We start from the raw sequence: 72089 nt of genomic DNA, 5'->3' as shown, positions 1-72089 counted from the left end.
GATCACTCCCCAATGTCCTCTTCCTCCTCGTTCACGATCCACCCAGTGGTATACCCCAGAGCTGCGATCGATGAAACAGCGATTAAGACAGCTAGAGAGACAATGGCGACATACTCATGACAAAGCTATGAGAACATCTTATAGGTCATTTATGCGGACCTATGAGATGGCAGTCCGGGCTACAAAGAAGACTTACTTTGCATCCCGGATTGCGTCTGCAACCTCACACCCAGCACAACTATTTAGCATAATTCATTTACTAACAACCTTACCACAAGGTAAGCCAAATGTTAGAGAATTGGAAATTGGTTTTGAGGCTTTTGCGAGTTTTTTCACGGAAAAGGTCTCATCGCTCTGGTGCGACCTTCCCACCACAATTGATACAGTGAAAGAACTCGAGGCACCAAGCATGTCCTCTGGTCCATTTCTAGATTCCTTCACTCCACTCAGCCTGGAGGAGGTCGACAGGATCCTTTTTGCTGTGCGCTATACTACCTGTGGGTTGAACCAGTGCCCGTCCAGCCTTACAAAAGCTAGCCAGGCATTGCTACGTGAGCTACTGCAGGCTATTGTTCACAGATCCCTCTTAGAAGGGATCTTTCCCACACCTCTTAAAGAGGCTGTGGTCCGTCCCCTCTTGAAAAAAACATCTGCAGACCCGGCCATATTGGCAAATTATCGGCTGGTGTCGAACCTTCCCTTTTTGGGTAAGGTTATAGAACGGGTGTTGGCGATTCAGCTACAGGGATTTCTGGATGACACGTCCGCACTGGATCCATTCCAGTCTGTCTTTCGACCAGGTCACGGGATGAAGACGGTTCTGGTTGCCCTCATAGATGACCTCATACGACATCTGGATTGGGGTGGCTCAGCGGTGCTGTTACTATTAGATCTGTCAGCCGCATTCGATATGTGTCTAGCTGCCTCGCCAACGTGGGGATTCAGGGGTCTAGCTTGCAGTGGTTGGCCTCTTTTTTCTAAGGTCGGGGACAAAGGGTGGTGATAGGGGAGGAATCATCCCAAAGGCACCCACTTATATGTGGTGTGCCACAGGGTGAGGTTCTGTCCCCAATGCTATTTAACATCTACATGCGCCCCCTTGCCCAGATTGTCAGAAAGTATGGGCTGAGATGTCACCAATATGCAGACAACACCCAGCTCTATCTATTGATGGGTGGCCAGTTCAAATGTACCTCGGAAAATCTAGACCTGGCTCTTCAAGCCATAGCAACTTGGCTCAGGCTGAGTCGGTTGAAGCTGAATCCGATAAAAACAGAGGCTCTCTATCTGAGTTGGGGTGGTCCAGGAAAGGAGATCCCTTTACTGGCTCTTGACGGGGTGTCATTAATACCAGCCCCTAAGGTCAAGAGCTTGGGAGTATTCCTGGAGTCCTCTCTCACAATGGAAACCCAGGTAGCAGCCACTACCAGATCTGCCTTTTTCCATCTTTGGTGGGTACAGCAGTTGGCCAACTTCCTGGAGAATGCTGACTTAGCAATGGTGATCCATGCCACAGTCACCTCAAGAATAGATCACTGCAATGCTCTCTACATGGGGCTACCCTTGACTCTGACTTGGAAACTACAGCTAGCGCAGAACACTGAGGCATGGCTGTTAATGGGACTCCCTCATTGGGAGCACATTCAGCCAGTGCTGGAAGAGCTGCACTGGCTACCTATTGTGTTCCGAGTCCATTTCATTGTGTTAGTATTGACCTTTAAAGCCCTTTATGGTCGGAGGCCTGCCTATCTATGGGACCGCCTTTCTCCGCATGTTCCCCAGAGAGCACTGCATTCAGGGACACAAAATCTACTGTCCATCCCTGGACCAAAGGAGGCCAGGTTATGCTCCACAAGGGCTAGGGCCTTTCAGTAGCAGCACCAGGAATGTGGAATGCCCTCCCGGAGGCTATAAGGGCCCTGCGGGATCTTTCTACCTTCCACAGGGCCTGCAAGACAGAACTGTTCTGACTGGTATTTAACATCTGACCCGGGAGGAGACTGCCACCCCTCATCTCTAAAGAGCTATGATTACTATCTGATCACCATCAGGAAAAGAATCCTCCTATATTAAAGACAGCACCACATAATGTTTTCAGAATGTTTTAGTTGTAATTGTATTTTATTGGTTTTTAAATTACAAATGTAAATATTTAAAGTGATTGTTAGCCGCCCTGAGTCCGCTTGCAAAGAGGGCGGGATAGAAATTTAAGGTAAATAAATAAAAGCAACAGCAGCGCTGATCTGCCTTGATCCAGATGTCTTCTGAGGTCATCTGTGAGGACAACCAAGATCGTTTCTGTCCCATGACCAGGGCAGAAGCTGGACTTGAAGGGATCAAGGACTGATGTCTCCTCCAAGAAGGCTTGAAACTGCTCTGCCACTGCTTTCTCAATTACTTTGCCCAGAAACTGAAGGTTCGAGACTGGGCGGTAATTGGCTAGGATCAGTGGATCCAAAGGTGTTTTTTTTTAAAGCAGGCGAACCACTACTTCTTTTAGCTTGGCTGGAAATACCCCTGTAGCCAGGGAGATGTTGACAATATCTACCAAGGGACTCCAAATACCACCCCTGCATGCTTTTACTAGCCAGGATGGAAAGGGTCAAGAGGGCAAGTGGTAGGCTTCACTGCAGCCAAGATCCTGTCAATATCTTCCTGGGAAAGTTGATTGAAGTGGTCCAGAATAGGGCCAGAGGATGAACAACAGGCTTCCAGTTCCTGTACTGTATCAATTGTGGCTGCCCCACAACTGCCCCAACAAGAAGGATTTTATCAAATCAAATAGTTTATTACAGCCCATGACCAGAATAGAATTTTATTTAAAAACAACAACAACAACAACAACAATAATAATAATAGATTTTATTTGTATCCCGCCCTCCCCGCCTAGGCGGCTCAGAGCGGCTGACAACATTCTATACATTTACAATAATGAGTAAAAACTTTAAATTTAACAATAAAAGATTAAACATTATAAAAACCAGTTAGTATATTTAAAATACATAATTTAAGTTAGTTTAAATTAATCTGGCAGCGATAGTGATATTCTGACGCTGGTTCTGCCAGTTTATATAGTTCCATAGTAATGTAGGTCCCTAAAGCAGGACCGTGCTGGCGGATCCTTTATTCACAACAATTCAGCAGTCGATGTCAATGTATGCTCATTTAAAAAGGACGGTCTTGCAGGCCCTGCGGAACTGGTCAAGGTGCCTCCAGAAGCTGATTCCACAGGGCAGGGGCTGCAGCTGAAAAGGCCCGTGCACTGGAGTTCTGGAGCCTGACCTCTCTCGGCCCAGGGATAGTCATGTTATTTTTTCCGACTGACCTCAGTGCCCTCTGGGGTTCATATGGGGAGAGACGGTCCCTCAGGTAGGCCGGTCCTCAGCCATATAAGGCTTTAAAGGTAATGACCAACACTTTGTACTGGACTCGGTATGTAATTGGCAGCCAGTGCAGTCCGCGCAGCCCCAGCCGTATGTGCTCCCATTTCGGGAGCCCCAACAGTAGCCTGGCCGACGTGTTCTGCACCAGCTGCAACTTCCGAGTCCGGCACAAAGGTAGCCCCAAGTAGAGGGCATTACAGTAGTCCAATCTTGAGGTGACCGTTGCATGGATCACTGTTGCAAGGTCGCGACGTTCCAGGAAAGGGGCCAACTGCCTTGCCCACTTCAGGTGAAAGAATGCTGACTTGGCAGTGGCTGCTATCTGGGCCTCCATTGATAATGAAGGCTCCAGTAAAACACCCAAACTCTTTACCTGGCGTGCTGGTTTCAATGGTGCGCTGTCGAAGGTTGGGAGAGCTATTTCCCCTCCTAGCGCGTCGTGACCCACACAAAGGACCTCTGTCTTCGCTGGGTTCAGCTTCAGCCCACTCAATCTGAGCCACGTCGCAACAGCCTGTAAGGCCCGATCCAGATTCCCTGGGGCGGAGCCGGGCTGGCCGTCCATTAGTAGATAGAGCTGGGTGTCATCTGCATATTGATGGCAACCCAGCCCGAACCTCCGAACAATCTGGGCAAGGGGGTGCATATAAATGTTGAACAGCATTGGGGCGAGAACTGCTCCCTGAGGCACACCACAATCTAGTGTGTGTCTCTGGGATTGCTCCCCCCCAATAGCCACCCTTTGTCCCCGACCTGAGAAGAAGGAGGAAAGCCATTGCAAGGCCAACCCCCCAACCCCAATGTTGGCGAGGCGGCGCTTTAGCAACTGATGGTCGACTGTATCAAATGCCGCCGACAGGTCTAATAACATCTAAAAACAACAACAATGCTGAGAACCAGAAGTGATCAACATGTTATTTTGTTGTGGGAAATGCTTTGAGTCTCCTTTTAGAATGGGGAAATTAGAAAATATGGAGACTAGGTAGAGCAAATTAGGAGTGAAAGATCTTTTCTTCAATGATACAGAGGTTGGGTTTCAAGCAAGAATTCTCCAGGCAAATAGATTTTATAAGTTTACTTAAAATATGTAAAAAGAATACATTCACACACAAAAATACACAATACAGGCAATCAAGAAGCTAGGAAGGGTAGATGTTATCGATAGAGAATTTAGGGATCTTGATGAAGGCAATATTTACCTGGTCCAGATGTGCTGACATCCAGTTACAAACTTGAAGATGTAGACATGCACTGCCATGTGCCATGCTTGATACTCCTTACTTAGAGTAGGGAGAGGGGGAACAATCTGGTCACATGTTGCTCAGACAGAGAGAAAGAGTTGAAACCTTCTCTCCTGTTATAAACTTTTGGAAAGGAAGAGGCCCTCCCCCAAAAGGGGCTGACTTGTGATGAGTCTTTTCTGGGTACCTGATTGGGTGCTCACCTCAGGCCAATGAGCAGAACTGACTCTGGTCACCTGGATGGATCTTCAGGTAACAATAGTGGGGCTGGTTTAGTGATATCCGCCCGATAGGTTACAATAGGTCAGGATATGTGTTAATAGCTTGGGTTGTTCAGCAAAGATACCCCTGGGGAGAGGCAAGCATAGAGAACATAGAATTTGTCTAGATAGCATTAGACATAGAGAAGCTGAGTTGCTGCAAAGAGCCAGGGAGGTGGCTGATTAATCAGTAGCTGAAGATTAGGGTGTGAACAATACTTACCAGCAGTCCCCATTGTTATTATGCACTCTGTTTGGGAGGGGCATGTGTGTGCGGGGAGAGGGCCATTTGCGGAGGGAGCCTTTAGGTGGGACTAGAACAAGCTCTCTGCTCTACTTCATTTTGAATGAAGTATTTCTTGGCCTATTTCTGGTCAGACTCCATTTTGTATAGCTTGAGGTCCCCTTAGCTCAAGTGGGGTACCCCTACATGCGGGCAGCTCCTCCAGGCAGCAATTCTTTCCTTATCCACCTTTAGATGTAGTCTGTTGACATTTTGCATGTGATTGTCACAGGGATTTACAACCATACAGCTGAGGCAAATTTCCCATGGCAATTCAAATTAGAAGTGCGTAAGGGATGAATTTGGACTGGGATTATGCCTTCTCCCCGGCACCATTTTCTTGAGTTTTAATAGTCCCAGGAGTATTATTTGCCCCATCATGGGCTGCAAGTTCAATAAATGCCAGAATATGCAGCTTTCTGATGGGGCAAATAATGTCAGTGCAGCTCCTGACTTGAGTTGTCCCAGGTGGTATCCTGCTGCAAGGCTTTGCTGGGTCTACAAGTTAAACACAAGATGTAGTTTGGGCTTAAGTCATTTTTGGCCCTACACTTCCTTCTGAACCTGACTGGTTTACTGGCTTGTCTAGACCTTTTCCATGTGCATTAAAAAAAAAGCTGGAAGAGCACTGCCTGGCTCACTATGCCTGAGACCTATGCAAAATGCTGGACCTTTCAGTTTGAATGAGCTTTAACTTCATTATTGAAGTCTGGAATAATTAGTTGAAAACTGGAATTCAATTTAATCTAAAGGATGGCTATTATAATCCTTTACCTCACCCATAGCTTTCCAAGGCTTTTAGCCTCTTGACAAGCAATCTGTCAAAGGAGCAATGTTGAGTGCATTCATTTTTGACTTCCATTCTTTTCTTACAGCAGCTCAAGTGACTCCAGTCGAACTCTGGCATTTATCACAGACAAAATTAGGTCAGCAGAGAACATAGAGGTACAGAACTGCAAGGGGAATACATTTTATCCTATGAAGGGGAATCGAGAGACCCTCAGTTTTGTTGTTTAGTTCAGCCCGTGCATACAAGGTAAGAGTTTTAATGGGAAAATTTCTAAGTGGGTTTAAAATTTGTGCTCTGTCTGGGAAAAGAATTAAGTATATTTTGTAGCCAGGTTTCTGATCTGGAATGCATAAAATAAAGCCTTTTGTTTCTGAGTGGCATACAAAAGTAATTTTTGAAATTATTTTTATTGTTCAGAAATAGATTGAATTTTCTTAGTAATAAATGAAAATAGGCAACAGGGGGAGCTGCCTGTGCACTAAAATGGAATAACACTGAGGTGTTTTTTTTTGGGGGGGGGGGTTAACCACATGTATGATTATATCTAGTATGTGTCCAGCAATTTAGCTTTAATCTAGTACTTCCTGACTTCTGTTTCTCTATGTGTATGATATTAATGTGGCATGTGTTCTATGGGACATAATTTCCATAACCTTGTAAACTGGAGAGCTAGAAAGATGAAGATAGTTCAGTATATGTTCATAACATGCTAGATTTTATCTGAATTAAATATTTAGAAATTCTTAAGGAGTTTTGAAGTAACATTTCCTGGAGGTATAAATGAGTAATAGTACTGTAATGTATTTGTTTCAACATGAAATTTAGAGAGGTTTAAAAAAAAACTGCTTGGGACAGCAGTTAAATGGATGAACAGTCTACAATTTTAATATACAAACAAATAGCAACAGCTTTTTTCATTACCAGATGAGTAGATTAAGAAGAATGCTTTAAGGAATATACATATACATTAGAGTTCATTATGTTTGTAACTGTCCCTGAGCCCATTCGCAGGAAGGGTGGAATAAAAGTCAAAATAAATAAATTCATTGAGTGATAAACCCAAAGCCACTTTGCATGTTACTTGAAACTGCAGAAAAGGAAGTGGAAATGGCTCATGTGTTGTATCAAAGCATCTGGCTCATGTGTGAAGAGGCCATACAGACATACATCTCCTGCATATTAGCCATAAGGACGTGTAAAGGGTATGTGAATTCCTCACTTGTATATCTTTCATACATATTTAATTCATTTACAGTCAAAGCCACAGTAATTGCACAAAATCTGTACTAGGGTTGCCAGCCTCCAGATGATGGCTGGAGATCTTCTGGGATTACAGCTGATCTCCAGGTGACAGACAAAATACCCTGGAGAAAATGTGCACTTTGGAAGGTAAACTCTATGGCCTCATACCTTATTGAAGTCCCCCCCCCTCCCTAAACCCTGGCCTCCTCAGATCCCATCCTCAAAATCTCCACAAATTTCCCAACCTGGAGCAGGCAACACTAGTACTAAAGAAGTAATGTCTGATATTAAAATTGTTGCTGTTGTCAGCCTGCATGGCTAACAGTGAAATTGCTAGTGAGTGAAATGACAGAAATTGTGTGCTGAGGTAGTATTTAGCATTTTTTGGATCCTGTTGGAGACTGCGTTTGGTGCTTCCTAACTATCATCAAAAGTAGCATTATGAACATGATCTCAAGAATATATGTAAAGAGCATCATGTTCAAGGAGAAGATAGGATGAGAATATCTGCGACAAATAGGCACAACTGTTCAGAGTAGGGATGGGCATGAACCGGGAAAATGGTGGTTCATGTTGGTTCATGGTTCATTTTATTTCCCAAACTGGTGGTTCATAGTTTGTTTGATTCCCCAAATTGGTTTGTGGTTATGTCCAAGTTATAGATCCCCAAAGCAGGTACCCCCAGGAAAGCTCAGTTCTAGCTTCAGTTTCAGTCCCTGAAACCACAGCAAGGAACACCTTCCCATCTGGAAGATGTGTTTAAAAAATTATCCCACTCTGGGGAAAAAAATAGTCCCTCAAAGCCTTCCCTAAATCAGCCATGTGGCAAACTGAACTAACTCTTCTCTCTTTGTGCTGCAAAGTGAAAGCAGCTGAGTCAGGATGTGGTATTATACTGGTATTTAATCTGCCCCCATAGAGCAGAATGGGAGTCCCATGGCTCGCTCCCAGAGCTGCCAGTCAAGCTATGGTCAACTGCTTTGTGTGTGTTTTTAGGGCTTTCCACAAGTCCACCCCCAGCATTGCCTAGGAATTGATTGAATTGGTGCCTGGCTGTCTGGAGAACAAACTGCAAAAATGGACCATATGAGCCACAGTGGAAAACTGTGGTTCTTTTTTTTGGTTGGGAATGTCATGATCAAATGAACCACTAACCAGCTCAGTTCATGCTCAAACCATGGTTTATTTCTTGGTTCATGCTCATTCCTAGTTCAGAGCTATTTTGGATGATATGTAACTGAGTGACCATTGCAAAAACTAATTTTTTTGCACAATAGAATAAGGCAAATGTGCAATATTTATTTTGTTCTACAAGAAAAGTTGCAGTTACAAATGTTTACAATACCTTCATAAGCTATGTGTATATATGTGGGACAAGTGGGGGCCCTTAGCTGAGGTCATGTCTCATGTGCCTATGTGACAGGAAAGCATAGGTACATCTGTGTAGGTGTGGTGTGATCCAAAAAATGGACAACTTAACATATCAAGGCAATAGAAGGCGGGTACTCGAAAAGATTGTGTTGGGAAGCATATTAGTATAAAGAAAAGCAGAAAGGAGAAATCAGAGGATAGTAAGATCATCACCTAGAAACAGGGAAGCCTGCCATGAATCCTAGATTTCTTAAAAAAGCTTGGCCAAAGCCAAAATGTCTCTACAATATTACACAGAAAACTGATATTATAACTCTGAGTATTTAGCATGGTATAAATCTGCTTTCTGTGATGTTGTGTCCTAGGCTCAAATGGGAGAACTGTTACTTTTGGAGGGAACTGTTACTTTTGGAGGGAAGCCGAACAAGCCAGAGCTTGAACTCCACACCAGGGTTCCAGAGAAGGCCTAAGCGTGCCCAATCAGGGGAAGGATTGAAACATAAGTAGCCAATCAACATCCAGGCTCATACTGTACACTGATAGGCCCTTAGGGCCCTGTAAATAGCCAATCCATGTAGATAGTTAAGGACCAATCAGAAGGGGGCAAGAATTGTATAACGGAGCGGGAAGTTTGAACAGAGCTCAGTCTGTGTGTGTGCGTTCCTGAAGTAAAGCTTGCTGAAATCACTCTCCGACTCTGGTCTCTTACTGCACCGACCCCAGTACATTACATGTGAGAACTAGGAATTTTGCAGCATAGAGACTTTTTTTAGCCTATAGTGGATTTTTCTATCCACTCTGTGTACATTCCATGAAATACATAGCATTGGATCCTATCAATTTGTTCTGCTAATGATAATACTTTCCTCTACTGCAAAGTGCCTTCTCTTCTTTGTATCAAAGGAAGGCCCCTTATGCCAAAGGAAGGTGCAGAAGAAATCTATAGGATCCAATCATGCCTAATTGCTGCTTTCTGTAAATATTGCTAGATGGGAGTCTACATGGTCAAATATCAGAATGTGTTTTTAATTAACTGGTCATTCCTTGTATATTTGCAAGGAATGCAAAGAATATATTATTATTCTACAAGTCCTGACAATAGTAAGACTATTAGATAATGCTAGTAGTGATCACCGGGTGTGGTTGAAGATTTTAGAACATTTAATGCCACCTTTCCACCCAATCAGGATCTCCAATACAGTGAACAATCAAAGCCATTAAAGTTTTAAAATGCATATTATAAAGCAATTAAAAAGAACAGTTAAAACACAGAGTCAGTACGGGGAAACCAAATGAAACAGATAAGGCTTCACCCACTGGCAAAAGACAATGAGCAAGGACAAACAAACCTCTCAAGGGGAAAATTCCATAATCTTGGTGCCATGGGTAAGAACATACATTCAGATATATTATAATCAAAACTCAGAGCCAAAATGCTCAGTTCCTTGATATAGTTGTTACACTGGTATCTTGTCACTAAATAGGATATTGAGACATCTTTTCAAAATGTCATTTATCGACATGCTACAACTGGCTGTTGGATTGGGAATGATTTGATTTAATACAAGCTGTGCCTTTTCTTTGTTGGCTATTCTGTTCTCTCTGGTTCTGCACTTGTTGGAGAATGGGTAAACATTTATATGTGCACCTACTAGCATGCAGCCATGTATCTCAGCAGACTGAAGAGATATGACAATTATTACATTTGTTCCTTCAAGTGATAGCCAGGTGAGATTCCCAACAGAGCAAATAGCAGGACTGTTTGAGGTTAGGAAAATAGTATGCATGGGGGAGGCAAAACCACCCCAAACTGGAGCCTTATACATCTAAAAAAGCATGGCACTCCCAATGCACATGTATCCAACATGTTTGTGGCAGCCAGAGGACTTTACATCGATGACTCAGCTAGAAATATCTTCCTGTTGGCTGGAGCAGTTTGACAGCAGAGGCACCTGCCCAGAGTGGGTAGATCAGCTCTATCTCTCTCAGGGCCAAACTAGATGTTATAGTATCCAGAGGTTTGACTTGTGGATGCTGCCACAAATTTAGAGATGAACATAGGGAGTGGGCTGCTTCAGCACTTGAAAAGGCATGGAGGAGTCAAGAGGTCCTGGTCCTGCTGTGCTGTGCTGTGCTGTGGGCCTTCACAGCATTTTTAAATGGTTTGAGGTCTGCTCTAAAATGGTGATGGCATCCAGGGGTCAGACCCATGTATACTGCAACATTTAGTTTGGTCCTCACTGAAGATCTAAAAACAGAAGCTGGACAGGACAGCCATCTGTCAGGGATACTCATGCTTGGATTTCTTGAAATGAGCAGAGGGTTTGACTAGGTGACTTCTAAAGTCCCTTGGAGCTCTTTAGTCTTTAAGCTTTATGAGTGGATTTCTCTCCACTTCAAGAAATGATGCTTCTTATATATTTCTAGTACTTACTTCATAATAAATGTGTTGGAAGCACAAGGGACAAACAGATGTTTGCAAACATAAAGGTACGCTTGTGGGAGAGGCTGGTTTAGCTGCAACTCTGTATTGAGTGCTGATTTGTTTTTTTTGTTTTTTTTAATGATTTATATCCCGCCCTTCCCACCAAGTGGCTCAGGGCGGCTTACAACATAGGATCCCACATAAATAGGGTTTAAGCATTTAAACAATTAAAATAATTTTTTTGCACAATTTTCTGTTTTCAGCTGCTAAGTGATTTTTGTTTTTATGCTTTCATTTGGTTTTTAAAACAGCACTTAATATTGTATGGCATTTTATTATCATTTCTTTTATGCTTTAGTTTGTAAGCTACCTTGGGCTGGTTCCCTGTTTTCTTTCTTCAAAAATAGTAATAAATAGTAGATTTGGCTGCAAATCCAGGAATGTTGCTATGTAATGTACAAACCAGCCCCAATAGATTTCAGTTTTACAAGATGCAGTTCTTGTGGGTTTAATCAAATTTAGTTTTTAAAGGCTGCTTTCAGAAAGACAGTTCACCTACTGAAATTGTATTATTTTCTGTTATTTAGTGAGTTTTTCTACTTATAACTGAAGAGATATGGCAATTATTATGGCAATTATTACACTATTTGTATTTAATATACATTTGGAACTGGGTTGCAAGATAACAATCTATAAAATCAGAAGGACCAAAAGAAAGATATTGGATTACAGACAGTTAGCCTGAGGTGCTGAGAGGAATATTCTGCTATTAGCTTACAAAATACAACACTATGAATAATCTGGTAGGTATGGGACTGAAACACTACTTTCTGACCATTCATGGTAGCAGCAGGGAAAGGGTGTGTGGAAAGCCAATTTATTGTGGTAATTAGAACATGGGAGAAGGATCTTGGAGATCAAGTTCAAACCCCCATTTTCTCACAAAACTCACAAACCATGGACCACTCACTCTTTCATCTTCATCTGTTTCACTGGGTGGTATGGTTGTGATGAAAATTTTTTCAAAGGGGGGACCATATATGCTCCCCTGTGCCCCATGAAGAAAGACAAGCACTAGATGCATGAAGAAGAAGGAGCTTCCTTTTCTAGAAAACTCCCAACAGCACCTTAGCTGTTGATCAGAGAAAATGACACCAGAGTGGAATAATATAGAACAGGACAGAAGATGATTCTGAACTAGGCTGCATCTCAGGATTCTGAACTAGGCTGCATCTCAGAAGATGATTCTGAACTAGGCTGCATCTCAGAAGATGATTCTGAACTAGGCTGCATCTCAGTATGAGAATTAGTAATTCTTACCATATATCTTCACTTAGCTTGAAACCACCGTAGTTTAGCCACAAAACATAGACTAGAAGGAGTTTACATACTTAATTTGTTTTCCACAGAAGAAAAATATCTACATATGCAAAACTAGCATACTAGGGAACATACACAAAAAAGTATCATACATATTAGGTAAAAGTTTGCACTAGAATTTTGTCTGATTTCTAATTGTCTAGATATGTGGAAGGCCTTTTTATAAAGAAGCATTTAAGCATGTACCACACCCCCAGACCTGCAAGCTGAAATATGACTGTCTTGACCACTTTTACTTACCTCATTAGCTAATTATTGGGGTTTGGCCTGTTGAAAATGTTGCTGGAGATCGAAGCTATTCACAGTATACTGTGTTGTCACAGCTGATGATTTTGCATTTTCCATGTTGAATGGCAACTAAGTACACACAGTTTGATTCAGTTCTTGTCACCTATTTTCCCATTGTAGACATTTATATAAAAGCTAAGGTCATGGAATGTCCTCTTCAAAACCTGTACAAGGACTCCTAATGATCTGAGTTACTTACAGCTCTTTAGAATTCCTGTTAAACAAAATGGCAAGTTGCAGCTGGGTCAGAAAGAGAAACCTTACCAAGGTCTGTTATCTGAAATAAATTCTGAGTGTTTTTACAATGAAAACAATGTTCAGAATATTTAGTGTGGGAATCTCAGTCAGTTTGCAGCTTACACTGAAGAGCTAGTAAGACAGAACTGTAATGAGAACTTTGGATATTCCAGGTTAACTGTAGGCAAAGCTACTGACTCCTATAATTCTAATGTATTCTGCACATGCAATTGTAGGGATGTACGATATTTCGTCCTGTACCCTGCTTCCTTTGCTACTATTACTTTTTGCTCAGTAAACATTCTGGGAACCTTTTACAAGAGGAATGGCAGCAGATGAGGAAGGACTAAGCATTCAGCTCCTCCTTCATTTTCTACCCTGCAAATTTACTCCAAATTTCCTTGATTTGGACAAATGATAGCTGGAACTTTTAAATCCATGTTTTATACTGCAAGGGTAAATAAGTTTAAAACCTAGGCTGAGTTCCCAAGAATTGAATTTTTTAAAGTGCTGTGAGGTTTTGTGTCTGTATTTCAAGACATATTTATCAAGCATATTTATAAATATATATTAGTAGTATTAATTTTGATCGGAAGTTTGAATGCTGCTGGAAATTCACTTGTAAATTAAGAACCCAAGCAATTCCTATTCATAACAGTAGTATACACTTGAGAACAGAATGGTTTTTGACATGAGGAGATGGGTGGACACCTCCCACCTGAGTTAATTTAGTGCCTTGAGAACTAACTTCATTGTCTTGAGCAGCGGGGGAGAGAGAAATTCAGCCGCTCTCTCTGAGTGATCAGTTGATCATCTTTCCAAACAGAATCCTATTTCAATGGGAACTTTGTGCAAAATCCACTTTCTTCCAATTATTACACCACCTGACTGCCTTGGGAAAACTTACTGATTCTGTAAAAACATGGGCTCCATTTTTGTGGATTGTTCTGTTCTCTGATGCTCCACCTGTCACCTGCTAGGGAGGAGCAGTGGCTTTGATTGCGCTTGCTGTATGACAAGACAGAGGGATAGAGGTGGAACCTTGACCTCAGGATATATTGCTTATCTCACCTCCCATTCTGAAGATAAGAACGTAAGAAGTTCAGCATCCTGGGTCACAAAATGACCAACCAGTTGACCTGGAGGGACAACAGGGCATAGAGACAACATCTTCCCCTGATGTTACCTTCTAGCACTACTTTCTGATTATTTAAATATTCTATTTAAAGGAAATGTAGGAATGAATGAGTCATTTATAATGACTATACAAAATAAAGTTCAGTTTGGATAGAGATCTTAATTTATTTTGCAGGATATGCAAAACAGAATAGTCCAGCTGACTGGGTTTTTTTGAGTGCCTAGAACTGTAGAATAATGGAATACCTTAAGACAGGCCTTGAAGTCAGCAGGAGCTCACAGGAGCACAGCTCCTGAACCTTTCTGAGAGTTCCCCCCCCTCCTCCTCACCCACCTATATTGTCCATTGAGTAGTAGCATAACAATCCCTGGATGAGCTCCACCACCTATTTTTCTACAAAATGACCCCTGCCTCAAGATAATACTTTTTAAAAGGGAATAGGACTATTTACTCTGTGTATTACATTGATTTTACTCATTGTCTTCTATATTTGTAAACTACTTTCTCTATGTCATTCCTTAGACAGTTTTTTGTTGCATTGCTATTGCATTGTTTATTGGATGTCTTATGCGGACAGAGAAAGGAAAGCTACTTGTTACACTCTTATGTTAGAATTAAAATTGTAGTCATATTAGAATTAAACTTCAGTAAGTCTCCCATTACTGTTGATATTTTAAGATTAAAATAGGTTTTAAATCACAAATGATTAAAACCTTTTAAAAGATTGCTGTACTATAGCTAAATAATTAAATACATATTAATTAAACAAGGAACATATAATATAGAATGGGAAAGAGGGGGAGAATTGTTCGGATTCATAAGAACATAAGAGAAGCCATGTTGGATCAGGCCATTGGCCCATCCAGTCCAACACTCTGAGCGTTTTCGCACTTACCTTAAGCCGGAGTGATGTCCCTCTTCACCGCGCAGCGTCTGCATGGTTTTCGCACTAATTGCTCCGCAGCACCTGGAAGAGCCGCAAAGTCCCGCGGCTTTTGCGTCACAAATGTAAACCGCCAAAAACCAGTTTACATTTGCGACGCAAAAGCCGCGGGACTTTGTGGCTCTTCCAGGTGCTGCGTTGCAATTAGTGTGAAAACCGTGCAGACGCTGCGCGGTGAAGAGGGACGTCGCTCCGGCTTAAGGTAAGTGCGAAAACGCCCTGTGTGTCACACAGTGGCCAAAAAAAAAAATTTTATATATATATATACACACTGTGGCTAATAGCCACTGATGGACCTCTGCTCCATACTTTTATCTAAACCCCTCTTGAAGGTGGCTATGCTTGTGGCCGCCACCACCTCCTGTGGCAGTGAATTCCACATGTTAATCACCCTTTGGGTGAAGAAGTACTTCCTTTTATCCGTTTTAACCTGTCTGCTCAGCAATTTCATCAAATGCCCACGAGTTCTTGTATTGTGAGAAAGGGAGAAAACTACTTCTTTCTCTACTTCCTCCATCCCATGCATTATCTTGTTAACCTCTATCATGTCACCCCGCAGTCGACGTTTCTCCAAGCTAAAGAGTCCCAAGCGTTTCAACCTTTCTTCATAGGGAAAGTGTTCCAGCCCTTTAATCATTCTAGTTGCCCTTTTCTGGACTTTCTCCAATGCTATAATTCACACTCATCTAACTTGTGGCAGTTCAAGTGAAATCTTGTACTTGGCTGTTTGCCACATAATAGCACTAAAACAGACTACTAAAGTCATATGCGGAGGATACTGTATAATCAATGTGTAAATATGATGATCAAGACCAGGCGTGGCCAAACTGCAGCTTGGGAGCCACATGTGACTCTTTCACACATATTGTGTGGCTCTTGAAGCTGCCCTGTTGGCTGACTTGGAAAAGGCATTTTTCTCTTTAAATCACTTCTCTAAGCTAAGCCAGCTGGTGGCTTAGAGAATGCATTTAAAGTTAAAACTGCTTTCTTTCCACCTCTTCTTCCCTCTTTCCTCCCCTCAGCTATCTTCCTTCCTTCCTGTCTTGTAGCTCTTAGCCATCTGATGTTCATGTCTTACAGCTCTCAGACATCTGACTTTTATTCTTTGGCTCTTACGTTAAGCAAGTTGGGCCACCCCTAGAATCATAGAGCTGGAAGGGACCTCCAGTGTCATCTAGTCCAACCCCTGCACAATGCAGGAAATTCACAAACACTTCCCCCTAAATTCACAGGATCTTCATTGCTGTCAGATGGCCATCTAGCCTCTGTTTAAAAACCTCCAAGGAAGGAGAGCCCACCACCTCCCAAGAACCCCTGATCAAGACTCCACTCTGCTCTCACCTCAGTTTCATCCAAACTTCTCTGTACTTTTACTGCACATTCTACAGTTGTTTCCTCTGTGTTATGTATGTCAACTCAAGGAAAGACTTTGAGAATTCCTGCCTGGCTCATTGGAGCCATCTGGACTGAGCTTGGAGACTTGGGAACAATGGGATGCAGGATCCAAATCTTTGCAGCCCTGGACCAATCACAAGCTCCCACCGGTTTGAATGACCCAATAACGTGCTTGCGCGGGAACCCAGAGATGTATATGTTTGGCCCTGTTGGCCCTGCAGTCAGTCTTGTAGTGTAGTCATCTACTATGCTACTCTTAATAAAGAGCTTGTTATTGCTGATCCTGAGACTCATCAATGCATAGAATCCAGTATACAATACTCTGAATGAATTTTACTGCTTGTATATTCTATGCAGATGTTCAGAGCAACACATGGTAGTTGAAGGTAGGAGTTATCCCCTTCCTTCTCCCATCAACATGCTGATTATGCACAGTTCTGCTACATGCACAGGGCTGTTTCCTTGACAGAAGTGTCTGTCTGTTTCCGAAAACATCTTATTGAAAGAGCATGCATATGTTTATGGCACTATGTGAACAAATTGGAAAGCCATAGGGTTGCCAAGTCCAATTCAAGAAATATCTGGGGACTTTGGGGGTGGAGCAGAACTGAACTCCAAAGGGAGTTCTGGCCATCATATTGAAAGGGATTTAAAGGGATCACACACCTTTTAAATGCCTTCCCTCCATTAGAAATAATGAAGGATAGGGGCACCTTCTTTTGAGGCTCATAGAATTGGGCCCTCTGTCCAATCCTTTTGAAACTTGGAGGGTGTTTTGAGGAGAGGCATTGGATGCTATGCTGAAAATTTGGTGCCACTACCTCAAAAAACAACTCCCCCCCAGAACCCCAGATACTCACAAATCAATTCTTCATTATACCCTATGGGAATCAGTCTCCATAGGGAATAATGGAGTGCCCAGCAGACATTTCCCTTCTCCCCCCCCCCCAGCTTTCTGATGACCCTGAACCGGGGGAGGGGCTTCAAACTGGGGGATCCCCTGCCCGCATCTGGGGATTGGCATCCCTAGAAAGCCATGCTCAGTACCAGCTCTTTATGTATGGTGAAACAGACAAATATTTCACATTTGACAGTTACACATGGTAAATGCTTTTTTTACTGCTTATGTTCATGTATGAAGCTGTCTAAACTTACAGTGTGCTTATCAGTGGCATGCCATTGTGGCTTATCAGATTCCCTCTGTTATTTAGTGACTTTATCAGTCAGGATTGAACAACTTCAGTCTGTGGCCTCTTCCTGAACTCTGTAAAATTGTGACTTTTCTTTGAACTCCCTGCTTTCAGTTGCTCTGACCTTGTTGCTCATTTATAACTCACGTTTCATTTATCACTCCCAGACTTACAAATATTGTTGAGGAAAAAGACCTGAGTGCAATCATTCATACTATAACCTCTTTGTATTTGAGCTTCATGGCTTCCATATCATGTAACCGATAGGGAGAGATTAGTTAGAAAGCTGTAATTCTTTTGAGGGATTGTGATGATACCGTACCATAAACTGTGAAATGATGCTCAAGAGGTTTGAGATCATCAAAGCCAAGAGATTATATTACAGCACCTCCAATCTGTCTCTGTCAATATCCATTTTATAATAGTTTTTCTGCAACCTAGGTGTAAAATATTGGTTATTCTATAGGCTATGAAACTCCCAGTTGTATCAAACCTTTCATTGCCATGCTTGTCACCCAGCATATGATGGAAACCAGATGTGACACAAATGGGGATGAATGTGCACTCACTAACTCTATGGAAATCATCAACTCTTATACAGCTTGTGGATGGATACTATTAAAATATATAAGCAAATTAGAAAGCAAGATTTTTTTTGTGTGTGTGGCAATTACATGCTATATTTGTCAGAAGCCAGTTTTTATTTTTATTTTCCTGAATAAAATTTTTCTAAAGGAACTCTTCATTTTTTATGCTCGAAGGAGAAACAGTTTTCCTCTCATTTAAAATATATGTTTGTCTGTCATCTCTCTTTAAACCAGAATTAGATCAGGATTCTAGGTGGTAGGGAGAAAAAATATTTTCTTCTGTGCCATGTTCCTGAAGTAAATTTACATCCGGAGATTGCTATTTTCATTGCTGGCAAAAATTATGGATGCTTATAAGGATTCCCAGCAGGACAAACTGCAGTTTGGTTAAGAAATGATTTATACTGGAAAAATACCATGACATAAGAATTAATTCTGTCCCTCACAACTGGGGTATTGATCCAATTTTCCTAGTCCCCAGAGTGATTGCTTCTAAAAGTTGCAAGATTTAATCAGGGATTTCCAATATGTTCATAATTTGGTTCTCAGTCTGATCCCAGACCAAAGTGCTACAATGATCCTTGCAACTGCAGGATAACATAATTGATGTTGCTCCAGAATTCAGCTTTTCCCTGTCTGTCAGGGATAACACTAGCTTTTTGGTCAACAGGAATGCTTCTAGGCAGGGGTCATTTTGTAGAAAAATAGGGATTATTATGCAGCTGCAATACTATTCAATGGACAAGGAGGTGGAACTCTCAGGTTCAGGAGCTGCACTCCTGTGAGCTCCAACTGAATCTGAGGCCTGCTTCTAGGATTCCTTTGCACTTTTCATGTGCGTTGCAGATTGCAGCAAGATACTTTAACACACCTTTATTTCTTACTTAGGATGATGCCACTAGGATACATAGATGGGAAGGTCCATACTACACAGGCCTTGCCTACTCTGTATGGAAAAGGATGGTGTATTTATTCAGCATGATTGAGGTGGGGGGAGAGAGTCTGAAGACCTTGCATATACATACTACATTGTCATTGATGAATTTGTGCTGGTTGATACTAGGAATAAGGCCTGTTGTGAATGAAAATATAATGGGCTCTAGAAAGAGGATATAGATGAGTGCCACCCAAGCCAAGACATTCACTCCCCCCCCCCACCTTTGATGTCTTCCCACCCTCAATTCCCCACCACCATTCCTCATCCTAATACCACCCCACAACCACATCTTCCTCTCAATTACCCCCACCCATAACATTCAGTCACCTGCAACTTTGCTGTCTTCCTAGGGTTGCCAAGTCCAATTTAAGAAATATCTGGGGACTTTGGGGGTGGAGCCAGGAGACTTTGGGGGTGGAGCCAGGAGACACTGGGGCGGAGCCAAGATCAAGGCTGTGACAAGCATCATGAACTCCAAAGGGAGTTCTGGCCCTCACATTTAAAGGGACCACACACCTTTTCAATGCCTTCCTCCCATAGGAAATAATGAAGGATGGGTCACCTTCTTTTGGGGCTCATAGAATTGGATCCCCTAGTCCAATCTTTTTGAAACTTGGGGGGGGTATTTTGGGGAGAGGCACTAGATGCCATACTGAACATTTGGTGCCTCTACCTCAAAAAACAGCCCCCCCAGAGCCCCAGATACCCGCGGATGAATTCTCCATTATTTCCTATGGGAATACATCTCCATAGGGAATAATAAAGTTCCCAGCAGACATTCCCCTCCCCTCCCCCCCCCCCCGCTTTCTGATGACCCTGAAGTGGGGGGAGGGCCTCCAAACCAAGGGATCCCCTGCCCCCACCTGGGGATTGGCAACCCTACAGTGGGAGGAGGAGGGCCCAGACCCCCCTCGGGCGACCCCTACCCCCCCCCCGGGCAGGGCGAGGAGGGGATACCTTGCTCGCTGGGGATGTCATAGTCTTCCTCCAAGATGAGCTGGTCCCCGATCCAGATGGCGGCGGCGGCAGGACCAGCCATGGCAGCAGCCCGCCCACCAGCGACTCCCCCCTCACCCCAAGTGGACCCAGGGGGCAGGCAAGAAGCCACCCCCACCCACCCTCCCTGGGAGCCGCGCTCCCACCCCCCAGGAGGCCAAGCCAGCAGCTGCCGGGTGGCGGGTGAGCGAGCCTCTGCTTGGCGTTGCCCCGGAGACCGAGCAGGAAGGGGAGGCACTTCCGCGCGCAGCCTGGAGCGGCCCTCTTGCTTTTCCTCCCCCCCCTCCCAGGAGGCCGCACCAGAAGGTGGCGGGCGGGCAGCTAAGGCATCTGACTTGGGTTGCCCAAATAGGAAGAGGAGGAGGCACTTCCCAGCGCAGCCTAGAGAGGCACACTCTCTCTGCCACCCCCCCCGCCACGCTCCTGGCCCGCCCCCCCACTCCACCTCAGAGGCGGAATGGGCGATGCTGCTGCGCCACCGCCCCCTCCCCACCCCATCCCAGAAGCGGAGAAGGGGCAGCTCGCCGCGCTACTTCACGCCGTTTCTTCCCCCGCTTCTGTTTTTGGGGGGAGCGGGGGAAGAGGCTGGAAAACCTGGGGTCCCCCGCTAGACCGGGAGGATTGGGACCCCTATGTCTTTCCATTGCTCCCCACCCATGACATTCATTCACCCCCTCCCTTGCTGTTTTCCCACCCACCCCCCACAGATGAAACAGATGCTGGCTTCCCCACCCCTGTATGTGTTTGTGTGTCCCTGTATCTGTGGTAGCTCAAAGCCCTGAAAGAGGCCCAGAATGGAGATAAGGAAGAATAATTATTGGGGGAGGCGGGGGGGGTGTCATACAGATGGTGAAGCTCAGCATTACTTTTGTTTGCAGTGAATTTTTGCAGCCTTTTCCTGTTATATTCAGCCTTGTGGCATTTAGCATCAGTGTGAGCTTGTGGCATGATCTGGGTTTGTTTTGTTTTCGCATGGCTTGGCTATAAGTTATGCTATACCATACATCAAGGTCGCTGTTTTCTAGGCTTGCCAATCCCCAGGTTCGAGCAGGGGTTCTCCCACTTTGCCAGGTTCCTTCCCACTCCCAGTCAGCTGGCCGGCAGGGGGAAGTTCCATTCCCACAGCCACCGTATGCCTTTCCATCTCTGGAGGCTTCAGACTCCACTTGGAAAGGCTTCCTTTTGGGATGGTGTGTCTGTGTCTTTAAGGCTGAATGGGGGCAGGGGAGCAGGCAGAACAACATGGCTGCTCCCAGTGGCTGTGAAAGCAGCCCAGACCTTCCGTTGGTTGAACAATCTTTTCAGAGGTTGTTTGCATAGGAAAGGTAAACTTGAACTTTTGGTTGTTCTGTGTTACTTTGAAGAAGTTGAAAGTTCAGCAACTTGTGAGTTGCGGTGCCAATCCCCAGGTAGGAACATGCCCTCCCCCACTTCAGAATGATCAGAAACGGGGGGGATGTCTGCTGGGCACTTCATTATTCCCAATGGAGATTGATTCCCATAGGGTATAATAGAGAATTGTTCTGGGGTATCTGGGGCTCTTGAGGGGCTGTTTTTTTTAGGTAGAGGCACCAAATATTCAGCATAGCATCTGATGACTCTCTTCAAATTGGTCTCCAGGTTTCAAAAACATTGGACCAGGGGGTCCAATTCTGTGAGCCTCAAAAGAAGGTGCCCCTATCCTTCATTATTTCTAATATAGGGAAGGCATTTAAAAGGTGTGCGGCTCCTTTAAATGTGATGGCCAGAACTCCCTTTGGAGTTCATTATTGCTTGTCACAACTTTGCTTATGGCTCCACCCCAATGTCTCCTGGCTCCACCCCCAAAGTCCCCAGATATTTCTTGAATTGGACTTGGCAACCCTACTGTTTTCTGTAGAGGGACTTCAGCTTTCCATCTCCTCCCTGCAGCTTCTACATAGGAAAGGACAGTTGTTATCCACAGTGAAAACCAAAGCAGGAGGGAAGCAGCCTCAGCAGGTTATAATTACACAGAGACTACCCTGCAAAGCAGCCATTTTCTCCAAGGGAACTGATCTCTGTCAACAGGGAGAGCAGTTGTAATTCTGTGTGATCTCCAGCCCCCACCTGGAGATTGAAACTGGAGGAAACACTGCATACACTAACACATTTAAACAATAACCATCTTATCCATAATTATTATCCACAGTGATTCTTGAATCATATATTAGAGGCATATATCTCACACAGGAGTGGAATTTTAGCAGGAGCTCCTTTGCATATTAGGCCACACACCCCTGATGTAGCCAATCCTCCAAGAGCTTACAAAAAAAGTTCTTGGGGGATTGGCTACATCAGGGGTGTGTGGCCGAATATACAAAGGAGCTTCTGCTAGAATTCCACCCCTAATTTCACATATCAATTTCATACAATAATATCATTCATACACTCTTTTCCATACAAGGATTTCATTCATACAATTTTACACCTGACAAAAGTCCAAGTGTCCTCTTAAAGGAGCAGTCCATATAATTATTGAAGCTTGCAAAAAGCCTCTCTGACATCAACCTATCACTTGAAGCCGTCAATACCGAAGTGCTGTCTTCTTCTGGTGAATAGGACATTTGATGAAGTCAGAGAAGACTGTAATGTTTTCACAGAGATACCTAACTATGATGCTGGCATTCCCATGCTGGGAATTATTAGGAAGCGAATTGAAAACAAATCAGCCAGTATCATAATGCCCCTGTATAAATCGATGGTGCGGTCTCATTTGGAGTACTGTGTGCAGTTCTGGTCGCCGCACCTCAAAAAGGATATTATAGCATTGGAGAAAGTCCAGAGAAGGGCAACTAGAATGATTAAAGGGCTGGAGCACTTTCCCTATGAAGAAAGGTTGAAATGCTTGGGACTCTTTAGCTTGGAGAAACGTCGACTGCGGGGTGACATGATAGAGGTTTACAAGATAATGCATGGGATGGAGAAAGTAGAGAAAGAAGTACTTTTCTCCCTTTCTCACAATACAAGAACTCATGGGCATTCGATGAAATTGCTGAGCAGACAGGTTAAAACGGATAAAAGAAAGTACTTCTTCACCCAAAGGGTGATTAACGTGGAATTCACTGCCACAGGAGGTGGTGGCAGCCACAAGTATAGCCACCTTCAAGAAGGGTTTAGATAAAAATATGGAGCACAGGTCCATCAGTGGCTATTAGCCACAGTGTATGTGTGTATATAAAATTTTTTGCCACTGTGTGACACAGGGTGTTGGGCTTGATGGGCCGTTGGCCTGATCCAACATGGCTTCTCTTATGTTCTTATGTTCTAAAGGCAGCAACATGCTCCCTAGGTAGGGTTGCCAAGTCCAATTCAAGAAATATCTGGGGACTTTGGGGGTGGAGCCAGGAGACATCGGGGCAGAGCCAGGAACAAGGGTGTGACAAGCATAATTGAACTCCAAGGGAGTTCTGGCCATCACATTTAAAGAGACCGCACACCTTTTTAAATGTCTTCCTTCCATAGGAAATAATGAAGGATAGGGGCACCTTCTTTTGGGGCTCATAGAATTGGACCCCGTGGTCCAATCATTTTGAAACTTGGGGGATACTTTGGGGAGAGTCACTAGATACTTTACTGAAAATTTGGCACCTCTACCTAAAAAACCAGTACCCCCAGAGCCCCCGAAACCTCCAGATCAATTCCCCATTATACCCTATGAGAATCGATCTCCACATAGAGAATAATGAAGTACTCAGCAGACTCCCCCCCCCCCCATTTCTGGCAACACTGAAGGAGGATTGGCCTCTCTACTCATGAGTTGCTGCCAGCTTCTTCAAAGTAACACAGACACCCCATCCCAAGAGGAAGCCTTTCAATCAGTGACTGAAGCCTCCAGAGGTAGAAACGCACATGGTCCTCTGGGGGCAGAGCTTCCCCCCCCTCCGCTGGCCAGACTCCCTGAGGAGACACCTGTGGCAGCCGGAGAGGATGCAAGGACTATGAGTCCCAGCATGCACCTTGCGAAGGGAGGCCGGACTGGAGCGAATAGCAGGCCGGCGGTGGGCGGGTCTTTGTGACCCGGAGGAAGGGAGAAGCTTAAAGCCTGCGAGGGAGGGAGGCAGGCAGGGAAAGAGACACCGCGCCATTCCCCCCCCCCCCGCTTCCACATTTTTGGAGAGCGGGGGAGGAGGCTGCTAATTCAGGGATCCCCCGGCAGGGCAGGGGGTTTGGGAAGCCTATCCCTAGGCTTATTGCATGTTTCCATTATGAAGTGTTCTTCAAAGCCACAACTTAAATTGGAACCTGTGTTCAGGCAATGACTCGTGACAAAACTCAGTTTTTTCTAGTCAGCACGCTTGGCTCTAGGGCAAGTGATGCTCTGTATTCTTGGTGCTTGGGAGGGCAACAGTGGGAGGGCTTCTAGTGTCCTGGCCCCAATGGTGGACTTACTGATGGGAACTGTTTTTTGGCCACTGTGTGGCAGAGTGTTGGACTGGTTGGGCCTTTGGCCTGATCCAACATGGCTTCTCTTATGTTCTTATGAAAGACTGTCAGAGTGAATTGACATTAGGGTTGCCAATCCCCAGGTGGGGGCAGGGGATCCCCCGGTTTGGAGGCCCTCCACTCGCTTCAGGGTCGTCAGAAAGCGGGGGGAGGGGAGGGAAATGTCTGCTGGGAACTCTTTTATTCCCTAGGGAGATTTATTCCCATAGAAAATAATAGAGAATTGATCCACGGGTATCTGGGGCTCTGGGGAGGCTGTGTTTTGAGGTAAAGGCACCAAATTTTCAGTATAGCATCTAGTGCCTCTCCCCAAAATACCCCCCCCCCAAGTTTCAAAAAGATTGGACCAGGGGGTCCAATTCTATGAGCCCCAAAATAAGGTGCTCCTATCCTTAATTATTTCCTATGGAAGGAAGGCATTGAAAAGGTGTGCCGTCCCTTTAAATGTGATGGCCAGAACTCCCTTTGGAGTTTAATGATGCTTGTCACAGCCTTGATCTTGGCTCCACCCCTAATGTCTCCTGGCTCCACCCCCAAAGTCCCCAGATATTTCTTAAATTGGACTTGGCAACCCTAATTGACAATGTTTTTCAAATAGCATAAAAGGCCTATAATGAATGTGGGGAACATCCTTGGCAAGAGAAGGGAAGAGGCTCTACAGCTTAAGGATGGCAGCCAAGCAGATGCTTCTGTATGGGCCTACCACATGCACCTCTGTAAGGGTGACATTGAGCTCTACACTCCAGATGATTACCTCCATAGGTACATTTGCATGGATGTGGTACATGGTTAGGTGCCATGAGGCAACAACCCAAAAGATGCAAAGACCCAACATGAGATGGATTGATGCTATAAAGGAAGCCATGGCCCTAATTTTGCAAGATCTAATAAGGCTGTTAATGATAGAATATTCTGAAGGACATTTTTTCATAGGGTCCCTGTAAGTCAGAAGTGACTTGATGGCATTTAACATGTACATGATGTAATACATCAATTGGTTCAATTTTTTTAAAATAGAGGTATACTTCAGCAATGTCAGGAAATAGGGCAGAAATGCTATTTGGTCATCAACTTCAGTGCTGTTTTGATTTTGTTCTGGGCCCGGTAGTCATTGCAGGGCTGGAGCTTGCCGCCTTTCTTCTTGACAAAGAGAACAGGGGCAGACAGCGGGGATGTGGATGGCTGGATGAAACCCCATTCCAGGTTTTTGGTGAGAAAGTCCCGCAGGGCTGCTAGCTCCGGTTTGGACATGGGGTAGAGCCGCCTCATGGGCGGGGGTGCCCCTGGTACCAAATCGATGGTGCAGTCATAAGGCCGGTGCGGGGAGAGCTGGTCAGCCCCCTTTTCCTCAAAGACATCAGCAAAGTCTTTGTAGGCCAGGGAAAGTAGAGGAGCAGCAGCCAGGGTGGCCAACCGGGCTTGGTGAGGACAAGGGTCCTTGTAGCTCAGCTTTCCCTGCCCAGTTCACAAGGGGGTTGTGCTTTACGAGCCAGGAGAGTCCCAGAAAGAGGGGAAAGCGGGGCATGCGAGCAACATCAAATTGTACTTGCTCGTGATGGTGTTGGATCTGGAGCGTGACCGGGAGGGTCTCCTGGGTCACCAGATGGGAGCGGAGGAGGTGCCTATCAATGGCTTCGACCAGGGTCGGGGTGTCTTTGTCCTGCACTGGGATCTGGTGTTACTTCACAAAGGCCACATTGATGAAGCAGCAGGCAGCCCCAGAGTTGACCATGGCATAGACGAACAGCCAGCGCCTGTCCAGTAAGCTGAGTGTGACCAGTACGAGGAACGGGCCCTGGCTGGTAACGTAGGGTTCAGGGGACCCGGCTAGGTGCCCCAAGCAGGGGGGTCCACTCAGACTTGGGGCTGGTCTTTTACTGGCGGTGGTGGCAGCTGAGAGGACCGGCACTGCTTCGTGCTTGTCGGCGACTTTCCAGGCGGCCATCGATGCAGTGACACAGCGTAATTAGGCCTTGCAACATGGCCGGTCGGTCTACTCATGCCAGCTCATCAAGGACTTCGTCAGCCAGCCCCTCCATATACTGGTCCATGAGGGCAGCCTCATTCCAGGCCAGGTCTTGGGCCAGAAGCTTGAACTCAGTGGACTACTGGGAAACTGAGTCTCTACCCAGCTTCAGGGTCTGGATCTTCCGACTGGCAGTGGCTGCTTGCTGGGGGTTAGCAAAAGCCACCGCCATATGGTCCAGAAAGCCCTGATAGTCAGTCAGCAGGGGCGATGGGGCTAGAAGCAAGGGGGTAGCTCATTTAGCTGCCTGCCCCTTTAAGAGGCTGACAATGAAGCATACCTTGGTCTTGTCATTGGGGAAGTCTCTGGCATGTAATTCAATATACAGTTTGCACTGTGCCAGGAATGCAGGAAACTCCTCCACCTTCCCAGTAAACTTCTCTGGGGAAGCACCGGGCACTTGGGTGGGGCAGCGACAGTGGCTTGCTGCTGCTGTTGCAGGTGAGCCACCATTTGAGTGAGGTGCTGTACCTGAGTGAGCAAGGCTGCTAGCTGCCCAGAGCCTCCGCTTGCCTCCTCATCCATCTTGTGGAGTGAGTGTCTGGTGGAAGCAATCTGTCACGTTCTCAGGGTGCAGGCAGGCAGGAGTCCAAACCAGCCCAAGGTCAAAGTCCAGGAAGTCAAGCAGGTGCCAAGTCACCAATGCAGAATCACAAACCGGAATCAGAAGTCCATGCCCAAAAGCCAAAAGGTCAGGGTGCCAAGGAAATCAAGCAGGTCAGGATCCGGAATCGGGAAGGAGTGTGGATGCAAGCCAGAGAATAGACTTGTTGCTTCCACAAGATTACCAGGTCTTGGGTGGGAGTAGGGATGTGCAAAAAAAAAAAAAAAAAAAAAAATCGGTAATACATGGATTCGGAAATATACGGGGGGGGCGGGATATGGAATTCCATATATTTCTGAATTCCGTAGTCGGAATAGCCGCATATATGGTAGATGCGCGGCTATTTCCGAATATACAGCCCCATTATACCCTATGGGCCATTGAAATCAATGGCAAATAGGGTATATTTGAAGCCGCCTGGAGAGGAGGGGGTTTGAGGGAGAGCCCCCAAATTTGCAGGGGACTCTCCCCTACAACCCCCCAAGTCTCAAAAAGATTGGGCTAGGGGGTCCAATTCCTGGGGCACCCAAAGCCAAACCTAACTTCACACCAGAGAATCTCTATAGGACCCAAATGCACTATACACATCTATCTACTCTATGAACCCTGCCACACAAAACACAATCTGCTCATGGTCTGCTCTGCAGACCTGGCTACAGCAAACTCAGATGCCAGCTCTCCAGCCCTGCCCCATAGAACGTGGGGCGAGCAGGCCAAGCACAACAAGCATGCTGGCTCTGGGTCTCTCACCCAGGTGCCACCTTTCCTGCCACAGAACACACAATCTACAGATGCCAGCTCTCCAGCCCTGCCCCAAAGAACGTGGGGAGAGCTGGACAAGCACAACAAGCATGCTGGCTCTGGGTCTCTCACCCAGGTGCCAGCTTCCCTGCCACAGAACACACAATCTACAGATGCCAGCTCTCCAGTCCTGCCCCCCAAAACACAGGGAGAGCTGGCCAAGCACAACAAGCCTGCTGGTTCTGGGTCTCTCACCCAGGTGCCAGCTTCCCCACCACAGAACACACAATCGACAGATGCCAGCTCTCCAGCCCTGCCCCAAAGAATGCGGGGAGAGCTGGCCAAGCACAACAAGCATGCTGGCTCTGGGTCTCTCACCCAGGTGCCAGCTTCCCTGCCACAGAACACACAATCTACAGATGCCAGCTCTCCAGCCCTGCCCCAAACAACATGGGGAAAGCTGGCCAAGCACAACAAGCCTGCTGGTTCTGGGTCTCTCACCCAGGTGCCAGCTTCCCCTCCCCCCAAAACCAGAACCAGGAAAAGGGACAACAGGAGAAGGCCAAGAAACTCAACTGTTAAAAAGTGGCCTTTTAAACAATGAAAATTAGGCCAAAGAGCGCCCCCCCAAGAACCAGAAGAGAAAAGGAACAACAGCTGTACAACACAGCAGCAACAAATCAAACACAGAATCCTTTTAAAACAGTAAAAAACACTTAACTTTTAACAATACAGGAACTTTACCAACCCCTCCCTGCCCCCAAAAACCTTCACCCTAACCCCAAGAAATCCAAGCCACCCAAATCAGGAAAAGTAAAAGGACACTGCACTTTTAAAAGTCTTCTCACTAAAGTAAGATATGGGCAAATTGGCAAACCCCCCTCCCCACCCCAGGCCCCCTCCTCCAGCAGAACCCCCTAACCCTAACCCCAAATAAGCTACCCACCACCCAAATCTGGATAAGTAAAGGGACTCTGAGTCTTTAAAAGTCCTTTCACCAACTAAAATAAAAACAAGAACCCCAAGACTGTCTTACCTTAGACGTCTTCTCTACTCCAGGCAAGTCTGGTAAGGCTGAAAGAGAGCAGCAGCAGCAGCTGAGGCCAAGGGCCAGCACAGCACAATCTCTCCCTCACACCAACACAGCAGCAATGGAGGAGTCCAGCCAGGCAGACTCCTTAAAAAGGTTCTCTGGCCCTACAGAGAGCAGTTTCAAAAAAATAGCACTGCTCTGTGATTGGCCAGACAACAGTGCTTACTTGGTTACCCAAGTAAGCAAAAGATCAAAAGAACAACAATGTTGCTGATGGCTGGGGGATCAGCTACACAACAGCCCTGCAAAGCATGCATTTGCAATGCATTTTGCAAATGCATGCTTTGGATTGGCTGCTGGGGCTCCTCTTCCCCTTCCCCCCCCCTGATCCCAGGAAGGCTATTGGAGAGGCAGGAAAAGGCTACCAAAGACGGGAAAGGAGGCAAGCAGCTCCCCTGAGACTGCAGAAGCCCCTTTCCTGCCTTTTCCATGGATTTCCGTATACTTCTGAATATCTATAAGGAAGTATACGGGGAGCCATACTTGGCTCGCGCATAATGGGCCCCAATTGGATTCAGCTGTATGCGACACCCCTGATTCAGCGGTTGATTCGGTTCGGCTGAACCAAATGCAAACCCCTAGCCTTATAGGAGCCTCAATCAGCCTGCTCCCTGGGTGGCAGTGACTCTGCTAGAACTCAGGGCTGAGAGATCTGAAGCATCGGCGTGCCTCATGTCTTCACTTTGAAAGTTCTTTCCGAAGCCTGCTTCGAACTCTTGAGATGGGAGGAGGAGAGCTTAGAAGAGATTGATCATCAACAGCTGACACTGGTGCCTGGAAAGTGATTGATGGGCCAGCTGCTGTTTGTTCAGCTGAGGAACTGGCTGGCAACTCTTCCAGGTCTGTTAATCCTTCCAGCTCCCCTCATCAGAGCTCATGACAGACTGCTGGGCAGGGAAAAGGGGCCCCTGGGCTGCTGTGCCTCACTTTGAAGCTGTCTCCCCTTGCAGGGGAGGCAGCTTCAGAGTGACGCCACACCACCTCCTTCCTCAACCCAGCTGCCAGGCAGGGGAAAGGGGCTGCAGGGCTGCCATGCTTCACTCTGAGGTTGTCTCCCCTTGCAGAGGAGGCAGCTTCAGAACAACGCTGTGCCACTTCCTTCCTCCGTCCAGCTGACAGGTGGGGGAAAGAGCAACAGGACTGCCATGCCTCGCTCTGAGGCTGTCTCCCTTTGCAGGGGAGGCAGCTTCTGAGCGAGGCCGCTCTCCTCCAAATCTGGTTAGGAAGCCGAGCTTGGAGGAGAGCACAAACTGGTGTGGAGTTCTGCCACTCTCAGCTTCCGGGGTCTGCGACCGAGGAAGCTGAGAGCAGTGGAGTGGTGGGAGAGGATGCCTGAAGGCACCCTGTAGGTTAGGCGGCACCCAAGACGGCTGCCACCTTGCCGACTCCCACCCGCCAGCCCTGGTAAGGAGAGGAAAGGAAGGTGATTGCTAGCTGCTCTGAGACTCTGAGTGAAGGGTGGGGTATAATCCAGCCCTCCTTCTTCATCACCTTAAATAGAAACATCATTCTCCAGTCTTGACTTTGTGATGCCATTGTCTTGTTTTTGTTAAGAATGCTTGAATGCCCACCAGTTTGGCTTATATCTTGCTGAGCTGCTGCGAACAGGGAGTGGGTTTTTCATGACTGTTGACCATTTTGTAGCTGTTCAATAGGTTGCTTCACTGTACTCCTTCCTAACCATGCAGTACAGCACACATAGCTCTTCATGCATGCATGTTCTCAACCCTATTTACTTCCTTGTAGTGTAACTGGTCCACTCAGGAGACAATTATTTAAAAAAACAATTGAATCTGTCACAGATCAATTTGGTTTGAATTGGCTGCATCTTTGTGCATGCACAGATTTGCAAAAACACTATATAAGCCTGCTCAGTTCTGTTCATGGCTGTTCAGTATGAACAGTACAGGCTGGGTGATAAGCTCACATCTGATTAACACTTGGAACATGCCAAACACAATCCTGGTGACATTCACAGCTTCCCTACTTTCTGCTAACATTAACTACATGATAAAAGTAATCATACTCATGACCTAACAACTTATTTTAAAGATAAGATACGCTACTTCCTTTCTTGTTGTAAGCTATGTTTTTCTCTCAATGAATTTATGGAAATACAAAAACACAGAATTCAAGATATTAGGATAAACTTATTTGGGTATGAGATACAATGTTACTTCTATTCTTCAGAAAGCTAGTGTATTCTATAAGCCAGAGTTGGCCAACGGTAGCTCTACAGATGTTTTTTGCCTACAGCTACCATCAGCCCCAGCCAGCATGGCCAATGGCTAGGGCTGATGGGAGTTGTAGGCAAACAACATCTGGAGAGCTACTGTTGGCTCCCACCCCTGCTGTAAGCAGAATTCTGTTTTAGAACTGGAAAGCTTTAGAGACTAGAACTATCAACACAATTTTATGTTAAACTAGAAATAATGCCCATTGTGAAAAACATTACAACAGGCTCTAGAAAGAGGTTCAGGATGAGTGTTCCCTCCTTGCTGACTTCCCACCCACTCAAATGAAAGCATTCACTCCCCCCCCCCTCTACCTCAAGGGAAGCTAATCTCTGCCATCTGGAGAGCAGTTGTAATTCTGTGTTATCTTCAGCCCTCACCTGGAGATTGGCAGCAGTGGTTCCCCAGAAGGAAATGGCTGATTTGGAGGGTGGAGTCTATGGCATTGTACCTGTCTGAGGTCCTACACCTCCTCAAACCCTACCCTCTCCAGGCTTCACCTCTCAAATTGCTATGAATTTCCCACCCTGGAATTGGCAACTGCTAAGTCACACTGGCTGCCATAGGGGGGCTACTGCTGAACAAGATCAAGCACCTAGGCCTATATAAGTCATGCCAGTCAGAAGAATTATTATGGGGGGGTGCAGGGGGGGTATGATGACAGTCACACAGGCACTGAAACTCAGTATGCCTTTTGTATGTAGCACATTGTTGCCACCTTTTCCTGTCATGTTCATCCTTACGACGTTTAGCATCAGCATGTGCTTGTGGTATATATTTTTTTTGGCCTGGCCTGGTTGTGTTATGGTATACCCTAGAGTATGTGCCTCATGGCAGCCATTTTCTGTAGGGAAACTGACTTCAGTTTTCCATCTCCTACCCCCTCCTGTCAAGCAGGCGGGTTCAATGACGAGTCAGCGTTGATACAAAGATTACGTTTATTGACAAACTGATACTTGGGTTCAAGCCGTGGCTTGAGAAGAATGAAACCAATACATAGATACAGAACTTTTAAGATACAGTTCAAAAGGATTCCTACAGGGGGGGGATAGTGGAGTGTTCACACAGAGAATATCAAAACTACATATATTCCCAGGGCATTATCAGGCATTTGGCCTTGCAAGCCCAGATGGCACATCCTCCCGAAAGAGGATTTCATGGGAAGGTGCCGATTGCTTTGTTCCTTCTAATTAACAGTCATAAAACAAGAGAAGAGTCAAGAAAAAATAACAGCCTAGCAGCATTTGGTTCTTTGGGATATTATCCAGGCCTACTTTCTGTCAGGCCCTAAACCCATCAGTTATTGATCAGAATTAGCCATGCTTGACACCTCCCTGCAGCCTCTACCTAGGAAAGTACAGCCTTTCTCCATAGTGGGGAACCAAAGCAGGAGGGAAGTGATCTCAGCAGGATATAGTGACACAGAGTCCACCCTGACAGACGCCGTTTTCTCCAGCGGTAAATGCTACAATCAAATTAGAAATAGAATCTGTGTGTGTCATGGGTACTGGGGACCCTGCAGAAGAAGCTGAGCCTGCAGAAGAAACTGTGCCCCTGCCACCTGCACCAGTGCCCCTGCCTCCTGCTGGAGAAGATCCAAGCCCCCCTGCCTCGCCCTCTCGGGTGGCTCGTGTGCGTGACCGCCTTCGTCAGAACCTCAGGGATCGGAGGAGGGCGGCACGCTCACGAGCAAGATGCTCCCTGAGCCCTGAGTTTTGAAAGGATTCTGGCCCTTCTAGGAGTGAGGATGCTTGAGTCTCAGCAGGATCCTGGCTGCTTCTCTGAGCCAGCAATTAGCCCAAATGGGCAACAGACAGCAGAGGGCTATATAGCTGTGGGCATTGGGAGGAGGCTTTGCGGAAGCAACTAGTCACTTACCTGACGTTCTAGCATCCACTTCGGCTTTTGACTTTGGCTTCTGGACCCCCTGACTTCGGCTCTGACTTCTGGACCCCCTGACTTCGGCTTCTGAACCTCTGACCTGCGATACCTGGACTGTAATTCGGTTTTGGCACCTTGGACCCTCTTTGCTCACCAGCTACAGACCTTGGACTGCCCCTGGACTTTGCCTGACCCGGCTCCAGCCCGTGACAGATTGCTTCCACCACCACAAACACCCATTCCACAGAATGGATGCTGAAGCAAATGAAACCTCAGGACTACGGGCTGCCCTTCAAGCTCAGGTACAGCAGCTGACACAGGCAGTAGTGCACTTGCAGCAACAACCTGCAGCCAGTGCTCCAGCCAAGGGCCCAGTTCTCCCACCTGACAGATTTGGGGGTGCCGTGGAAGAATTTCCTGCTTTCCTGGCACAGTGTCAGCTGTACTTTGAACTAAGAGCACGGGACTTCCCCAATGACAAAACAAAGGTGTGCTTTATTATTAGTCTGTTAAAGGGGCAGGCGGCCAAGTGGGCCACACCCCTACTGGTTGAGTCCTCTCCCCTACTGACTGATTACCAGGGGGTTGAGGCCCACCTGTCTGCTGCCTTCTCAAACCCAGTCCAAGCAGCCACAGCCAACCGGAATATCAGGGCCCTGAAACAAGGCAAATCCTTGGTGGCTCAGTATGCCACCGAATTCAAGCTCCTGGCCCAAGACTTGGCGTGGAATGAGGCTGCCCAGATGGACCAGTTTACCGAGGGGTTGGCAGAGGAAGTCCTGGATGAACTGGCCAGGGTGCAGCAGCCAGTTCAAGAACGCTCCAAGAACTTATCACCCTCTGCCTCTGCATCGATGGCTGCCTGGAAAGTCGCCGCTAAGCCAAGACCAGAGGGCGCCAGCTCCCTGAGCCATGCCACTTGGCTCCTCTCCCATCCCCAGCTAGTACCAGAGACAAGGGTGAGCCTATGCAGCTTGGAGCTGCTCGACCCCGCCTGACTCCAGAAGAAAAGGCCAGACGCCGCATGCAGAATCTGTGCCTCTATTGCGGCACGGCAGGCCACTATGCCTCTGGCTGCCCTGCTAAGCGTCGGATACCCGGACCTTCGTTGCCACCGCCGCCAAAAGGGCAGCCCCAGGCGTAAGTGGACCCTCCAGCCTGGGGCGACTAGCTGGGTCCTCTGAACAGCAGGCTGATACCCCGGGCCCGTTTCTGCTACCAGTCAAACTCCGTCTTCCCGATGGACGCTGGCTGTTCGTGCATGCCATGCTGGACTCGGGAGCAGCCCACTGTTTTGTAGATGCCGCCTTTGTAAAGCAGCACCAGATCCCAGTGCAGACAAAAGAGATTCCGACGCTGGTGGAGGCTATTGACGGGCGCCTCCTCCATTCTGGCCCCGTCACCCAGGAGACCTGTCCCATCACCTTTCATGTCCAGCCGCACCAAGAACAGCTGCAGTTTGATGTCGCCTGCATGCCTCGCTTCCCGCTGATTCTAGGCCTTTCCTGGCTGAAGCTGCACAACCCCATCGTGGACTAAGCCCAGCAGGAACTACGCTTCCGAGACCTTCTCCACCCTGAAGACCCGCTTTGCCACCGGGCCACTCCTGAGATACCCCGACCCCCAGCTGCTCTTTACGGTGGAAGCTGATGCCTCCAACATCGCCCTGGGAACAGTGCTGTCCCAACGCGAGGAGCCGTCCCAGCCACTCCAGCCCTGTGCCTATTACTCGTGCCAGCTCACTGCTGCAGAGAGGAACTATACCATCCGGGAGAGGGAGTTGCTCACGATCAAGGCAGCGTTTGAGGTTTGGAGACATTGTCGATGCGCTTAGAGTCCAAGAGGGTGATTCTTAGCGACGCAAGAATGAAGGCTGTACACAGTAGCTGTAAAACCACTATATACATTTATTTACAACACCACTCACTCTTCTGACTGACAATATGCTCCGCTGCAACTCCAACTCCATTAACCCACACACCATAGTTACTCTGTACATTTATACATTGGACAGCCAATCAGCAACTTGCTGTGTCATGCTGACTCTGCTGGCTGATGCAATACTTCTGGCAGCCAGCCACCTGCTGTCGTGTAGATCATCTAAGCCTCCAGAGCTACTTTCAGTTCTGCAGCACATGCTATAAGCTGTCACTTCACATATAACAGCGACAGACATTACCTCGAAGGGTCTCGCCACCCTGTTCAAGTGCTCACCGACCACCGGAACTTGGAGCACCTCCAGACCACCCGTCGTCTCAACTAGCGCCAGATCCGGCGGTCCCTATTCTTCTCCCGCTTCGACTTCTGGGTCTCCTACATCCCCCATACCCAGAACCGGAAAGCAGACGCGCTCTCGCGGAAACCAGAATACGCCCCTGCTTCAACTGAGACCGTGCCCGCTGCTCCCATCCCACCGCCCTCAGTGTTTGCAGCCACCTCCACTTCACCAGCACTCGTGGAGGACATTCGTGCTAGCCAGGCCAATGATCCCTGGGTCCAGCAACACCTCCAGGCACTCCAAGATGACTCAACAGGCGAGTTCATGACTCGAGGCGGCCTCTTGCTACACCATGAATGCCTCTATGTGCCGCCCGGGCCCTTGTGGGCAGAAGTGCTATGCCTGACCCACGACTCGTTACCCGCCAGGCACTTTGGACAGCATAAGACCACCCACTTGCTGACACGGAAATTCTGGTTGCCACGAGTTCGCTCCGATGTTGCCCGTTATGTCAGCTCCTGTGACGTTTGCCGACGGGCCAAAGACATCCCAGCCAAACCCTCAGGGTTGTTACAGCCCTTGCCCACATCCTCAGGACCCTGGGATACCATCTCGATGGACTTCATCACAGAACTTCCGCGATCCAAGGGTCAGACATGTATCTGGGTGGTCGTCGACCTATTTACCAAGATGGCCCAATTCATTCCGTGCCCGAAACTTCCCACAGCCCAGGAGACAGCCCAGCTCTACCTGCAACACATCTTTCATCTGCACGGACTCCCAGCCCACCTGATCTCAGATCGGGGCCCCCAGTTCTCCTCTCGGTTCTGGCAAGCCCTCCATTCCAGCCTGGGTACTCGAGTGCACCTGTCCTCAGCCTACCACCCACAGACAGATGGTCAGACAGAGCACACCAATGCCACGCAAGAGCAATATCTCCGCTGTTACACCTGTTACCAGCAGGATGACTGGACTACTCTATTGCCCCTTGCGGAGTTTGCATACAAGAACGCGGTCCATTCATCCACCCGAATGACCCCGTTTGCTGCAACCTACGGGTACCACCCTCGGTTCTTCCCGGCGATCCTGCCACCCACGAATGTCCCCGCCGTCGATGCCTACCTGTAAGAACTCCGCGCCAGCCAAGACTTGCTCCAGGAGCAGCTACAGTGGGCCAAGGAGGCATATAAACTGGCTGCATATAAACTGGCTGCGGACCGGAAGAGGCAAGAAGGCCCTCCAGTGCAGCCTGGTTGGTCTCACAAGCTGGATGCGCGGTTCATTGGACCCTACCCCGTCATGGAACAAATAAACCCCGTCGCCTTCAGGCTCCAGTTGCCACCCCACCTCCGCATTCACCTTGTGTTTCATCGCTCCCTCCTTGTTCCGGCTGCACCCCCTGACCCAGCTTGGCCTCCTTCCCCACCACCGCCACCACCGGTGCTGGTGGATGACAAAGAAGAATATGAGGTGCGCCAGATCCTGGACTCCCGGTACCATCGTGGAGGCCTCCAGTACCTTGTGGACTGGGAAGGATATGGCCCGGAAGACCGGTCTTGGGAGCCCGTGGACAATCTTCATGCCCTGGACTTGGTGCAACGGTTCCACAACGACCACCCCGACCTCCCAGGCCCCTTGACGGAGGGGGGCCCTGGGGGGGATAGTGTCATGGGTACTGGGGACCCTGCAGAAGAAGCTGAGCCTGCAGAAGAAACTGTGCCCCTGCCACCTGCACCAGTGCCCCTGCCTCCTGCTGGAGAAGATCCAAGCCCCCCTGCCTCGCCCTCTCAGGTGGCTCGTGTGCATGACTGCCTTCGTCAGGACCTCAGGGATCGGAGAAGGGCGGCACGCTCACGAGCAAGATGCTCCCTGAGCCCTGAGTTTTGAAAGGATTCTGGCCCTCCTAGGAGTGAGGATGCTTGAGTCTCAGCAGGATCCTGGCTGCCTCTCTGAGCCAGCAATTAGCCCAAATGGGCAACAGACAGCAGAGGGCTATATAGCTGTGGGCATTGGGAGGAGGCTTTGTGGAAGCAACTAGTCACTTACCTGACGTTCTAGCATCCACTTCAGCTTTTGACTTTGGCTTCTGGACTCCCTGACTTTGGCTTTGACTTCTGGACCCCCTGACTTCGGCTTCTGAACCTCTGACCTGCGATACCTGGACTGTGATTCGGTTTTGGCACCTTGGACCCTCTTTGCTCACCAGCTACAGACCTTGGACTGCCCCTGGACTTTGCCTGACCCGGCTCCAGAGTGAATAAAGAGTACTGCGGCAATAATACAGACGTGAACCAATATTTGACTGTGCTCTGATATATTGCTTATTCTACTTACTGTCAAGAGTCACTCCCTTTTGTTCCTCAGTCCATTTTCTTCCTCTTGTCATATGTATTCAATTCATACAATGCTAATGCTTGTACTTTGCTATGCTGGCTTTGAAGCATCCCGTTGCCTACTGCTTATCTAGAGGGAGGGTGGCATGTCTGGGAACTGGCTAGCACTACGCAACCAAGGTCAGGGAGCTGGAGGAGATGTAACCAAAGAACTGATAACAGCACCTAGGGTGATGAGAGCTTAATAGGGAACCCGTGGAAAACCCCCTCTTTAGCTTGGCGCACTTGGCTTGAATTATAATGGTCAGGGCAAAGGTTTATAAGCATTAGTAACTGGCGGGAGATCCAGTTCCGACAACGTCTGTATATGCCCATGATGCTGGAATTATGATCTTGAACTCTACTTGTCTTTTCCTTGCTTTTGGGTCTGACATTTTGTCAGAACTGCCATTACCCCAGACTGGCCTAAACCCAGACTAACAATGGCTGGTGAACAGGACCAAGCCACAGGGACCACCAAAACCACCACCACCGAGGAGGAGGAACCAAAACCTGAAAGGTCGCGGGTTACTCCTGACACAGTGACAGTGTGGAGAAAGGACTGGGGCTCCATGAATTTCCGGGAAAGTATTATTGGAGATCTGAGAGAGGATCCCCAACAACGCCACCGACTCTCGGGGCTACAACGGTCATACTACCCTTGGGGGTTCCAGGGTGACAAGAGCGGAGGGGAATACCCCTGGACAAGTGGCATGAGGGACAGAACCACGGAGTGGATGCAAGAAGCTCTAGCCAGCCAGAACAGCCAGCTTCAGGAGGAACTGCAAGCCATGCACGCCTTCCTGATCCAGGAGATGCACAACCTCGCCCGGCAAGTGCAGACGATGGGAGAGTGGGTCGCGGCCACGCCCCCCCTTCAACCAGTTCCAGTGGAGGGTGAGTAACCATTCATTCCCATGAGAGGAGAAACCCCAGCGGGAGGAGAGCCACCTGCTGGGGGTGACCCAGCTTCCCAATTCCAACCTCAACCCGGACCAGAGAAATCGGTGCCAGTGCCAGAGGGACACCGAGTCAGTGAAGCAAGATTAGACGGGGACCTGGTGGAGCTCGCCTATTTCATCGTGTCAGGGGGGTCACCTCAGCATATGGGCCCATAACTTCCTGACGGAGCAGTCGTGGGTGGTATACATTGGAAGCTGCCTTTGTGGGCCGGCTGCCCAGTGGTATGTCACCCTGTTCAATAGGCGATCCCCAGCATTGAATTCGGCCACGGACCTCCTAAGGGCCCTGTGACATCACTTCGAAGACCCTTTGCAGGAGATCAATGCCATATCAGCCCTGCAAGTCCTGAAGCAGGGTGCTGGATTGGTGCATGACTACCTTAACGAGCTCAGGGCATTGAATTCCAAAGTCCACAGATGGGACGAGGGGGCCAGAATCAAGCAGTTTAAAAGGGACCTGTACTCCCATATTTACGGGGAGGACCTGAAGTTAGAAAAGCCACAAGACTTGGTCAGGTGGACCCAACTGGCCTGTGAGATAGAGGACCGCAACAAAATGATCGCTCTCCACAAGAAGCAACAAGGGGAGGGCACAGAAAGAAGCCTGAGAGAAAACCCCCAGGTTCAGCTTACCCAAAAGAGCCCCTAAACAGCTCTCCCGAGAGGAGCGCAACTGCAGAGCCAAAGCCAAACTGTGCTTCAAATGTGGCGGGGGGGGGGGAAGAATCACATTGCCAGCGAGTGTCCTAGTAAGCCGAGGGAACCAAGGACCTCCACACCCCTAAAGCCGGAGGTGAAGAAGAAGACCGGGGGTTCGGGCTCCCCCGTTGCCAAGGCCAAGTCGGCGGTGCTGCTGTTCTGGGAGCCGATCCCAGAGGAATCCGAGGAGGAGGATGGAGGGGCCCAGCTGCCGGGAAACAACAACGACCTGCTGTGAGGAGCATGCAACAGCAGGTCCAAGCCATGGCTGCGCCACTACATGTGAGATTATCCAGGACTTTGTACTATGTGCCCATAACCCTAGTAAACCCACTCACAAAGCAGTTTTCCTGCATTGGGCCCTACCGGACTCGGGATGCTCTAAAGACTTGCTGTCACCTAGTTTGGTGGAAGCATTAGGACTAGAAACTGTACCCCTCTGAGAATCCTACATGTTTGAGCAGATGGATGAGAGTCCCTTGAAGGGGGAGCCGGGTAGTACAGGGACGGAAAGATGTGCCCTGGGGGTGGGGGGAACATTGGGAGCCCCGCACTTTCGTTATCACTCCGGCCACCAAATTCCAAGCCTGGAATGGCTGGCCAATCATGACCTGCTTGTCCAATGGAGCGGGAGTGCCATATACTTCCTGGACCCGGTATGCGAGGGTCACCAGTGGAATAAGAAGTGGGGGCCACATCCTCCTCCCCAGCTGGAAAAGCTTTGTGTCACCAAGGTTGAGGTGTCCAGTTTACCACCCGAATACCAAGATCTACAGAAGGTGTTTGATGCCCAGGAAGTGGACGAGCTACCCCCACACCAACACACTGATTGTGCCATTGAACTGGTGGAGGGGGAGCCACTGCCCAAAGTTAAACTGTACTCAGTGAGTTGGGGGGGAAAGGGAGAAGTTGCAAAAGTTTCTGGAACTTAACCTTCGCAGAGGGTTCATACGGCCCACCAAGTCCCCCCATGCCGCCCCAGTGCTATTCAGAAAGAAAAAGGACGGCAGTTTATGGCTTTGAACTGACTTTCACGGCTTGAACACAATTTCCATGAGTAATGCATACCTTCTCCCCCTTATACGGGACCTCCTAGGGGAAGTGTCTCAAGGGAAGATCTTCACCAACCTTGATCTCCGGGATGCCTATTTCTGGACGCGCATCAAGGAGGGGGATGAGTGGAAAACTGCTTTTAACATGCCACTGGGTCAATATGAATATTTGGTCATGCTGTTTGGTCTCAAGGGGGCCCTGGGAGTATTCATGAACTTATTCAACAAAGTATTGCACAAATACCTGTATAAGGGCGTGGTCTGTTACCTGGATGATGTTTTGATATATTCTCAAGACCGGCGCTCACATATCCGCTTGGTGAGGGAGGTTCTACAGACTCTGTATGAGCAAAAACTGTTTGACAAACTGTCCAAGTGTGAATTCCATAAGACAGAACTCGACTTCTTGGGGTACCACATTTCCACAGGGGGTCTGGGGATGGACCCAAATAAAGTACAAGCCGTGGTGGATTGGGAACCCCCTCGGACCCACAAACAGCTCCAGAGTTTCTGGGGTTTACAAATTTTTATACGGGGTTCATTAATAACTTTGCTGAAGTCACCTCGCCCCTCACAGAACTACTGAAAACCAAGGGGAAGGGGCCGCACGTCTTAAAAGGCAGCTCCGGGCTCCAGTGGACGGGAGAGTGTCAAAAAGCGTTTGATGAACTGAAGTCACGGTTACATCCAAACCCTGCCTAATACATCCCGATGAGAACAAGAGGTTTGTGGTGCAATGTGATGTGAGCGATGTTGCCCGTGCAGCCATATTACTCCAAGAGGGGCCAGATGGCCAGCTACACCCTTGCGCATACCTGTCCCAGAAATTCAGCCCAACCGAGCGCAATTGATCGGTGTGGGATAAGGAAGCCTCTGCCATCAAACTTGCCCTAGAAAAATGGAGACACTACCTAGAGGAAATGAGGGAGCCATTCGAACTATGGACAGACCATAAAAATCTAGCCGCTCTCATCACCACATGAAACCTCAACAGCAAGCAATTGTGGTGGGCAGGGTTTTTCTGGCAGTTCAATTTTAAGCTGGGTCATATTCCCAGGAGACTAAACTTTCTGGCGGATGCATTGTCCTTCCTCCCTCAACATGACAGCAAGAGGGGGGAGGTTATTGACTCACTGTTTACACCCTCCCAAATAAGCGCGCTTGTAACCACACATGCGCAAAGTTGGACGGTAGCAGAGCCCCCAGATGGGTTTCTAGGAGAACTGAAGCAAGCCTTTCTCGATAACCCACCAGGGGAGGATTTACAATTAGCAAAGACAGACGATGGACTCTGGCAAAACGGGGAGAAACTCTATGTGCCTTCCCCCTTACTCAAACAGGTAACCCAAAGGACACACGATTCCAAGTTGGGGGGGGGGGATTTCGGTTTTGTTAAAACAGTGCATCTGATTCAAAGACAGTTTTGGTGGCCCGGGCTTAAGAAGGATGTGGGGGAGGATACAATGGGATGCCCCACTTGCATCATGTCAAAAAAGAGGGGGGCCTCCCACCTGGATATATGCAACCCCTTCCTCCCACTTCACGCCCCTGGGAATATATATCCATGGACTTTATAACCAATCTGCCCCCCTCGATGGGGAAAACTGTGATTTGGGTAGTTGTGGACACTTTCTCTAAGCAGGTTCACTTTATACCCTGCAAACAACTCCCCATGGCCAAACAACTAGCCCAATTGTTTATTCAGCACATCTTTCGGCTACGCATTTTCCCCGCTAAGGTGATTTCTGACCACGGACCACAATTTGTTGCCAAGTTCTGATTGCACCTGTGCGAATTGGCAGGGATAGAACAGGGGCTCAGTTCTGCCTACCATCCACAGATGGATGGACAGAAGGAACACACCAACGTGGTGCTCAAGCAATTCTTACACTGTTATATATCCTTTCAGCCGGACAACTGGGTGGCCTTATTTCCCTTTACAGAGTATGGTTATAACAACAACGTGCATAGCGCCACCAGAGTAAGCCCTTTCCAAGCGGTGTATGGGTATGAGAGTAAGCCGTTTCTGGAGCTCGCCCCCCCCCCTGTCAGCTCCCATAGACTTCGGCCCATCTATGGCTGCGCCACAAAAAATTCGGCCCATCTATGGCTGCGCCACAATAGCGGCCATAGACCGGGGGGCTGCGTTTGCCTCCCTGGAGGAGGAGGAGACTGGAGGCTTCCCAGGCATCCGGGACTTCTGTTGGGGTGGAGCATCAAGACTATAAGAGTCCCGACCCCACCCCGAGTGGCACAGTTGCTTCTTGGCTCTCGGCAGTGGCACGTGTAGTAATTTGCAGGCTGGTGATAGAGATGGTGATCGAGATGGTGGCAGGAAGCGATGTCCGAAGACGGTTGTCCTGACGGGCGTGTGGTTGCTGGCTGGTCCGGGGGGGGGGGCTTTGGCTCAGGGCAGGAAAGCCTGTGCGGGGGTGGACACCTCTTGGAGGGCAGGCTCGTGCAGTGACAGGCTCTTTCTGTGGGGGATTATTGACTGCCTTGGGGGAATAAGGGGTGGAATAAAGCGGGCCCATCAGTGGTGGGTGCATGCTGCTAATTACCCCCCCTAACCAGACCATTCCCCATCCCCACCCCTCCTCCTCCATACAGAACACGGTTCTGAGTAGTGTGCATTTTGTGTGCTAAGAAAGGGAGACAGGTCTTCAGAGGGGGTATTTTATTGGCCGGGTGTCACCTTTACCCCCCCTCCCTTCTTATATTTTACTACAGCTTTTGAGATGGGGCCTAAGAAAGGGCAGGGAGCGCCTAAGGGCAAGCAACCTGCTAGGCCTCAGATGAAGAGGGTGTGTCCAGTCAATGCAGATGGTGGTGCTGATGATACAATATGTATGAGGCGTGCAATTATTGACCACCTAGGGGCCCTTGAATGTGAAAGGGGATCTACTAGAGTGTTGTTTGTGAGGTCCGGGTGTGCCAGGGTCACAGGGCATTCGGGTATGATGTCTTTTGAGCAAGAGGTACTTGAACAATTTTCTGCATTACAGAAAAGCAGCGTGGGCAGGGAGCAGCCAGCGGAGCAAATGCAGGGAGTGGAGACAGACATCGAAGTTGAGTCGGATGTAGGGGTGGAGGTCCAAGAGTTGCTTATTGAACCGGAGCGGCCCGCCCAGTCAGCACCAGTGGCAGTAGTGGTTGTGCCACCAGCTGGCAAAGGTAAGTATTCACAGCCTCAACAAGTACAGACATGGCCTTGGGGTATGTAGGGTTCCCCTTCAACACCGGTGGGAGCGGGTACAGCTCGCGTTGCCTCCCTGTTTGTGGGGCGGGGAGCGCTGTGGGTATACCCAGGACAGCAGGGTCCAACATGGGCTGTGGGGGGCCCTTCCCAGCAGAGTGTGAGCCAAGTTGGATTAGGTGGGGTTATCCAGTCCCAAGCAGGGGTTGCAACAACAGCACCTGCACAGGGAGTTCTCTGTGCAGGGAGCGCAGGGTGTTCTCCCATGGGGGGGGGGGGAGATGATGATGCCACAGCAATCAGGGTGGCCTAATGGTCAGTGGACGGCATGGGACTATTTGCCAAAGTCTTATGGGTCAGTGCCATTTCTGGCTCTCTGCTTTGGAGATACAGCGATGCCATTAGGGGACCATTTGACACCTGCTACGCGGGAAAAAAAAATTACAGGGGGAATACGTGGATGTATTCAGCCTGCTATACATGGAGTTAGAGAAGAAAGAGACAGAGGACCTTGACGAGAAAGAGAAGGAGAAACTGAAACACAGGAAGGTGGACAGGACCTGGGCTAACTGGTTGTTGGGTTTCCTGATCTATGCTGGAGTTATTGCGAGGGCGAAACCTTTTCGGGCAGTGCCTTTGTTTCAGTACTGCGATATCATTTACTGGGCATATACTGACTTTGTTGGTGCAGCCTGGATGCAGTATGATGAGGCCTTCCGAATGTGGGCGGTGATTAACCTGGCCCTTCCTTGGAACCATTTAAATCAGCAGCTGTGGCTTCAGCTGATGTCTCCTACTAAACCCAACGCTGGTGATCAGGCAGATAGTGGTCACCTAGTCCATAAACTGCAGAGCATGTCAGAAGCCCGCGCAGTAGCGGGCCAGTCGGTACAACCCCGCTTGTTATGTTGGGAATTTACGTCCCAGGGTGTTTGCTCAAGGAAAGCTTGTAAATTTAAGCACGAATGCCCTTTGTGCGGGGGGTCTCATGCATTTTCAGCTTGTACCAAAGCCAAGTCAAGAAGTGGCACCAAGCGAGCAGGGGGTGGGGGTAACCTTCCACAGCTTGGAAAAGGGGCCCAGCCCTATTAGACTGAGAGTACTTAAGAAGTTATTAGAAGGGTACCCTTTAGTGGCTGATAGAGTTTATTTGTTAGATGGTTTCACCCATGGGTTTCGGATTCCGTATCAGGGCACTCGGGCGCCCTCTACGGCGTCCAATCTTTGTTCTGTTAAGGGTATGGAGCAGGTAGTTAGGGAAAAAATTGCTAAGGAATGCCAGGAAGGTTGGGTGATAGGCCCATTTGAGGCTCCTCCTGTACCCAACCTCAAGGTATCGCTCCTGGGGGTGGTGCCTAAGAAGGCGCCTGGGTAATACCGCCTTATTCATCATCTGTCATACCCAAGGGGGGGGGGGGTCCGTGAATGACGCCATTCCCGATCAGCTTTGTTCTGTGCGTTACACCTCCTTTGACCAGGCGGTCAAAGTGATGTGGGGGTGTGGCAAGGGGCTGAAATGGCAAAATGCGACATTAAGTCAGCATTCCGTCTGTTACCCATCCACCCTATGGATTTTGAGTTGCTGGGCTTTATGTTTGATGGTAAATATTTTATGGATCGAGCTTTGCCAATGGGTTGCTCGATTTCCTGCGCAGCCTTTGAGCGAGTCAGTTCCTTTTTGGAATGGGACCTCCAAGTTAAGTCAGGGTTGACCGAAACGGTTCACTACCTTAATGACTTCCTTTTCGTGGGTCCTGGGGGCTCGGGGCAATGTGCCAGACTAATGGATGCATTTGTTCAACTGGCAGCCAAGCTTGGGGTGCCATTGGCACACGAAAAGACTGAAGGCCCGGCATCAGTTTTCACATTTTTTGGTATTGAGTTGGACTCTTGTAATCAAACCTCTCGGCTTCCTGATGACAAGGTCCATGGGTTGTGTAAGCGCATTGAAACAATTAAAGGGCAACATAGGGTGTCTCTGCTGGAGCTGCAGCAGCTCATGGGGCATTTGAACTTTGCATGCAGTGTAGTTTGCATGCAGAGCATTCCTGAGGCAACTATGTGAAGCAATGGGTTCCCTACGCTTGCCTCATCATAGAATGAGGATAACCGCAGGTATGCGAAAAGACCTGGAGGTTTGGGAAGAATTTTTGTAATCCTTTAACAGGATCTCCTTTTGGAGGGATGACATGCGGATTGAAGCAGACCTCCAGATAACTTCCGATGCGGCGGGTTCCATAGGTTTTGGGGTATTTTTCATGGGGCACTGGTGTGCTGAGAGGTGGCCCAGGGAATGGTTGGCTGGTCGGCTCAGCAGGGATTTAACATTTTTTGGTGTTTTTTCCAATTGTAGTGGTGTTGTGGCTCTGGGGAGATCAACTAGCCAACCATGTGGTGCATTTTTGGTGTGACAATTTAAGAACATAAACATAAGAACATAAGAGAAGCCATGTTGGATCAGCCCAACGGCCCATCCAGTCCAACACTCTGTGTCACACAGTGGCAAAAATTTTTATATATACACTCACACTGTGGCTAATAGCCACTGATGGACCTGTGCTCCATATTTTTATCTAAACCCCTCTTGAAGGTGGCTATACTTGTGGCCGCCACCACCTCTTGTGGCAGTGAATACCACATGTTAATCACCCTTTGGGTGAAGAAGTACTTCCTTTTATCCGTTTTAACCTGTCTGCTCAGCAATTTCATCGAATGCCCACGAGTTCTTGTATTGTGAGAAAGGGAGAAAAGTACTTCTTTCTCTACTTTCTCCATTCCATGCATTATCTTGTAAACCTCTATCAAGTCACCCCGCAGTCGACGTTTCTCCAAGCTAAAGAGCCCAAAGCGTTTCAACCTTTCTTCATAGGGAAAGTGCTCCAGGCCTTTAATCATTCTGGGCTTTCTCCAATGCTATAATATCCTTTTTGAGGTGCGGCGACCAGAACTGCACACAGTACTCTAAATGAGACCGCACCATCGATTTATACAGGGGCATTATGATACTGGCTGATTTGTTTTCAATTCCCTTCCTAATAATTCCCAGCATGGCGTTAGCCTTCTTTATTGCAAACGCACACTGTCTTGACATTTTCAGTGAGTTATCTACCATGACCCCAAGATCTCTCTCTTAGTCAGTCACTGCCAGTTCATACCCCATCAACTTGTAATTGTAGCTGGGATTCTTGGCCCCAATGTTCATTACTTTGCACTTGGCCACAATGAACCGCATCTGCCACGTTGACGCCCACTCACCCAGCCTCAACAGATCCCTTTGGAGTTCCTCACAATCCTCTCTGCTTCTCACCACCCTGAACAATTTAGTGTCATCCGCAAACCTGGCCACTTCACTGCTCACTCTCAACTCTAAATCATTTATGAACAAGTTAAAGCGCATGGGACCCAGTACCGAACCCTACGGCACCCCACTGCTTACCGTCCCCCATTGCGAAGACTGCCCATTTATACTCACTCTCTGCTTCCTATTATTCAGCCAGTTTTTGATCCACAAGAGGACCTGTCCTTTAACTCCATGACTCTCAAGCTTTCTAAGGAGCCTTTGATGAGGAACTTTATCAAAAGCTTTCTGGAAGTCAAGGTAAACAACATCTATCGGGTCTCCTTTGTCCACATGTTTGTTCACCCTTTCAAAGAAATGTAACAGGTTAGTGAGGCAAGATCTTCCCTTACAGAACCCATGCTGAGTCTTCCTCAATAACCCGTGTTCATCAATGTGCCTACTCATTCTGTCCTTGATAATGCTTTCTACCAACTTTCCCGGTATTGAAGTCAGACTGACTGGCCTGTAATTTCCAGGATCTCCTCTGGAACCCTTTTTAAAGATGGGGGTGACATTTGCTACCTTCCAGTCCTTAGGAACGGAGGCAGATTTCAATGAAAGCTTACAGATTTTTGTTAGAAGATCCACAAGTTCAACTTTGACTTTTTTCAGAACTCTCGGATGTATGCCATCCGGACCCAGTGACTTATTAGTTTTTAATTTATCTATCAGTTGTAGGACCTCCTCTTTTGTCACCTCAATCTGACTCAGGTCTTTCAACACCCCTTCCAAAATTAGTGGTTCTGGGGCGGGCAAAAAGTTCTCGTCTTCCACAGTGAAGACAGAGGCAAAAAATTCATTTAGCTTCTCAGCCATTTCCTTATCCTCCTTCAGTAATCCTTTTACCCCATGGTCATCCAAGGCCCCCACTGCCTCCCTGGCTGGTTTCCTACTTCTAATATATTTGAAGAAATTTTTATTGTTGATCTTTGTTTTTTTGCAATATGCTCCTCATAGTCCCTTTTTGCCTGCCTGATCACAGTCTTGCATTTGATTTGCCACACCCTGTGTTCCCTTTTACTAATCTCACTTGGACTGGTTTTCCACCGCTTAAAGGAGTCCTTCTTACCTTTAACAGCTTCCATTACTTTGTTTGTTAACCATGCAGGCCTTTTCTTATGCCTGTTTGTGCCTTTCCTAACTTGTGGTATGTATTTTATCTGAGCTTCTAGGATTATAGCTTTAAATAGTGTCCAAGCTTCCCCAAGGGTTTTGACCGTATTTACCTTTCCTTTCAGTTTCCTCCTCACATGCCTCCGCATCACAGTGTATTTACCCCTTTTAAAGTTAAACGTGATTGTGGCGGTCTTTTTGGGCATCTCCCTATTTATACAAACGGTGAAATCAATAACATTATGGTCACTGCTCCTAAGCGGCGCAATCACTTTTACATCTCTCACCAAGTCTTGGGCATTACTTAGGACCAAATCCAGGATCGCCCCACCCCTGGTAGGTTCTGAGACCATCTGCTCCATAGCACAGTCATTGAGAGCATCAAGAAACTCAATCTCTTTCTCTCGACCAGAACACATATTGACCCAATCAATCTGTGGGTAGTTAAAATCACTTATTACGACACAGTTTTTATGTTTAGCCGCTATCTTTAAGCCTTCCATCATATTATAATCGTCCTCTCTCTTTTGATTTGGTGGGCAATAACAAACTCCCATAGTTAAATTTCCTTTTGGGCCCTCTATTTCAACCCAAAGCATTTCTAAAAGTGAATCTAATTCTCTGACCTCAGTCTTACTGGACCGTATATCCTCTCTGACATACAGAGCCACCCCACCTCCAACCCTGCCCTCCCTATCCTTCCGATATAACTTATATCCAGGAATCACCATTTCCCACTGATTCTCCTCACTCCACCAAGTTTCTGAAATTCCCACAATGTCTATGTTTTCTCCCAACACTAAACATTCCAATTCACCAATTTTACTTTGAACACTTCTAGCGTTTGCATACGAACATCTATAATTTCCCAGGCAAGCTAGGCCCACCACCTTCCTCCTGCCGCCTCGAGACTCTGGCAGACAGTCCATACTGTTTGTCACCATCACAGTGGACAACTCTGGTCCGTTACCCGGTAGAAAAATAGCAGCCAACCCTTCATCTCTTTGAGACGAGTCCTCCCAAACCAGAGACATTTCATCTCCTGTCGGCTTTCCCCCAAGATTTAGTTTAAAAACTGCTCTGCCACCTTTTTGATTTTAAGCGCCAGCAGCCTGGTTCCATCCAGGGACAAGTGGAGACTGTCTCTTTTGTACAGCTCCCGCTTGTTCCAGAAAGCATCCCAGTGTCTAACAAACTTAAACCCTTCCTCCTTACACCATCGTTTCATCCACACATTGAGACTTCTAATTTGTGCCTGTCTCTCCTGCCCTGCACGTGGAACAGGTAGCACTTCTGAGAAGGCTACCTTGGAGGCCCTGGCCTTAAGTCTCCTGCCTAGCAGCCTAAATTTTTCCTCCAGGACCTCACGACTGCATTTCCCCACATCGTTGGTGTCAACATGCACCACGACCACAGGCTCCTCCCCAGCACTGTCTATCAGCCTATCTACTACACGCGTAATGTCCGCTACCTTCGCACCAGGCAGGCAGGTCACCATACGGTCAGTACGCGGTTTCGCCACCCAGTTGTCTACTTGCCTAAGGATCAAATCACCAACTACCAAACCCCCCTCTCCCCCTGCTCAGGGATGGTTCCTTGGCGCGAAAGGATTCCTGCTCACCAACCGAAGAAGAGGTGCCTTCTGAGGGCGCATTCCCATTATCCTCAACACGGTGCCCTGTTCCCTCTCGACCCTTACGCTCTCTGGCAGCAATGGGGGCTGCCACGTTCAGGGGGGGGGGCTCATCTAATACGCCCCCGAGAGTCTTCCCCAAGTGCCTAACTGACCGTCTCTGCTTCTCCAGGGCGGTCACCTCGGCCTCAAGGGAACGAACTTGTTCCCTGAGGACCAGGAGCTCCTTGCATCGAGCACACACCCAAGACTTCTGTCCTTTGGGCAGATAGTCATACATGTGACACTCAGTGCAAAACACTGGAAAGCCCTCAACCCCCTCCTGGCATTCTATCTTCATGATATATTTTAAAATATACAGTCCTCTTTAAATGCTGTTGTTTAAGTGGCTCCCCTTCTGGAGGGTCAACTTACCTTACCTTACCTTACCTTACCTTATTGGGAACTTACCTTATTGGGAGAACACGGAAATCAGGGACCAGGATCTGGGTTCCTGGTCCTTAGAGAGCCCCTAGCCGAAGAGCCCCTAGCTGAATTTGGCGGTGGTCCATGTGATTAACTCTTTGTCCTTCAGATCTGCACTAGTAATGAACCTGGTTAGAGCTTTTACGCTTCGCTGTCTTCAGTTGAACCTGCTGTTTATGGCTAAGTATGTTCCTGGTGTTTGTAATGGTGTGGCAAATGCCCTGTCTCGCCAACAGATGGAGCGTTTTTGCCAGCTGGCTCCGGAAGCCAACCCATGGCCCGTCAGGATGCCTCAGGACCTGTGGCAGCTTGGAGGGTCGAAGCCAGTAGGGCAATCAGCTTAGCCTTGGCCCCAAGTACCAGACGAGTGGGCTGTCCAGCAATTCAGGTTATTTAGAACTGCAGGGGGATTGTGTGACATTTGGCCCGTGCCTGCGCTGCATTTGATGCAGATTTTGGTGCACCAAAGTGAAAAGGGCCTAGCAGTTAAATCAATTAGAGGGCATTTAGCGGCCATTGCTTTTGTTAGTAAGGCCCAAGGATTAGCTGAGAACACTGGAGACTTTAGAGTCAGGAAGATGTTGAAGGGTTGGTGTCACAGTCGTGTAAGGATCAGTCTAACTGTGCTTTATGGGCTGGTGACGTTACCTTTAAAGGTGACCAAGTGGTACTGATGGTTAGGCGATCCAAAACAGATCAGAGGGGCAAGGGTGTAACGCTTATTCTTGGGCCTTGTGGGGAGGTTGGTTTGTGCCCTGTTAGTGCACTGTGTCAGTACGTGGCAGTTAGAGGGGATACGAAGGGACTGTTATTGTGTCACAAGGACGGTTCCCCGCTTACCAAATTTCAATTTTGGGCAGTAACTACACAGGCTTTGGATAAACTTGGGCTCAAAGGGGTTAAATTTGCCACCCATTCATTCAGAATTGGAGCGGCATCCATAGGTGCGGCAATGGGGTACCCTGGCCCAGTAATACAGAGAGTAGGTCGGTGACGTTCTGCGGCCTACCGCTCTTATGTGCGCCCTTTGCTTTCTCCAGTTTGAACATTGGAAACCTTGTTTGACCAGGTAATGCCTCTGGTGGGCAAGTTAGGTTCTCGGTTGACTGTTTTTTCCTTCCAGGTGCTGTGGCTTGTCAGGAGAGGCTGCGGATCCTCGTCTGCAGGCACAGTTTTGTGTTTTGGGTGGCCCACTACGCACGGAGGTCTTCAGTTGGTTCCCAATTGGGTCTCAGCGAATGGGCCGTGGTGGAGTGGCAGGGTTGCCGTGGGCTTCGGTGGCCGGGTTTACTGCCTCTCTTATTTCAGGGAAGGAGGGGTCCTCCTCCCGATATACTGGTCATACACCTTGGAGGAAATGACCTTGGGTGGATGAAAGGGAAGGCCCTTTCTCTATAGGCGGTGGCGGACCTGCAGGTCATTGTGGGGAGGTGGTCTGGGGTCTGCCTAGTGTGGTCTGCCATCCTGCCTCATCAGGTCTGGCGAGGGGCTTGGGACCCATGGGCATCGAAAGGGCTAGGAGAAAAGCCAATCGGGCCCTGCAAAAGGCATTGGATGGGGGTTTGGGGAATTTTCTGTCTCACCCATCAATTTGAGCCGACTGTGTCGGGTTGTATAGACCTGAAGGTGTGCATCTTTTAAGATGCTGGTAACCGGGCCTTTTTAAATGATCTACAGCAAGGGCTTCGGGCAGTTCTGGGCCGCCCGGTGGGGCGCTAATGCTTAAGCAGAGGCTTGGCATTGGCATTGGCAGAAGGAGCAAGGGGTTATGGAAACCCAGGTGAGCACCCAGGGCACAGCACCACTTGAGTGCAGGCGATCGGTAGGAGCGGCAGATGGGCTCCATGGCTCAAAAACGGAAAAAATGGAGCTGAGTGAGGGCGTGGAGTGTGTGAAGTTGGAGTTGAGGAGCTGGAGGAGGCCGGCGGGAGGCTGGAGGTGGCGGCGGTGGCGTTTGGCGAGCTGCGGGACGGGGCGAGGTACCACGGTAGCTTGGCTGCTGGCGGGACGACGGCCCTATCTTCCCCTCCTCCCCCCACTCCATTGTTGTGATCTACTCCGGAGGAACGTTTGGTGGGGGCTGTGATATCAGCGGGTGATTGCACGACGTCTGGGTCCCTGAGAGCGACGACATCATGCCTGGGGGGGGACTGGTACCTCCCTGGGTCCCCTGGGTTGTGTGGTGGGTTGCTCCGGGTTACCCAGACGGTATGATGGCACGCTGTACCCCTGAGTAAGATCATGCCTGGAACAAGAATCCATGCACCGCATGGTTAACACCCAAGAGTAAGAACATTTGCACTCTACGGACACTGACGGTCTTTAATATTAAGAACACTTGCACTTTATGGTCATCGTCACTTTAAAAACAACAGTCACATTAAAAACAACCGCATTTTATTTAGTTTAAACTCCTTTAACTCTCTCACCCTAATGGACCTTAACTGCCAATACTACTAGAATTGGATGATTATTTATTGGTTATTTAAATTGATTTGTTTATTGATTAGCTAATTGGAGGACACATATTTATGGCAAATTAATTAGAGGAGGGATACTGATTGGGGAAGGGTTTTCTATTTAAGGAGCCAATGGATTTAATAATTTAATTATTATTAGCTAATGAATTAGGAATCGTGCTAGGGAGGGATTTAAATTAAATAACTATTAGAATATTGGCGGGTAATTTATTGATAGGTCGGTTGGAGTTGGGAGGGCTGAGGAGGGAATAGGTTTAAGGGCTGGTGGATACCAGTAAGAGATGATTGTGGTTGAAGGGCTGGTGGATACCAGTAAGAGATGATTGGCCTGGGAATCCCGGTACTCCTGGGGAGGGGAAGTTATGATGGTGGGAACAGGCAGAATTGTAAGGGAAGGAGGCTGAGACATGATAGTGCTCGACCACCCTCCAGTCTGTGTCCCATCCCAACGGTGACAGGTAGTGGGACCAGGCGAAACTACTCGCCTCTGTCACTGGTGTTATGTAATGCCAGGTCCATTAATAACAAGACCTCCATCCTTCGGGAATTCCTGCTTGAGCAGGACATGGACCTGGCATGCGTAACCAAGACTTGGGTGCGCGATGGGGAGACCGTAGCTCTCTCCCAGATGGCCCCCCAGGATACTCGGTCTTTCACCAGTCATGGACTAGTGGGTGGGGGGGCATTGTTCATACGAGAGGCTTACTCCTTTCGGGCTCTCCCAGCCCTGGAGATCAAGGGCATTGAATGTGCCGGTCTGGCGTGGGATGTTGGGGAGGGGTTGGCAATCTGGCTGGTGTACCGACCGCCTAACGCACCGGCTAGTGCCTTACCATCCCTGATGGAGGCTGCAGCAGGCTGGGCATTGGAGTACCCAAGGCTTCTGATTCTGGGTGACTTTAATGTTCATGCCGATGACGCGACCTCCAATCGGGCGATGGACCTGGTGTCTTCCATGGTGACACTAGGACTCTCCCAAATTGTTACAACACCCACTCACCACGTGGGGCACATGTTAGACTTGGTCTTCATGGCGGGAGTTTTAGTGAACGATCTTGCTGCTATAGCAGTGCCATGGTCGGATCACTATGACCTCAAGGCTCGTGTGGATGTCCCACCTCAAGCCTGTTTAGGCGGCGAGCGTATTTTAGCTCGCCCGTGGAGCCTGATGGACCCAGAATGGTTCCTGATGGCACTGCGGGATCCCTGGCCCCCTGGCGATTCCTTAGATGACCTGGTGGAGTCCTGGAATGACAGGCTCTCCAGAGCCATCGATGCGATCGTACCTAAGTGTCCTCTGCGCCCTTGTTTAGAGCCGACACCTTGGTATAACCAAGAGTTGCGGAAATTAAAACAGGGACTCAGACGACTAGAGAGGCAATGGTGGCGTACTCGAGACGAAGCGATTAGAACATCTTATAGAGAGTTTATGAAGTCCTATGAGATGGCAGTCAAAGCCGCAAAGAAAATATACTTTGCGGCTGAGATTGCGTCTGCAACTTCGCGCCCGGCACAATTGTTTAACATAATTCGGACTCTTACAACGCTGCCACAAGGCAGACCAAATTCTAATGAATTGGAGATTGGCTTTGAGGCTTTTGCGAACTTTTTTGCGGATAAAATCACATCGCTCCGCTGCGACTTCCCTGCCATATTAGATACAGTTAGCAAACCCAAGGCTCCATGCCTGTCTTCGGATCGTGTTCTGGATGGTTTCGGTTCTCTCAGCCTGGAGAAAGTTGACAGGATCCTCTTATCTGCAAGCCCAAAAACTTGCAATCTGGACCCGTGCCCCTCCTGGCTTATTAAAACCTGCCAGAGGGAGCTCAGATATCCTGTATGGGATATCATAAATAGATTCCTAACGGAAGGGCATTTTCCATCATCGCTTAAAGAGGCGGTGGTCCATCCCCTCTTGAAAAAAACAATGTTAGACCCAGTCGAATTGGCACATTATTGGCCAGTCTCGAATTTGCCCTTCTTGGGCAAACTTATCGAGAGGGCAGTGGCGTTGCAGCTACAGGGTTTCCTGTAGGATGCTTCCGTCCTTGATCCCCACCAGTCTGGCTTCTGCCCGAGCCATAGGACAGAGACAGTGCTGGTTGCCCTGGTGGATGACCTTCAACGGCATCTGGATCAAGGCAGTGCTGATGTTGTTGTTAGACCTATCGGCAGCGTTCGATACGGTCGACCATCAGTTGCTGGCCTGCCACCTCGCCGATGCGGGGATTTAGGGGTTGGCCCTACAATGGCTTTCCTCTTTCCTTGATGGTCAGGGACAAAGGGTGGCGATTGGGGATGAACTGTCCTGGAGACACACGCTTGATTGCGGAGTGCCTCAAGTGTCAGTGCTTTCCCCGATGTTGTTTAACATCTATATGTGCCCCCTTGCCCAGATTGCCCGAAGGTATGGGTTGGGTTGCCATCAGTACTCTGACGACACCCAGCTCTATCTACTTATGGACGGCCAACCTGCCTGTGCCCCAGAAAATCTGGACCAGGCGTTACTGGCGGTGGCTAGGTGGCTTAGGCTGAGTGGCTTGAAGCTGAATCTGGAGAAGACAGAGGTCCTTTGCTTGGGTCATTGTGGCCCGGGAGGGAAAATCCCTCTGCCAGTTTATGATGTGGTGCTGTTGACAGCGGCGCACAAGGTCAAGAGTTTGGGGGTACTATTGGAGCCTTCACTGACAATGGAGGCTCAGATAGCAGCCACTGCCAAGTCTGCATTTTTTCATCTTAGGCGGGCGAGGCAGTTGGCTCCTTTCCTGGAGCATGACGATCTAGCAACGGTGATTCACGCCACAGTCACCTCGAGGTTGAACTACTGTAATGCCCTCTACATGGGGCTGCCCCTGTGCTGAACCCAGAAGTTGCAGTTAGTGCAGAATGCCACTGCCCGGCTGTTATTAGGGCTCCCAAGATGGGAGCACATTCGGCCGGGGCTTCGGGATCTGCACTGGCTGCCACTAATATACCGAGTCCAGTACAAGGTGCTGGTTATCACCTTTAAAGCCCTATATGGCCTAGGACCTGCCTACCTTAGGGACCGTCTCTCTCCACATGTTCCCCAGAGAGTACTGAGATTGGGTTCTCAAAACCTGCTTGTAATCCCTGGGCCAAAGGAGGCCCGTCTGAAATCTACCGGGGACCGGGCCTTTTCGGTAACAGCGCCTTGCTGGTGGAACCAGCTGCTCGAAGAGGTGAGGGCCCTGCGGGACATTGGGCAGTTCTGCAGGGCCTGCAAGACAGTCCTCTTCCGGCTGACTTATAACTAACTGACACTGGAAACTTTGGAAGGCTGTAGTGTAACATTTCGACAGACCGCTGTTTTATATGTTTTATTATCTTACTGTTTTAAATTGTTGTAAATCGATGTTTTTTAAAGTTAAACCTATGTTAGATTTTATATGTTGTAAGCCGCCCTGAGCCGCATCGGTGGGAAGGGCAGGATATAAATCGAAATATAAATAAATAAATGAATAAAATGTTGCATAATGCCGATCGTGTGATGCCTCCTGCAAGATTGGCTTTTCCTGGGTGATGATGCCAATGTGGGGTGGAATGATCAGCCTGGCCGGCCTGCCATGAGTCAAATCTGTGGCTTATGCTAGGGGCACGGTGGCTCGCCCATAACTGGAAAAGGAAGGGTCATGTGATGACCTTGGGGCTTGTCCAGTTCAGGTAACCCTTGTGGTACAAGTTACAATAAGGTTGTGTTTAATAAAAGGGCCTGTTTTACCAAATATACGGTGTCAGTCTCTTCATTCTGACTTGGGGGGCAAGCTGGGGATGAAGTATTTGGGACCTTTCCCGATCAAACGGATTATAAATAAGGTGACTGTTGAACTGGAATTGCCAAAAAACCTTAAACATGTGCACCCTTGTTTCCATGCCAGCTATCTGAAGAAAGACCCTGGGCCTTCATCATGGCACCCCCAGATGAAACCACCACCCCCGACTCTGGTTCGTGCTCAGATTCATCATGAGGTGCAGGAAATTCTCGATGCCAAGATCAAACGTGGTGAACTCTTTGATCTTATCAAATGGACTCATTTCCCCCTAAGTCAAGCTGAATAGTCAATGCCAAAGACACAAACTGTAGAGCCCTGGTTAAAGACTTTTACAACAAACATCCTGATAAGCCCAGAGGAGGAGGGGACAGAATGTCAAGAGTCACTCCATTTTTTTCCTCTTGCCATATATATCCAATTCATATAATGCTATACTTGCTATGCTGGCTTTGTAGCATCCTGCTGTTTGCTGCTTATCTAGCGGGAGGGTGACATGTCTGGGAACTGGCTAGTTACTACGCAACCAAGGCTGGGGAGCTGGTGGAGATGTAACCAAAGAACTGATAACACCATCTGAGGTGATGAGAGCCTAATAGGGAACCCACGCAAAACCCCCGCTTTAGCTTGGCGCGCTTGGCTTGAATTATAGCGGTCAGGGCAAAGTTTTATAAGCACTGGGAACTGGCTGGAGAGCCAGTTCCGACAACGCCTGTATATGCCCATGATGCTGGAATAAAGATCTTGAACTCTGCTTGTCTTTTTCTTGCCTCTGGGTCTGACACTACAGAGCTCCTGCGGCCTTACAAAAGGCCCTATCAACAGCCCACAAAGACGGCCTCACAGCACACACAGCCTCAGAAGGCCACTACAACAGCCAGGGAGTCTGGCTCTGCCTCAGAAGGCATGGCTGTCCCACCTTTACTGTCTTTCACTCCCTCCCTCCTTTCTTTCCTCAGCCTCACCCCAAGATGGTTGCCTGAGAAGGAGATTGGGAAGCCTCACAGGGTAGTTCAGATAAAAGGGAGGAGAGAAATGAGGATCATGATGTCAGCTGCTTTGATTCCCCCCCCCCCCGCCCCACACACATATTGTGAAGACTGTCCTTTTCCTTAGAGGCTGCAGGGTTGCCAACTCCAGGTTAGGAACTTCCAGATGGCAGAGATCAGCTCCCCTTGAGGTGCAGAGGGGATTAATGCCTTCGCTAGGGTGGGTGGGAAAACAGCAAGGCTTGGTGGGGGGGGGCACTTGCCCAGAGGCCTTTAGTGATACCTTTCCAGGTGGGTGGGAAATTCCTAGGAGATCATTACAGGCCTCTGAGGGACAGACCTTTTCTCCTGGGGAACCACTGTTGCCAATCTACAGGTGAGGACTGGAGATCTCAGAATTACAGCTGCTCTCCAGATACATGACAGAGATCAGCTCCCCTTGAGATGGGAAAGAGCATTAATGCCTTCACTTAGGTGGGTGAGAAGAAAGCCAGACTTGGGTGGGGGGCACTTGCCCAGAGGCCTTAGTAGTATCTTTCCAGATTGGTGGGAAATTCCTGGAGATTCTGTGGTGGAGTTTGAGGAGGACTTCAGAGTGGGTCTGCCAGACCCAGGTTCTTGCTGTGGAAGATGACTTGGGTGATTTTGGACCAGTCATAGACTTCCAGCCTAACTTGCCTTGCAGGGTTGTTGTTTAGATCTCCTGGGGGGAGAGAATGATGCAAGCTGCTCCCCCCCCCACTGCTGTGAAAAAAGACTATCATTTTCCTATGTAGAAGTTGCAGGGTGGGGGAAGGCAATGGAAAGCTGAAGTCAGAGGGGCGTATAAAAGAAAGGAGATAGGGTTGCCAACTCCAGTAGGGATGCGGCCTGGAGAGGGTGGGGTTTGAGAAGAGATAGGACCTCAGACAGGTACAATGCCATTTCCTTCTGGGGAGCCACTGGAGATCATTCAGATTCACAACTGCTTGCTAGATGGCATAGATTAGCTCCCTTGAGGTGGGAGCGGGGAGTCAATGCCTTCACTTGGGTGGGTGGGAAGACAGCAAGGGTGGCAGGCACTTGCCCAGAGCCTCCTTCTAGAGTAGGGTTGTCTTACTTAACATAAGAGCCACATGGAATAACCATCAGATGTCTGAGAACCATATGACATGGATGTTAGATGTTTAAGAGTCACAATGAAGGAAGATCGAGGAGGGAGAGAGGTAGAAAGAAAATTAGACTGTTTTCGCACACAGCTTACCTCGCAGTCACAATCCTGTTCCCTCCGCAGCATCCAATCGGATTTCCCACCATCTGCGCCGGAGTTACAGGAAGTGCTGCGGCTTTTGTGTAGCAAACGTAAACTGGGTTTTAGCGGTTTACATTTGCTAAGCAAAAGCCACTGCACTTCCTGTAACTTCGGTGCAGATGGTGGGAAATCCGACCAGACGCTGCGGAGGGAACAGGATTGTGACTATGAGGTTAGCTGTGTGCGAAAACGGTCTTACTTTAGCTTTAAATGTTTTATCTAAGCTGCTGGCTGGCTTGCTTTGGAGAAGGGATTTAAAGAGAGAAATGCCTTCTCCAAGCTGGCTGGTGTGGCAGTGGGGACATTTGTGAAAGAGATGGCTCCTGAGCCACAGTTTGGCCACTCCTGTTCTAGAGCCTGTTGTATTTTTCTTCACAACAGGCCTTACTCCTAGTGTTTCTATAAAATACTTTTTTCCACAGTAGAACTATAGGATGCTCAGATTGTTTTGCTAGTTTAAGTAAAAACTCACTTTCAGCTTTATTTCATTTGTGCAGTGGTCTTATTTAAGTATAGTACAGTGTAATGTCCACCTTTCTTCAAGGTGGCATATAGGTACTAAATCTTTAGAAGAAACTGCTATTACTTGGTAGAAGTAAATTCACTTCACAAGTGAATGTTGCTTTGGAGAATGTATTAACTTTCTGTAAGTCAGCATGTCGGTCAGCAGAGGGCATAGTGATATCAGAACATGAATAGAATTATGAAAGCTATATGGGAAACCTGCAACATTTTCTATTAGAATAGCACAAAAAACATCTGAGCCTTTTCTTGAAAACACAGCCAAACCATTGTATAATTCTTGTTCCTGTCAGGTTTTATCAGTTGCTTTGTAAAGTGTGATGACAGAACTGTCAGGTTTCTTACTTAAGAAACTGTGTGATGTTTTAGGAGAAGAGGAAAGGGTGACTGATCACTGAATCACTGTGTGCCTTGTATGGTTCTGTATGTCAAAAGTCAAAACAGCATATTTGTGTCTCTGCAGCTCAAGGAATTTGTAAAACTATTTAGGTTTTTACGCACTTACACTTTTTCACTTGCTGGAGGATTTTTACTTGACATTAGAGGGAGAGAGAGAAAAGTCAATAGTAAGTCAGGGAAATGCCGAGATACTGTGATACAGCGTACATATCCCTGGACCACTGTGCAAATAAAAGATGAGGTACATAATTCAGCCAAAGTTAAACACTTTGAAACCGGCTTCAATGCAAGACTTCAGCATATACTGAAATTTTTGTCTTTCAATTAAATGTGACTTAAAAGTTGTGTTTGCCATTTAGGGTTAGCAAGACATCTTCCTTACATACCTGCTGACTGCTTAAAAGGATAATCACAACACACGATACATCACTCACAGGCTATAGGAGGGAAATGGATGAAGACATCTCTACTGGTCCCAGTGTTCAACTAGTGGAGTTTACAGTTCAAAATCTAGTCATTCACTTATTATGAGAAAGGAGAAAAATGCATATATACACCAACTCATACCTCCAAGCATTTGCTTTGAAGCAATAATTGAACAGTGAAATCCTGTGCAGAGGTGCACCAGTCTATATTGATTTATTTCAAAGAACTTAAAAGAATTTTGGATATGTTTCCACTATTAAATTATTTAAAATGCAAACACTTTCTCTTATCTGCTTGAATTTTTCAGAGACAGTCTATTGAATGAAATTAATGCAAGTTGGCACCAGGGAGAATTACACACAGAAACACCCATCCCATTGAAACAATTAAATTGAATTAGCTTCCTAAATATTGACTAGTTTAGCTCTTATATTAGAGAATATGAGTCAAGTTTTAAAGTGATATAACCTGAATCCAGAAACCTCCTCAAGATAGGCTTCATATGTGCTACACTGCACCCTAGAATGTCAGTTCGATTATTTTACTTGAAGTGCATTTGTTTAAAGCGATTGGGTTAACCCTAGCTAGGTTCAGAACCTGGAAGGTTGGGAACATAAGCTTGAATGCCTTTATATGTTTGTTACCCTAAGAATCCTCAAAAACCGTGGCTGGATCTGAATGCTAAGTGTGGTGAAAATGCTTATATACACCAACTCATACCTCCAAACACTTGCTCTGAAGTGATAACTGAACAGTGAAATCCTGTACAGAAGTGCACCAATCTATGTTGATTTATTTAAAAGAACTTAGAAGAATTTTGGATATGCATCACTCACAGGCTATAGACAATATGCACTTGTGAAATATTAAGAACATAAGAGAAGCCATGTTGGATCAGGCCAATGGCCCATCCAGTCCAACACTTTATATCACACAGTGGCCAAAAATTTTTATCTAACCCCCTCTTGAAGCTGGAGAACTTCAGACAAGACGCGTTACTTTGTTTCAAAAGTTAAAGCGTTTATTGAGAACTACATTCAGTGGAGAAGCAAATTGACTCTGATAACCGGAGTGGCTATCGACGCATTCTTTATACAGGGGTAACAGAAACAATAGACTTTATTCTCACACTTCGGGAGACAGTTGTCTGTTCCCAGGCTTCTTATCTGCAAGGCGGAGGAAGGAACCCTGCTGCTTTGCTCTGGCAATCCAGCTTCAAAGGGACACCTGCAGCGGCTTCCCAGAGACTATCAGTCGCCCCTCAGTGATTTGGGTTTGTTTGAAATGCAAAGGCATTTGGTTAGTGGCATAAAGGCAACATTACTTGGTTAGTGGAACATCTCCAGCATGGAGTCAGTCAGGCTAACATTGTTAGGTTCAGCATACATGAAAGTTACAAGTTCTGACACTTTGCTTGTAGCTGCCACCACCTCCTGTAGCAGTGAATTCCACATGTTAATCACCCTTTGGGTGAAGAAGTACCTTCTTTTATCCGTTCTAACCCAACTGCTCAGCAATTTCATTGAATGCCCATGAGTTCTTGTATTGTGAGAAAGGGAGAAAAGTACATCTTTCTCTACCTTCTCCATTCTATGCATAATCTTGTAAACCTCTATCATCTCACTCCACAGTCGATGTTTCTCCAAGCTAAAGAGCCCCAAGCGTTTTACCCTTTCTTAATAGGGAAAGTGTTCCAAGCCTTAAATCATTCTAGTTGCTCTTTTCTGCACTTTTTCCAGTGCTATAATATCCTTTTTGAGGTGCGATGACCAGAATTGCACACAGTATTCCAAATGAGACTGAACCATCGATTTATACAGGGGCATTATGATACTGGCTGATTTGTTTTCAATTCCCTTCCTAAAAATTCCCAGCATGGCATTGGCCTTTTTTATTGCAATCGCACACTGTCTTGACATTTTCAGTGAGTTATCTATCACGACCCCAAGATCTCTCTCTTGGTCAGTCTCTGCCAGTTCACACCCTCTCAACTTGTATTTGCAGCTGGGATTCTTGGCCCCAATGTGCATTACTTTGCACTTGGCCACATTGAACCTCATCTGCCACGTTGACGCCCACTCACCCAGCCTCAACAGATCCCTTTGGAGTTCCTCACAATCCTCTCTGGTTCTTACCACCCTGAACAATTTGGTGTCATCCGCAAACTTGGCTACTTCACTGCTTACTGTCAACTCCAAATCATTTATGAACAAGTTATGAACAAGTTAAAGAGCATTTACGCATATAATGTCCATGCATCTGAAAGCATATACCAAATTATTGTCCTATCTTGCTTTTAAAATTTTTCCATTTGTAATCCCAACAAGAAGATATCCAGTGCCTTCTTAATATTATATTCCAAAACTTTCGAGATCTCTTGCTGAATCAATTGCCAAAATTGTTTCGCCTTTTCGCAAGTCCACCACATATGGTAGAAAGATCCTTCATGGCATTTACATTTCCAACATCTATTCGACACCTGATCGTTCATTTTTGCCAATTTCTTAGGTGTCATGTACCACCTGTATAACATTTTAAAGCAATTTTCTTTAATGTTATAACATGTAGATATTTTCATAGAGTTCTTCCATAAGTATTCCCATCTGTATTTCCTTATTTATATTTATCGCCCATTTTATTTGTGATATAACTACTTCATCCTCTGTAGACCATTTCAATAATAATTTATATGTCTTTGAGATCAGCTTTTCATTTTCTCCAAACAGCTTTCTCTCCAGTTCTGTTTGTCTTATTCCATGGTTCAAGCAAACTCTTTATTTCTTGCAATTGAAACCAATTGTATTTATATTGTATTTCTTCAGCCGATTTTAATTCCACCTTTCCGCCTTGTATTTTTAAAAGTTGTTTATATGTTAACTACTTCTCTTCTTTAATATATGAATACAGTTTTATTACTTCTGTTGGTACGATCCAAAGCGGTTTCCTCTCATCACCATATCTTTTATATTTTGACCAGGTATTTAACAGATTACTTCTGATATAGTGATGTGAGAAGAAACTGTCCATCTTATTTTTCCCATAATACATATAAGCATGCCATCCAAAGACATTTCCATGTCTTTCTAATGCTAATAACTTTTTGTTTGATAATGTCATCCATTCCTTAATCCACACCAGGCACACTGCATCATGATACAGCTTTAAATTAGGCAGTTGAAATCCGCCTCTTTCTTTCGCATCCATCAGAATTTTCATTTTAATTCTTGGTTTTTTCCCGGCCCATACAAATTCAGAAAGTTTCCTTTGCCATTTATTAAATTGTTTATTGTCTTTTACTATGGGAATTGTTTGAAACAGGAACATAATTCTCGGTAAGACGTTCACCTTAATTGCAGAAATTCTGCCCAGCATAGACAGATTCAATTTGTCCATTTTATCATATCTCCATCGATCTTACACCAGAGTTTCTCATAATTGTTTTTATACAGATCAATATTTTTCGTTGTTCTTTCTACACCTAAGTATTTTACTTTGGAGGTAATTTCACACTCTGTTAATCTCTGAAGTTCTTCCTGTTTACTCTTTAACATATTTTTGCACAAAATTTTTGATTTTTCTTTGTTTATATAAAAGCCTGCCAATTCTCCATATTCTTGTATTTTACAAAGCAACAATGGTGTTACATGAGTGGGATTTACATTTATAAACAGCACGTTGTCTGCAAATGCTCTGTATTTATAAGAAAAACCTTTCACTTTTAGTCCCTCTATCTCTTTATCTTCTTGAATTTGAATTAACAAAACCTCTAAAGTCATTATAACTATCAGTGGGGATAGAGGAAAACCTTGTCTTGTTCCTTTATTTATTAGCATTTTTTCCATTAAGTCTGCATTAATACAGAGCCTTGCTGATTGTTCAAAGTATATCACCTTTACCATTCTAATAAAGTATTCTCCCAATCTCAATTTCTCCATCACTGCAAACATAAAATTCCAATGCACATTATCAAATGCTTTCTCTGCATTTGCAAAAATTTCTTTTTCAGGATGCTTCTCATAATATTCGATAATATCCATAACTGTTCTAATGTTGTCTCTAATTTGTCTCTTGGGAAGAAATCCTGCTTGTTCTTCTCTAATAAAACTATTCAAATGCTGTTTAAGGTGTTCTGCTAAGATTCTTGCATATATTTAATAGTCATTAATGAAATTGGTCTATAGTTTTTCACATTTGTGGTGTCTCTATCTTCTTTTGGTATCAAAGAAATTACTGCTTCTTTCCATGTGTTAGGGATTTCCCCATCTGCTCTTATAATGTCAATCAGTTTCTGAAGTTTTGATAATAGCGTCTTCCCGAGAACTTTGTAAAATTTTGCCATAAAGCCATCTGGACCAGGTGCTTTTCCTAGTTTCATTGAGTTAATCGCCTCCTCTATTTCTCCTATCTCAATTGGTTTATTCAACACATTCTCCATATTTTTTGTTAATGAATTTACCTTAATTTTCTGTAGATACGCATCAATTCTTTTTCTCTCTACACTTTGGCTTTTAAACAGCTTGGCATAATATTTGTAAAACTCCCTTTTAATTCCTTCATGGTCAACAATGTCTTTTTCTCCTGATACAATTTTGTTAACTCCTTTTTTCTCCCTTCTTTTTTTCATTTGCCATGCAAGATATTTTCCAGGTTTGTTCGCACCTTCAAAAGATTTCTGCTGTAGTCTTTTTAGATTCCATTCCAATTCTTTATTCAGCAAGTGGCTCAGTTGGCTTTGTAATATTGTAATCTCTCTTATGGTCTTCTTTTTCCCAGGTCGCTTTTTAAGCTCCATCTCGTTTTTGCCAATTTCTTTCTAAATGTCCATCATTTGCTTATTTTTGTCTCTTTTATCTTTGTTGTTCAATGTAATTAAAATGCCTCTCATTACTGCTTTATAAGCATCCCACACAATTTGAAATTGAGTATCCTCATTTTCATTTATTTGGAAGAAGCATTTAGTTTCCTTTTCCAGAAAGACCACTATTTCCTGTTTCTGTAGCAAGTCCTCATTTATCTGCCACCTTAGGGTCTTCTTCCCTGATTTTGCAGACCACAGTATTGGATTGTGGTCTGCTCTTATTTTAGGAAGTATCTCTATTTTCTTCGTTAAAAGTCTAAGATCTTTTGTGGTCCAAATCATATCAATTCTCGAAAAAGAGTTGTGCCTTGCCTAAAAGTAAGTATAATCAAGTTCTTTGGGGTTTAATTCCCTCCATATATCCTCTAAACTCTCTTGTTTTACCAGTTCAAAAAAAATGACTTTGGTAGTTTTCCTTCATTATTTTTTCCCCCAGTTCTGTCCAGAGTGTTCTTCACTGTTCTGTTAAAGTGTCCCATTATCGTAATTTGTTTATGCACCACTTAGTCCAATTGTTGCATAATATCTCTAAACAAAGAGTCTTTTGCTCCATTTGGAGCATATATTCCCAGCAACAAAGTTTTTTTGTAATTAAATGTCACTTCTACCGCAATATATCTGCCATCATCTTCTTTAAAAATTAATTTCGGATCTAATTCTTGTTTGATATAAAAACTACCCCCCTTTTTTTCTCCTTGGCCAATGAGAAAAATTCCATACCAAGTCGCTTGTTCCATAAAAAATTATAATCCGTTTGTTTGATATGCACTTCTTGCAGACAAATTATGTTACATTTTTGTTTCCCAATCCAGTGAAAAGTTGCCCTTCTTTTTTGTGGTGAATTAAGTCCGTTTATATTCCAAGATATTAATTTGTAATCCATATTGATTTTTATTCTTGATCTGTTTCCCCAAAGTCTTTATGGTCACTCAAAAAGTTTGTCATTTGCTGAGTAGTTGTGATAGTAAATCTCTGTCCTTTAAATTCAAAACTCAAACCCTCTGGAAGTTCCCATCTGTATCTTATTTCTTTTTCTCTCAGCTTTTCTGTCAACTTTTTGTAAAGTCTCCTGTCATTAATGACTTTCCTTGGCAATTCTTTCATAATTTTTACTTTACTGCCATCCACCTCCAGTGTGCTCTTAAACTGTTTACTAAGAATCCTTCCCACCATGTCTCTTGTCACAAATCTCACCACCGCATCTCTTTGTAGTTTATTTTTTTTTTGCATACTCCGAATTTACCCTATAAATGTAGTCATAGAAATGGTCAGTTTCATCTGGGTCTTCTAAATATTCAGCAATAATTTTAATTATATATGTCCTTAAATCAGTAGTAGTACATTCAGGCACCCCTCTTAGCCGTATTTGGTTCTCCATTAGTTTACAGTCAGCTAATAATGCTCTCCTGCATTTTTTGGATTTTGGAATCTACCTTATCCATTCTTGTATCTAGGTCTTTCACCTTTTCCTCCACCTTCTGTACTTTCTGTAGAGCTGCTTGTGTGTCTTTTCTGAGATCTTCAGTGTCTTTTTAAATTTCTTTTGTACTGGACTCAATTCCTTTTTTTAATTCTATTTTTAGTTCTGCTTTTGTTTCTCTAATTATCTTTGCCAGTCTAGCTTCCATAACATCCATTGCTTCTCGCATCTGCTTTGCTGCTACTTTTTGCTCCATCACTGGTTACCTGTTGCTTTAAATAGGTTCAAAAGTTGACCTCACACATTGAAATTTTAAGTGCACAGTCTTGTAGATTAAATCATGCCCTTTTAGATAAGCCCAAAATCACCGTTCTCTGATGTTCCTAAGTCAAGATATTAATTTTTTTAAAAACTGTTTTACTCAAAATGGCCACCGAGGTTTTTTTGTCCTTTTAAAAAGTTTTTTCCTTTTTTCTTCAAAACTGTACCAAAGTTGATTCTGAGTATATAGTCTAATAGATTTAACCTTTTAATGACAATATCTGCCAGCTCTGATATTTTTCAATGTCACGTTTTCTTTTAATTAATTTTTAAAATTTTGACCTTCTTATAATGGCCACTGGTACTTCTCTATGATTTTGAGTCCTAGAGAAGGCTGCAAGTCTTGTTATTTTTCCCTTCTCCTAATGGCTCCTTCCTTTACCTTCCTTCCTTTCTTGACACGATGTCTCGTTTTCAGTGGTTATGAAGTCTCACGTTGTTTTAATGACGACATTTCCTGTATTATAATCACCAGCTCAGCAAATCTTCTCGGAGGGGTTGTCTATTTCAGACCACAGGTATTCCAAACAATATTTGTTTTTCCTCTTTTTGTCTTAATTCTCCAAGTTTATAAGTCCCACTTTTAACCCCTCCTTTATCTTCCTTAATATAAAATGATATATCTTAGTCTTTTATTAGTCCTGGAGTGATAGATATAAAACTTTTACCTTCTATTCCAATATCCTTCTGCGCACTGCTCTCTTAGTTGTTAGATGTTGATCAGTCTCAAAGAAGCTTTGTATCTTGGTGGATTTAAGCCAACTTAATGACCTCAGAAATCCTCTGTAGACGATGGAATGCAGTCCTTTTCAGGGGACTCTTCAAAGCCAAAAAGGAACCCTACTGGAGTCCCTCGTCAGTCAAAGTAAATCCCCTCAGAACTTGATATGCATATCTTGGCCTCTCCCTGCCTGGAAGAGGTAGGCAGAAGGTGTTAAGATCACCTTCTCTGCCCAGAACAGAGATTCTGATCTGCTCGTCAGCTGAAGAGCAGCTCAATCATCCATGACCAAAACTCGGAAGTCCATCCCCAGATATTTGTTGAATTGGGCAACCCTAAGCAAGGGAAATAAGAATATGGAAAAGCCATAGGTCGAAGTTCAAAGTATGAAGAAAGTAGTTTAAGCACACTTTAAAAAATACAATGGAGGTACAAACTGTTTTCACCATACTTAGCATTCAGATCCAGCCAGGGTTTTTGAGGATTCTATAGGTAAGTTCAACTGTCAGAACGGAATATGGAACAACTGATTGATTTAGAATAGGAAAGAGGATTCAACAAGGATGTATATTGTCACCCTGCTTATTTAATTTATATGCAGAGTACATCATGCGGAATGCTGGTCTGGATGAAGCAGAAGCCGGAATTAAGATTGCTGGGAAAAACATCAACAACCTCAGATATGCAGACGACACCTCTCTAATGGCAGAAAGTGAGGAGGATCTAAAGAACCTCTTGTTGAGGGTGAAAGAGGAGAGCACAAAGGTAGACTTGAAACTCAACATCAAAAAAACTAAGATCATGGCATCCAGCCCCATCACTCCTTGGCAAATTGAAGGGGAAGACATGGAAGTAGTGACAGACTTCACATTCCAGGGATCCAAGATCACTGCAGATGGTGACTGTAGCCATGAAATTAAAAGACATTTGTTCCTTGAGAAGACAGCTATGGCAAACCTAGGCAGTATAATAAAAAATAGAGACATCACCCTGCCAACAAAAGTCTGTATAGTCAAAGTGATGGTATTCCCAGTAGTAATGTACGGCTGTGAGAGTTGAACCATAAGGAAGGCTGAGTGCAGAAGAATAGATGCTTTTGAGCTGTGGAGCTGGAGAAGAATCTTGAGAGTCCTTTGGACTGCAAGAAGATCAAATCAGTCAGTCCTAAGGGAAATCAACCCTGACTGTTCCCTGAGAGGTCAGATGCTGAAGCTAAAATACTTTGGCCAGCAAATGAGAAAGGAGCACTCACCGGAGAAGACCCTGATGCTGGGAAAGACAGAAGGCAAAAGAAGAAGAGGATGGCAAAAGATGAGATGGCTGGACAGCATTACTGATGTAGCTAACACGAATTTGAGCAGACTTTGGAGGATGATAGAAGATAGGAGGGCCTGGCATGACTTTGTCCATGGGGTCGCAAGGAGTAGGACTCGACTGTATGACTGAACAACAACAAATGGGTAACAAACATATAATGGCTTTCAGGCTTATGTTCCCAACCTTCATACAATCATGAACCTCTCTGCACAGGTACAAATTATCTGTGCAAAAGCTTTTTATGAGTTATCTCTACCTATTAAAATGGAGTGTTTAGTTGTCTCACACAGTGCCTATCTACAGAGCTCCTGCAGTAGATTGGCGATAGAGACCACCAGGGAAAGTCCCAGTGAGCTTGAAGTCCTGGAAGGAAGCCCAATAGGAGCCCCATCACCACAAACTGGCAGTACCGTGCCTCACTGGAGACACTACTATATACCAAACATGCAGGAGCCACAGTTGCTGCAAAGCACGTGTAAGATGCATAAAGCAGATTTAAGACAGTGCTGCAAGGCAGCAGCCTCTGCCATGAGTCACTCCCTCCCATATAAAGTGGTGAGAGTGAGCTAGGTGGGATCCATGACAAGACCTTTCACTCTCCATGGGGCTGGATCTGGGGAAGACTGGGGAGTGGGTCCATTTTCCAGAGCTGTTTTTTGCTTCCTAATCCTGGTTCCTGTACTGAAGGCTAGATGAATACTCAGGGGTTGGGAACAATACCCATGTCTCCTTCTGTGTATATATGTTATATATCAAATTTGTTCAGGTGAACCGTTTTCACCCTAAACCTTCTTTGACCAAGTTTATTGGGGCACAACACTTGGCTTCTCTTTAAAATATTAATTGAATGAAAAAGGCTATTTATTTTCTAGCAATTTTTAAAATATGACTAAATTGCTAAATTAAGGGAAGGAGTAAAGTAGCTTTGATCAGCTCAATAGAACATACATTGGAGACCCTGGTTTTAAAATGTATTTTAAGCTCTAAAAAAAAAATCTTCACAAATAAAGCCTTAAAAAAAGATCAGGGAAAACACTGGGATGTAATGTGTTGCCAAAGATGTGCTCGGGATTCTCTATTAAAATAGTGTGACAACCTTTGGGGCAGTTTCCTAGAATTCTGGGAGAGGGTTAGGCTTGTTAATATAAATGTTCTCCATACCACTTTCTCGAAGTGAAATCAGTTGGAGTGGCTGGAGTTGTAGTAGGAATCAGAGATCTCTGGAGCAAGAGTGAGACATCAAAAGTTTTTAATTAGGAGAATTCAACAGGCACAGGTTTCCAAACACAAACCTGAAATAGCCTGGCTGTTGCACTGATTGCTTATAGTTCTTTGCAGGACTTTTTTTGAGCAGGAACACACAGGAACACGGTTCCAGCTGGCTTGGTGTCAGGGGTGTGACCTAATATGCAATTGCGTTCCTTCTGGACTTTTTCTACACAAAAAGCCCTGGTTCTTTACAGCTTTTGAAGTGCATGCTAACCTATCAGAATCAGATGGTATAGACTTTCTGCTTTATACCATCTCTGAATGAGATTTATTAAGGCTGTTGTCACTCAGGACCTTTCAGGTTTCCTCAGCCTAAACACCAGACCAAATCCTCTCACAGATGAATTTCAGGAAAAAAAAAAACTCTCAGTGTAAGTAAGTAAGTAAGTAAAATTTTATTTGTATCCCGCCCTCCCCGCCTAGGCAGGCTCAGGGCAGCTAACAACATTTCATACATATACAATAATGAATATAAAAACTTTAAATTTAACATCATTTAAAAACCAGTTAATGTGTTTAAAATTCATATAATTTGGGTTGATCTGGCAGCAATGGTGGTGTTCTGACGCTAGTTTCTGCCAGTTTGAATAGTTCCATGATGACACAGGTCCTTTGACAGGACCGTATTGGCAAGTCCTTAATTAACAACAATTCAGCAGTCGACATATGCTCATTTAAAGAGGGTAGTCTTGCAGGCCCTGCGGAACTGGTCAAGGTTCCGCAGGGCCCGCACCTCCTCAGGAAGCTGATTCCATAAGGCAGGGGCCACGATTGAAAAGGCCCGTGCTCGGGTATTCTGAAGCTTGAACTCTTTCGGCCCAGGGATAGTCATTTTATTTTTTCTGGCTGACCTCAGTGCCCTCTGGGGTTCATATGGGGAGAGACGGTCCCTCAGGTAGGCCGGTCCTCAGCCATACAAGGCTTTAAAGGTAATAACCAACACTTTGTACTGGACCCGGTATATAATTGGCAGCCAGTGCAGTCCACGCAGCCCCGGCCATATGTGCTCCCATCTCGGGAGTCCCAACAACAGCCTGGCTGCTGCGTTCTGCACCATCTGCAACCTCCGGGTCCGGCACAAAGGTAGCCCCAAGTAGAGGGCATTACAGTAGTCCACTCTTGAGGTGACCGTTGCATGGATCACTGTTGCGAGGTCGCGGCGCTCTAGGAAAGGGGCCAACTGCCTTGCCCGCCTCAGATGGAAGAATGCTGACTTGGCAGTGGCTGCTATCTGGGCCTCCATTGATAATGAAGGCTCCAGTAAAACACCCAGGCTCTTTACCTGGCGCGCTGATTTCAATGGCGTGCTGTCGAAGGCCGGAAGAGCTATTTCCCCTCCCAGGGTGCCGCGACCCACACAAAGGACCTCTGTCTTCGCTGGATTCAACTTCAGCCCACTCAGTCTGAGCCACGTCGCAACAGCCTGTAAGGCCTGGTCCAGGTTCCCTGGGGCGGAGTCGAGCTGGCCGTCCATTAGTAGATAGAGCTGGGTGTCTTCTGCATATTGATGGCAACCCAGCCCAAACCTCCGGGCAATCTGGGCAAGGGGGCACATATAGATGTTGAACAACATTGGAGAAAGAACTGCTCCCTGAGGCACTCCACAATCTAGTGTGTGTCTCTGGGACCGCTCATCCCCAATAGCCATCCTTTGTCCCCGGCCTGAGAGGAAGGAGGAAAGCCATTGCAAGGCCAACCCCCCAACCCCAATGTCGGCGAGGCAGCGCGTCAGCAGCTGATGGTCGACTGTGTCAAATGCCGCCGACAGGTCTAGTAACATCAGTACCACAACGCCGCCTCGATCCAGTTGCCGCTGGAGGTCATCCACCAAGGCGACCAGCACCGTCTCCGTCCCATGGCCCGGTCGAAAACCAGACTGGCACAGGTCGAGAACGGAAGCATCATCTAGAAACCTCTGTAGCTGCAACGCCACTGCCCTCTCGATAATTTTACCTAAAAACGGTAAATTAGACACCGGACGGTAATTTGCCAATTCGGCTGGGTCTGCTGTACATTTTTTCAAGAGAGGGCGGACCAATGCCTCTTTCAGAGGCGTTGGAAAGTGCCCCTCTGCGAGGGATCTATTTATGATGTCCCGTAGAGGACATC

Source organism: Heteronotia binoei, chromosome 3 (genome assembly GCF_032191835.1).
Source record: "Heteronotia binoei isolate CCM8104 ecotype False Entrance Well chromosome 3, APGP_CSIRO_Hbin_v1, whole genome shotgun sequence".
Lineage (NCBI taxonomy): Eukaryota > Metazoa > Chordata > Lepidosauria > Squamata > Gekkonidae > Heteronotia > Heteronotia binoei.
This window is presented reverse-complemented; position numbering follows the sequence as displayed.